We start from the raw sequence: 72089 nt of genomic DNA, 5'->3' as shown, positions 1-72089 counted from the left end.
TTGCTTCTATTATTGATGCCTCTTTACCAAAGACTTAACCTGCTTGTTTCTGTCCTTTATTAACTTGAAAGACGTCAAATCATATTAGAGTTCTGTTATTTTCAGAATAAAGAGACCCTGTTTCTGAGTAATTTAACAGATGTATATCAATCAGCATTTCTTATGGCTGAATGCCAGAAGAGATCAGTTAGAGTAACTCTCAAGGAGAGGAGAAAGTTTATGTTAAAGTTTCCAATCAATAACATCTCACTATTAGCAATACATTTGTGTTCCTAGGTCCTTTTGATCTTAAATATTTTAACAAATATTATTGTATATCCACTTACTAAAAAATGTGTCAGTAAATTTTGTTTTAGATTTTGTTTGCTAAACAGAACACTTAAAATTATCAAATTATCGTGTTTTGGTTTCTTTTTGGTTCTAATTCTTACTTTACTTTGAAATCTTGAATAGTGTTCAAGGAGGAAATGAGGTTTTTATGTTTAACAGAAGAGCACAAGTTAAAAATAGTTAAGTTTTCATTTCCAGAATATGCACTCATTTCCAGATGAAGAGACTAAGCTCCAGAAAGTTTGCATTTGTTGTACATTTTGGTCCAATTATAATGGGGAAATGGAAGCCCAATCAGAAGTCTGGCATATTTGGGTTTGGTTATTGTTTTCCTCTCTCTCATTCTGCTAATATTTTCCCAGTACAAGTGTTGTAACCATTCAGAATATGTGAATGACTACCTTTAGCTTGTTATAGTCCGGAGATGACGTTCTCTTTGTCAGTACTAGAGAAATTAAACACCAGTTAAGCCAACTGACATGCCAACAATTTAAATCTCATTTGCTGTTTTGAGGAATGTGCCATTTATTGTACATTGGGTATTCCTTGAAGAAGACTGTGTGCTTCAGAGGAAGTACATTGCTGAGAAAGTACTTGTTGTTGTTGTTGTTCCTTCTATGGATAATTCTGAAATGTCAACCCTTTTGATATTTATTGGTGATTTGCATTGCCATTTCTGTATTCATTTTCTTCTTTTTTTAAACCTACTCTTTATGGCAAATTGTCCTAAAGTTATAGTAATAGAAGAAGTTAAATCTTCTTTCAGAGTGATCTATGAAAGTCTATTCCTTATCTTAAAATTAGTCCATTTGGAAATATCACTGTATTTCTCCATTTTATCTGGTTTCCTCACCCATGAGGACTGTGTGTGTATGTGGGGGAAGGGGAGCATGCATTTTAGTTAATATATCTTAAATTCACCTGCTTATGGAAACTGAGCATTTCTCCTCTTTCTTAGACACAGGTGTGGTAACACTGTCTTTTTTTGTTTGTTTTCTTAGGATCCCAACCAGGGATCTCTAAAGGTATCTAAGATCTGCAATTACATCAGAGTTTCCAAGTTAACAACTAGAAATATTTTAACTTGACTATAGCTAAGCTACTCTTTCAAATACTGATCATTTGAATTGTCTTAAGTTTCTGACTTAGAATATTGAAGAAAATTTACATTGATTAGATAATGGATATAATAAGAATTTCTGATTCTATTGCCTGTTATTTACTGTGGAGAGAATACTTTCCCTACAGAATGACTAGGAATAAGATAATAAAAAATGTAAGCTAGGAAGGAAAGCCATTTTTTGGTCAGCTTTATAGAAGACGTGCTTCCCTACTTATGAATCTTCCAGTTATTCCATATACCCATCCCTGTATGATTCTTCAAGTTTCTTTGAAGAGTATACTTAGTCCTCTGTTGAGTAAGGTAGTAATGCAGTGCATGTGTGGAGATGTCAAAAGCTGAAGGTTGTTTCCTAGAGCAGCCGTATTTTTATATTATGAACTTTTACTTTGCACTGTGTGTGTGTGTGTGTGTGTGTGTGTGTGTGTGTGTTTGGTGTGTTTGTAAGAAATGTCTTTTTTCCCTTTTGTCCAATCATTCTCTGCTCTTGTATGTTAACCAAAGAAGAAGGCAGCAGGACTGCATTTGTCAGAGGCAGTAGGAGGAAGTACAAAATTATGAAAGGGTTATTGTTCACATTTCCCTCTAATCTTACTGAGATGTAATTCCTTTCTCTTCTTTTTGGATAGATACTGCTCCAAGTCCCTTTGTCATTAAACAGTTAATTACTTCATAATCTCATGTTCCCAAGCCCTAAGGTAGTATATACCTCTGTGGCTTAGCCATAACTTTGCTCTCTCATAGAAAAAAAATGATGTGTAGTCATCAGTTATTTAGAGATAATACATCAACATTCTTAAAACTGATAAACAAATTCATTATATTCATAGTAGAAAAACACTTCAAAATAAGAGAGCTCTTGAATAATGGCATAATTTGGCCTAAACATACTTTATAAACAGAGTTACAAAAAATTGTGCTGTGAATGGATAATTATGAATGTAATGCATTCCACTATTGTCATGTATGTAAAAAATAAAAGAAGAACTAAAAAAAAAAAGAAAAACACTTTTCCCAAAGATTAACTGTTATTAGGTGAAACTAAAGAGTAGTGTCAGTCAACAAACATTTACAGAATATAATATAAGCAGCATTGTTCTTGGAATTGTGGGCTCTCCAGGTATGTATACTATCTTATTTGTGTCATTCTAAATTCCCCATACTTCTCAGGAATCAGGACATATATACTAGTCAAACCAAACACTAAATTAAATTACACTAAATATGGTTGGATGCTAATTGAGAGGCATGAACCAGAAGCAGATAGTTTAGGGAATCTGCTAAATTAGAGAGTGGAGTGTAATTTATAGAGAAAACATGAATAGGATGTTAAACGAATAATTAGTATTTGTATATAAGGAGTGAGTAGGCTGACATTTATAAATAAGGGGAACAGTTCTCATACCTCTTGTTCCCAGCAGCAATATAGAAAAAATGGCAAAACCTTAAATGGGTGGTGGAGATAATACACTTGTATTCTCCTGAAGTCGACTTTTAGCTTCCACTTAGAACACACAACAGCTATTTTAGCTACCATAAGATCACTTCCACAGGAGATGCTTCTGAATTTCAGTAGAAAGATAGAAATAGGAAAGTTATATTGAAAAGCTGTCATTCATGACTACACAAAGGTTCATCCGATCTCAATGAAAAGTTGAATGGTATTCATTGCTGAGTGGTATCTTGACTTGAATTCTAACATGTAAGAAGGTATTTCCAGTTTCACTACTATTTAATCATATCTAGGTTTCTGTAGGTACTCTAGATAAATTTCACAGCATGTTTTTGTTAACCTCTTAAAAATTTTTTTAGAGTAAAGTAATTATTCTACTAATATCACAGATTATTTTAATCTCAGTCCTTACTTTTGTGGAAAAAATTATAGAATTTACAGATATCTTTTAGATATATTTAATTTTAAAAGGCAAATACACTAGCATATTTAAGGTCAATTTTTTTCTTTCATTGCACAGCCAAAGGAAAAATCAAAAAGTTGTACAGAAATGAAGCCAGTTTTATTAACATAGTAAAGACAGAATTTTAAGGCAATCTGATTTTATTCTTTTAGTTTTGAACAGTGGCAAATTTATGTGGCCCTGTGCATGTTTCTGAATCTCCACATATGTTCAACTGAATGAACTGCTTTCAGCATGACAATAGAGGAGAAACTATAACTAACTGGTCTCTCATACAATATTTTTGTAAAGTTCTATAGTTTTTAAAAAATATTACTAGTTAGTCAATGATTAAAGGGCTTAGTAGTCAGTTACTTTTAGAAACGGTGGGAACAATTACAGTATATATGGATATTTTATTTAACCCAGAATTTTACAAATTTATTTGAACTTGGAAATACTCCATCTTCCTTCAAACTTCCATTGTTTCTTTCCTTTAAAAGCATGCTTATTAAAATCTCCCACAGGACAAATCAGGAATTGTCACTAAGAAGTTTCCTACACACAGGCGTGTGCACACATATTATTTTTGGTTCTTTTACTTTAGATTGCTCTGAATAATCAGGAGTTAACCAAGCATGGAAGAAGTTAAAGTTATTTCTGGAGGATAGAAAAGGATAGGTTAGAGATAAAAATGAAACATTCCCTTTGTACCCTGAATACTTGCTGTATATGCTCTTTCCCATTCGTCTAAATTCCTTTTGTAAAGTCAAGAACAACAACAACAACAATAACAAAAAACAAGTGAAAAGATGCTTGTCCAATAGCGAATCCTCCAGGCCAGCTGCCACTGCCAACAGAGCACAGAAAAGGAGGAGCCACAGGAGTCACAACTGCCTCCCAGAAGGAGTGGCCAAAGCGCAAGAGACAAAGCTGCAGCTGGAGCACAGGAGCTGCTGGAGCCAAAGGTACCACTGGAGGAGCCGCCGCCGCCTTGAATTTGCTGGAGTGCAGGAGGCAATCCTGCTGCCAGAGTGAGGGAACCAATGAGGCTGCCACCAGAGTGCGGAACCCAACATCACCTTGTTGGTGGCATCAAGAATTCAGAATCCCTCAAGGCTGCCAACAGAGTAGCGGAGATCTTGGGGTGCAGGACCCAATGCTGTTGCAGCTGGAATGCAGGAGCTGCTGCCACCAGAGCTCAGAGCCGCCTTCTATGGGACACAAGCTGAAGGAAGTGGCAGCAGCGCCTCTGTGAAGACAGATGATGAACCCAGATGTGGCACCAAGCAGGGACTACAGAACCTAAGGATAGTGGCTACATGAACATGACCAAGAGATGCTGGACAACACGACCCCAGCATTTTGAGGAGGCACAAAAGACCTGTGTGCGAATGCCACCTTGAGCTCAGCTGCCAGGTAAGGACTGCACTCATTACCTGATGCTCAGTCAAGCGAGTGGCAGTAGTGGTTCCTTGGTTTAGCTCCTTGCTAAAGGAGGAAAATATTTTATGCGCTACTAGGAAATAGGAAAAGTTTTTGCTGGAGAAGTTGAAAGAAGAAACTTCAGAGAGAACAAATAAGATTGTTCTGTAAATTTGGGGCTGGGTTGGGGTTGAACCTGACAAGGCAGTCTGCTGCCTACAAAATTAGAAAATCCTCATGCTTGCTAACATTGAAAGAGATTGGCATGCCCGCATTTTACCATTGATTTCCTTTCCTATAGTTTATGTTCACTTAAAGTGCTTAATTCTAATCTAATTACTATATACCTTGTGAGAAAGCATAAAGTATAGATAAGAGATAAGAAAACTTTAATGTTTAACATGGGATTTTTTCAAATCCTGATTTCTTTTGTGTAATGGCTTAAACTCTGATGATTGATGTTGGAGGTGTGTTATATATGGAATTGTCTTCTATAGTATTTTTGAAAAATTTGAAACATTCAGAGTTAACATATTGGTCAGAAAATGAGTCTTTCAATCAAGAATTTTATACTGTAGTTAGTTGTATGTCAATATTAATAAGTTTGATATTGCATCTTTTAACCAAATTCAAATTCTTGCAGATTATACTTTGAGCACTTATTTATCTGCAGAGGATGGAAAATATTCTATATGTTACTGTTTTAGAAATGTATGCTAAATAAAAATATACTAAAATGCCTTGAGAACACTATCTGAGATTTTAAAAAATTTTCCAAAATCTTGATAAGTTCATAAAGTGTAGCTTTAAAAACAAATTTTATAAGATATAACAAAACATTCTTTTAAAGTAGTAGTCAGAATTGTTTTGTTTTGGTGGAGGAAAGAGTGAAGGAAAGCCACAACTTTTTAAAAAACAAAATTGGTGCAAGAAAATCTTTTGAGTAATATATATAAAACTGCACTGTTCAGTTTATTATCCATTTTACAGAAGGAAAGATGCAGGAATTTTTTACTGCTTTAGGTATATTTTAAGTCTGGTGAGTTGCCATTTTTAACTTGATTTTTTTTTTATGTGAGATTCAGATACACAGTGATATCTATCTGGTTCTTTGAAAGGCTTTCAGCTGCTGAGGAAGTGTATTTATGTTTTCAGTTCAAAAGAACGGATTCCAGGGAAAGCACTGAAAAAATGAGGATATTTCAGAATTATTTTCGGATTATTTTTTATATTCCTATTGATGCTAAATGTTATTATATCTGTTATAGGTGAAAAGCACATTTTTAGAATCTTTATTTTTTTAGGTATAGATGGACACAACACAACGGGTTTATTTATTTTTTATGTGGTGCTGAGGATCGAATCTGGTCCCCCCGTGCTAGGCTCTCTACCACTGAGCCCCAATGACAGCACTTAAGCACTTTTTATGAAGTAAAAATTTAGACTATATTTAGAAAAAAATAACTAGCTATATCTGATTTTTAAAAGATGTTTTGTCAAAAGCATAAATTAACAGAGGTGACATGTTAATGGAGATGGACAAGATAATAGCATATGCTTGCTGATATCAGAGCACATACAAGATTCCCTGGAGCCCTTAGTTTGGGCAATGATTTAGCAGATAAAAATACACATGACATATATATTTTCTCTACACTAGAAGAAGCTACAAATTTTCATGAAAGGTTCCATGTCAATGCTAATACTTTACAAAAGCATTTTAAAATAACTAAGGAACAAGCTAGACCAATAATAACACAATGTCAAAATGTGTGACCTACTACATTCATTTTAGGTTTAAATGTATACTTTAAACACATGAACACACACATTTAGAGAGCATATTTAACATTTGAATAAAGCTTTAACTATAGTTAGGGTATTTCTAATACATGTTAGTTCTTGGTCTCTATTGGGGAAAACTTATTCAAAGTGTTCTCTGTGTATTGGTGCAGATTGACCAATTGTCACTTGTTGGCAATGATATAGAAGTTGAAAGTGAGCAGTTCAAAAAACTTAAAGTAGTTTAGCAGAGTCATTTTATGAGTATCAAATCTAAGAATACCAAAAGCTGAAAATTATGTGTCTGATTCTTATTTCAGTGTCCCAATAATTCATGTGTATTTTACAAATATCTCCCCAAAACCAAAGACTAGGTAAACTTTTATCAGTGAACCACAGCAGAAAGCAATTCTAAATTTCATGAAAATGGGCATAAAATATAAAAGACAGGAATTGGGGTTGTGGGTCAGTGGAACAGCACTCACTTAGCACATGCAAAGTACTGAGTAAGATCCTCAGAACCACATAAAAATTAATTGATTGATTGAGTGATTAATTAATTAAAGATAGAAGAAGAACTCAAAGATGAAGAAAACAAAGAAAAATAGAAAGAAGAAGAAGAAGAGGAAGAAGAAGAAGAAGAAGAAGAAGAAGAAGAAGAAGAAGAAGAAGAAGAAGAAGAAGAAGAAGAAGAAGAAGTCATCAAGATGACTCAGGGAAAATGGGAACAGAGTGAGTTTAAATTGTGGTTTCCAATTCCAAAATGTTTCCTGAGAACTACAACTTTCTTTGTATTTGAGATCTTCTACTTCCATGACATGTTTAGTAGTGTTTTCTGGTTTACTCTTAGTATGTTCTAGTTATTGTTTTATAGGAAAACTAGTTGACATGCCCCACAAGACTGAAAATCAATGAAAATCTTTCATTAAGCATAAAGTTCCTTTCACATTTGCTACAATCATAGTAAATACACTTCTTTGTATAAAGGGACTGACTTTGTTGGGTGTTTAAAATATCCCCAGAGGCTGGATGACATACCTGAAACTCCCATTGTTGTTTATAGAATAGTGGATTAATCAAATTCAATGCTGTAATCATTAGAGTAAAATAGAATAAAAATAATTTACTCATAGTATCATATTTAAACCATCTTTATTTCCAAAATACTATCCTAAGAAATATAGTTTAATTTAGCTTCAATCAGAGCAAAAGTATAATCACTTACTTAAGTAAAAGCAATTACTTAAAAACTAAAAATGAGAGGTAAGTCAAATTACTTTTGAAGAGAGATCAAAAACATCAGGTTTCTTGTTGATGTTCAGTAGCAGGCTCACTTGAAGGTGTAAAGAAGCCTGAAGGGCACTCACTTCTACTTTCAGAATGCGGGGGTGGGGGGAGGAAATCCAGCTCTTGGGGGAAGGTCATGAGGAAAATACCTCCATTCATAGACATCTGGCATTGGAAAAAATGGAGGGGGTGGTGGGCCCGGTGGAAAATAATCTCCAGGTGCCCCATACCTGTTTCCTGGAGGAGGCGGAGGGAAAAATGGTCCTCTTCTTATGAACTGACTCCTTGGGTCCACAGGAAATAATTCACCTCTGACTGGAGGGAAAGGTGCCAACAATGAGCCAGAGCCAGTTGCTTGGTTTTCAGCAGGGAGAGGTGAATCGAGCACATTGGAATCATCAAGATTCATTTTGGTCTCCTTTCTACTGGACTGAATTTCTGAAGACATAGGCCCATCCTCTTTATCCAAAGAAGGCAGATTAGAACCTCTGAGTTCTGCTGGTCGCCATGGTCTAGCATACTTCGAATAACATCCACCTTGCCAAGGAGGACCCAATGCTGAGGGACCATTGGGGGAAAGCTTTCTGCCCAATGCTGCATTTGAAACACCAAGTGCACAGGGATCTTCCTCTAGGAGTTCCAATTGAAGCTCCCTTTCAGTTAACTTTTGTCTATTGCGAGCGTTTTGTTTCATGAAATAATGGAGGTTTCTTTCAGCAATCCAAGCCGCCAACTCACTCTCATGTGCTTTTTTCTCAGAGTAAATAATCTTCCCCTGACAGGACTGAATGGTTCTCTCCAATTCTTCTTTAAGATATTTGGCTCGCTTTCTGTAGGTCTCCAGCTCTTCTCTTGTATGGCCCATCTCTTCTTTGACCTTGGAAAGTTTCTCCTCTTGCTCCACCCGGTAATTTTCCTCTACTCTGAGTTTCCCATGGAGTTTCATCATATTTTCTTGATAGCATTCCATCATGTCTTTAAATTTCTGCTGAAGGTTCTCATTCTCACCTTCAAGCCATGTATTTTCTGACAGCAAGGTGGCCTGTTCAGTCTTCAGACTTCTAATCTGTTCTCTAAGGTCTTCCTTTGTTTTCTCTACTTCAGATAAGAAAGCACAAGTTTGAAATCTTTGTCCTTCTAAGGTTTCTAAGGAGGACTTTAGCTTAGCACCATCAACCAGTTTCTTCACAGCTCCTTTGGGCTCATCATCCAAGTGAGCACCAATTCCTGATTCACTCATCATTCCCCATTCCAAGTTCCCAATGTCTGTTTGGGCTCCCTTGGTTGGAGAAGACCTATCTTTCATCTTCAGCAAGCCTTCAGTCAGAGACTTCACGTGATTGTCTTTATCAGTTTGAACTTGTTTTGAATGGAATTGAGAGTCTTCCAATGTGGTGCTCTCTTCACATTGGACACGTCCTTGTCCTCTCCATGCTTCAGTGTCTCCTTGTAAGATCGGTTTCTGACTTTGCTGAAGCTGGGAACATTCATCCAAGGCTTCCTTCATTGCCAGCTGAAGTCCTTCCTCACTTATTTGAAGCAGTCTCAAGTTTGTTTTAGTTTCAGCTATTTCTGATCTGATTGATTCTGATTCACCTTCAAGGGATTTTATCCTTCTCGATATATCTGCCATGATTTCATCCTGTTTACAATGTCTAGCCTTTTGTTCTTCTAGCTCTTTGTCTAGAAAAAGTCTTTCATCCCCATGGCTAGGTTTGGACCTATGCAGCTTTTCATAGGTTGCCTCCAAATTGGGGACGTCTCTTGGACCCTTCTCAGAACTGCTGTCCTTTAAAGTTGACTCTAAGCCTTCAAGCTCTTTTTGAACAAGGCTAACTTTTTCAAGTAGTTCACATTTCTCTTCAATTAGTCTAGAAAGTTTTAAAGCCAGCTGTTTTTCTCTTCCCACATACAGCCTGCTTCTAACACACTGAAAACTTCTCCACAAAAACAAGAGAAGAGCAAAACATCCAATAGCTCTACACATCACCAACTCCCAAGGAACACCATAAGGACTTGGGCCTGGCTTCATGTCTTCAGACAATGCTGCCACAACCCTGCCTACTTCTTCCAGGGCCACCCGCTAATGTGGCTGTAGGGCAGTCCTTGGTGCCTCCATCAAGCTAAGTTGGCTTTGGCTCTTGCCACCACAACCACAGCCTGCCCAGGCAGGCCAATATAGGCTGTGAACACTCCGGTGTTTGGTGAGGAACTCAAACCTGCACCAGGCAACGGAACAGACCACTGAGAACCCCTGAAAGGGGGGGTTGTGATGGTGGGGAGCTGGAGTGAAGGACTCCCAGGAGCCTTGTGGTGCTCAAGTGCCCATCAGGGTAGTCTTGGCCCCTTCCTTCCCTTACCAGTGCATCCTGAAGTGCCAAGGGTTCAGGTCCCTTCTACTCCAGCCAGACAGGAGTCCTCTCTATGCCTCCCACCCCTGAGTTTGGTTTAGGCCAGGCCAAGGTGGAGCTTCTTAAGTTTCTATACAGTCATAATACCACTCAGTTTGATGTCATGCAAATTCTAAAGCTTTCTAAACTGTCTCAACAGATTTTATGTCATGTATTTATATTTGTACTGCTTTCCCTTTTGCTTTAATAACCCATTGCTTTCCCTGCTTTTGTTCTCTCCCTTTTTTCTTCCTTTCTTCCTTTCTTCCTCCCTTTCTTCCTTTTTTCCTTTTTTCTTTCTTCTTTACTTCCTCCCTCTTTTCCTTCTTTTTTTTCTCCCTTCCCTCTCTTTTCTTTTCTTGCAGTATTGGGCTTTAAACTCCAAGGCCTTCTGCATGCTAGGCCAGCCCACTATCACTCAGCTATATCCCCAGACCTGCTGACTCTTTCTAGGAAGGTTATTTGAATTATTTCTAAAGGAGAAACCTCTCATGATACACTACTTTCTTTCTTTCTTCCATTCTTTCTTTCTTTCTTTCTTTCTTTTTTTAAAGCTGTGTTAATGACTTATTTTTCTTTTTTTTCAGTTTACCCATAACATTGTTTATATTAAATTTTATTTTTTTATAGAGCAAGCAACCATAAAAATTAAACAACTGGTAAAATAATAACTGTTATTTTTGTTCATTGTACTGTCTTTTTTTTACTTTATTTTTAATTTTTTTTAGTCACACATGACAGCAGAATGTATTTTTACATATAATACATACATGGATTGTAAATACATCAATCATATTGTCTATTCTATTCTGCTGCCCTTCCTATCCTCCTTACTCCTCCCCTCCTCTCCCATCCTTTCTGTCTCTAATCTAATGTGACACACTTTTTTTCTTTTTCTGATTAGAACATCATATATGTATTCTGTATAACAATGTACTTCTCCTTCCATCTTCTGTGTAGCTTTCCTTCTCCCTCTTTTTTCCTCCCAACTTTCTTCCCTATTTAGTGGTAGTCTTCTTCTCATGCTCTTTCTCCCTATCCCATTTTGAGTCACCCCCCTTTTATCAGAGAAGACATTTGGCATTTTTTTTAGGGATTGGCTCACTTCACTTAGCATAGTCTGCTCTAATGCCATCCATTTGCCTGCAAATGCCATGATCTTGTTATTTTTTAGTGCTGAGTAATATTCCATTGTGTATAAATGCCATATTTTTTAATCCATTCGTCTGTTGAAGGGAATCTAGGTTGGTTCCACATTCTAGCTATTGTGAATTGTGCTGCTATAAACATTGATGTGGCTGTGTCCTGTAGTATGCTCTTTTTAGGTCTTTTTGCTCTAGCCCGAGAAGGGGAATAGCTGGGTCAAATGGTGGTTCCATTCCCAGCTTTCTAAGGAATCTCCATACTGCTTTCCAAATTGGCTGCACCAATTTTCAGTCCCACCAGCAAATTATGAGTGTACTTTTTTCCCTGCAACCTCGCCAGCACTTATTGTTGTTTGACTTCATAATGGCTGCCATTCTTATTGGAGTGAGATGGTATCTTAGAATAGTTTTAATTGGAATTTCTCTGATTGCTAGAGATGGTGAGCATTTTTTCATATATTTGTTGATTGATTGTATATCCTCTTCTGAGAAGTTCTGTTCAAGTCCTTGGCCCATTTGTTGATTGGGTTATTTTGTTGTTGTTGTTTAACTTTTTGAGTTCTTTGTGTACTCTAGAGATTGTGCTCTATCTGATGTTTGAGGGGTAAAAATTTGTTTCCAGGATGTAGGCTCCCTATTCACCTCAGATATTGTTTCTCTTGCTGAGAAAAAAATCCTTTTTAGTTTGAATTTGTCCCATTTGTTGATTCTTGGTTTTAACTCTTGTGCTATAGGTGTCTTATTAAGAAATTTGGGGCCTGCCCCCACGTGATGAAGATTAGGGCCAACTTTATCTTTTTTTACATGCAGAGTCTCTGGTCTGATTCCTAGCACCTTGATCCATTTTGAGTTGACTTTTGTGCATGGTGAGAGAAAGGGATTCAATTTCATTTTGTTGCATATGGATTTCCAGTTCTCCCAGCACCATTGTTGAAGATGCTATTCTTTCTCCATTGCATGGTTTTAGCACCTTTGTCTAATATAAGGTAGTTGTAATTTTGTGGATTTGTCTCTGTGTCCTCTATTTTGTACCCTTGGTCTACCAGCCTGTTTTGGTTCCAGTACCATGCAGTTTTTGTTACTATTGCTCTATAGTATAGTTTAAAATCTGGAATCGTGATACCATCAATGTCACTCTTCCTGCTTAGAATTACTTTAGCTATTCTGGGTCTCTTGTTCTTCCAGATGAATTTCATGATTGCTTTTTCCATTTCTGCAAGGATGTCATTGGGATTTTGATGGGAATTGCATTGAATCTGTAAAGTGCTTTTGGTAATATGGCCATCTTAATAATATTAATCCTACCAATCCATGAGCAAGATAAATCCTTCCATCTTCTAAGGTCTTCTTCTGTTTCTTTCTTCAGGGTGGTATTGTTTTCAGTTTATAGCTCTTTCACCTCTTTTGTTAAGTTGATTCTCAGGTTTTTTTTTTTTTTTTGAGGATATTGTGAATGGAGTAGTTGTCCTCATTTCCATTTCAGAGAATTTGTCACTGATATACAGGAATGCCTTTGATTTATTGGTGTTGATTTTATATCCTGCACATTCCTGAATTTATTTACTAGTTCTAGAAGTTTCTTGGTTGAATTTTTTGGATCTGCTAGGTATAGGATCATGTCATCAGCAAATAGTGCTAATTTAAGTTCTTCTTTTCCTATATTTATGCCTTTAATGTCTTTCATCTGTCTAATTGCTCTGGCTAGTGTTTCAAGAACTATGTTGAATAGAAGTGGTGAGAGAGGGCATCTCTGTCTTGTTCCAGATTGTAAAGGGAATGTCTTCAATTTTTCTCCATTGAGAAAGATGCTGGCCTGAGGCTTAGTGTATCTATCTTTTCATTTTGAGGTAATTTCCTGTTATCTCTAATTTTTCTAGTGTTATGAACATAAAGGGATGGTTTATTTTGTCAAATGCTTTTTCAGCATCTACTGTTTTTTTTTTTAAGAAAGAGTGAGAGAGAGTGAGAAAGAGGGAGAGAGAGAGAGAACTTTAATATTTATTTTTCAGTATTTGGCAGACACATCATCTTTGTCTGTATGTGGTGCTAAGGATGGAACCCGGGCCGCACGCATGCCAGGCGAGCGCGCTACCACTTGAGCCACATCCCCAGCCTCAGCATCTATTGTTGATCATATGGTTCTTATCTTTAAGTCTATTGATGTGGTGAATTACATTTATTGATTTTCGTATACTGAACCAGTCTTGTATCCCAGTGATGAATCCCACTTGGTCATGGTGCACGATCTTTTTGATATGTTTTTGTATCCAATTTGCCAGAAGTTTATTGAGGATTTTTGGATCTAAATTCATTAGGGATATTGGTCTGAAATTTTCTTTCTTTGAGGTGTCTTTATCTGGTTTGGGAATCAGGGTGATGTTGGCCTCATAGAATGAATTTGGAAGTACTCCCTCTTTTTCTATCTCCTTAAATAGATTCTAGAGTATTGGTATTAGTTCTTCTTTAAAGTTCTTGTAAAATTCTGCCGAGTATCCATCTGGTCCTGGGCTTTTCTTGGTTGGTATTCTTTTGATGGCTTCTATTTCCTCACTTGATATTGGTCTGTTTAGGTTGTTTATATCATCCTGACTCAATCTGGGCAGTTCATATGCTTTAAGGAATTTATCAATGCCTTCACTATCTTCTATTTTATTAGAGTATAGGGTTTCAAAATAATTCCTAAGTATCTTCTGTATTTCTGAAGTGTCTGTTGTGATATTGCCTTTTTCATCCCATAAGCTAGTAATTTGGGTTCTCTCTCTTCTTCTCTTTGTTAGCATTTCTAGTGGTCTATTAATCTTTTAAACTTTCTGTAATATTTTATCTTCTCCTGATATAGTTTTCTTTTGTAAATGCTGTGTTGAACATAAATAAATGAAAATTATTTAATTATTTTGTCTTTTGTCTGACTATTTGCTTTAAATTACTTAATTTGTACAATATTGATTTTATATTTTTTCTACATGAGGGTTAATTGCTCTTGACAAATATTATACATTTCTAATTAAAAACAGAATAACATATGCTTGACGGCTGGCTGCAATATTATACACATAGCATTGATTTCAGTGCCTGGCAAATGCTTCTCAGAGTGAATGACTGAAGCAACAATGGCTATTATTATCACCATTTCTATTGTTATTATGTTACACCTGCAAATAGCTTTTTTATTTCTTGACCTTTAGCTGACTATGAGTTACAATATATTACATAACCCTAGGAAGAAAATGGAGCTTTATTCATTGAAATCTTTGCCAACTCCAAATGAATTACGTCATCATAGTTACTATTCATTGAAGGATTTTAAGTTTGTAACTCTGCTTTGGGGACAAGTGATTTCTTTCTTCATTTGTTTGTTTTTCTTTTAGACTTCCAAATGATTTACAAAGATAAAGATTTGATCTTACAAGAAGTATATGTCTGTTAGTGTATGTAAAGCTAGATATCACATTGGTAAAATGTAATACAATGGCTTTTTAAACTAAATTTATTAAAATGCCTAAGTTTGAAGTTATCTCTCTTATTTTAGAGCAGCCCTCATGTTTGCTGTGGAACACAAATCAACACAAATAGTTGAGCTGCTTCTTCAATGTGGTGTTAATGTGTCTGCTTCAGATAACTGTGGAGAGAAGAAGAAGAAGAAGAAGAAGAAGAAGAAGAAGAAGAAGAAGAAGAAGAAGAAGAAGAAGAAGAAGAAATAATACAATTCCCAGACTAGTAGAGGTAAAAATACCTAGTCACAACCCATCTTCAGTGTGCTGTATCTTAAGCTCCAGGTAGCTCTCCTTTTTCCATCCATACCCTTGTTCTATTGTGTGTGGATGCAAACCCCTAAAAGACACCAGCCTGCAGGGATCCTGATGTTGTATCATCAAACACTGATCCCAGTTTCCCAGAACGTGTGTTGGTGAATGTGTTACTTATTTTTTCACACAACACCCCACTCTTCAAAGAAAATTGTAGCAGCAGGAAGGGGTGAATCCTAGGTTGATCTGCACATTGTGGTCCACGCGTCTGTTCAGATTGCGGGTTTGGGGCTGGTGTCTGGAATCTTACTGGCAAGCAAAGCGTCTTTGTTTAGCGTTGTGTTTTCCACTCTGGTAGAATCTGTGAAAGGTTCACTGTATGGTGTCCTGTCACACACTCTGAAATGTAGTTTTTCCATCATGGCAGGACCTGGCGGAGAAGCATTTTGACTGTTTTCTCAGGTCCATGTGCAGAGCCCCCAGACACAGTAGCTCCTCTGTTCTGACATCTTAGTTCTCTCCCTGAAAATCTCATCTGGTTTACACTTTCTAAGAGGAATACCATTGATTGTCATTGATTTTGATCGTAACTGCATTAAGTCTGTTTAGTGTTTTTGGTAGTATGGCCAATTTGATAAAATTAATTCTGCCTATCAAAGAGCAAGGTAGACATTTCTACCTTCTAAGGTCTTCTTCTATGACTCTTATTAGGGTTTTGTAGTTTTTGTTTTATAGATCTGTCACCTCTTTTGTTAAATTCATTTCCAAGTGTCTTATTTTTTTCAGGTTATTGTGAACGGGGCAGTTTCCCACATTTTGGTCTCAGAGGCTTATATGCAGAAATTCCTTTCATATATTGGTGTTGATTTTATATCCTGCTACTTTGCTGAACTCATTTACTAGTTTTAGAAGTTTTCTGGTGGACTTTTTGGTTCTTCTAGATATAGAATTGTATGATCAGCAAGTAGTACTAATTTACATTCTTCTTTTCCTATACAAAGCCCTTTGATTTACTTTGTCTCTCTAATTGTTCTGGCTAGTGTTTCAAAAACTATGTTTAATAGAAGTGGAGAAACAGGGCATTCCTGTCTTGCTGCAAATTTTCGATGGAATGCCTTCCTTTTCTCTGTATTTAGAATAATCTTGGCCTGAGGCTTCGCAGAGATAGCCTTTATGATGTTGACATGAGTTCCTGTTATCCCTAGTTTTTCCAGTGTTTTGAACATAAAGCAGTGCTGTATTTTGTCAAATGCTTTTTCTGCATCTATTGAGATGGTCATATGGTTCTTATCTTGAAGCCTATTGATGTGATGAATTATATTGACTGATTTTCATATGTTGAACAAACCTTGCATACCTGGGATGAATCCAACCTGATCATGGTGCATGATATTTTTTATATGTTTTTGTATTCAATTTGCCAGAATTTAATTGAGGATTTTTGCATATATATTCATTAGAGATACTGGTCTGAGGTTTTCTTTCTTTGAGGTTTCTTTTTCTGGTTTGGGAATCAGAGTGATATTGGCCTCATAGAATGAAGTTGGAAGTACTCCTTCTTTTTCTGTTTCCTGAAATAGATTGAAGATTATTGGTATTAGTTCTTCCTGAGAAGTCTTTTAAAACTTGGCTCTATATCCATTTGGTCCTGGGCTTTTCTTGGGTGCTGATCTTTTGATGACTTCTTCTAGGTCCTCACTTGATATTGGTCTCTTTAAGTGATGTATGTTGGGGATGAAAATCAAGTCAAGATGTGCCTGGCAGTTTACCAGGAGGAGTGGTTTGTTAAGAAATGCCAGCGAGCCATTAAGATGATGAGGATTCCTTATTGGCTGACTGCTGTATCTAGATGATGTTAATTGAGTCAAGCTGTGTGTAATTAGTTAGGTATATATACCTCTGTTGTTCTGCAGAGAAGCGGTTCTGCTACCTTAGGAGCCCACTACTTTGAGTTCTCGCTCAGATCTGCTGAGTTCACTTGCAATAAAGTAGTTCCCGCTTCAACCTTCAAGTTGCTTGTCACCTCCCGGTTATTTGCCCAGCTGGACTGCAGCAAATGTACATCTTCCTGGCTCAATCTGGGCAGGGCATATGACTTTAGGAATTTACTGATGCCTTCACTATCATCTATTTTATTAGAGTTATGATTTCAATATAATTTCTAATTATCTTCTGTTTTTCTGTAGTGTCTGTTTTGATATTTATTTTTTTTCAAAATGTATGCTAGTAATTTGGGTTCTCACTCTTCTTCTCTTTGTTAGCATGACTAAGGGTCTGTGATTCTTATGTATTTTTTCAAAGAACCAATTCTGAGTTTTGTCAATTTTTCCAAATGTTTCTTTTGTTTTTATTTCACTGATTTCAGCTCTGATTTTAATTATTGCATGCCTTCCTCTGCTTTTGAAGATGGTTTGTTCTTCTTTTTCTAGGGCTTTGAAGTGTAGAGTGAAGTCATTTACTTCCTGGCTCTTTCTTCTTTCAAGAAATAAACTCCAAGCAATGAATTTTCTTCTTAGTACTGCTTTTATAATGTCCTAGGGATTTTGATATGTTGTGTCTGAGTTCTCATTTACCTCTAAGAATTTTTTAATTTCCTCCTTGATATCTTCTGTAACCCATTGTTCATTTAGGAGCATATTGTTCATTCTCCATATGAAGAAGAAATTTTTCTTCCTTATTTTATCATTGATTTCCAATTTTATTTCATTACAATAGGATAAAATGCATTGTAGTAACTCTACTCCTTTGTATTTGTTAAGAGTTGCCCTGGACATAATATAGCGTCTATTTTTTAGAAGGATCCATGTGCTGCTGAGATATTGTGCTGCTTGATATTGGTTGATATTTTATATATGTCAACTAAGTCTAACTTGTTAATTGTGGTTTTGAGTTCTATGGTTTCATTATTCAAATTTGATTGGATGGTCTTCCCAGTGGTGAGAGAGGTGTGCTAAAATCACCCATGATTATTATGCTTTGGTCTATTTGACTCTTGATCTTGAGAAGAATTTTTTATATGAACATAGCTGCACCATGGTTAGGGGCATATATATTCAAGATTGTTATGTCTTGTTGTTGTATGGTTCCCTTGATCAATATGAAGGGTCCTTCTTTATCCCTTTTGATAAACTTTGGCTAGAAGTCTACTTTATTTGATATGAGTAAGGACACCCCTGCTTGCTTCTGAGGTCTGTGTGAGTGTATGATTTTTCCCAACCTTTTACCTTCAGTCTGTGTATCTCTTTTTCTATCAAATGATTTTATTGTACACAGCATATTGTAGGATCTTTTTTAAAATAATCTAGTCTACTAGCCTGTATCTTTTGAATGGTGAATTCATGCCATTAACATTTAGGGTTACTATTGAGATATGGTTTGTATTTCCAGTCATATTTGTTTATCTTTGTTATTTAATTTGACTTGCTTTTCCACTTTGATTTGTTTTTTCCCATTGTGTACTCCATTCCACTGTTGTTTTCATTGTTCTTTTCCATTTCCTCTTAATGATATTTTTGCCAAGGATATGTTGACCACTGGTTTTCTGCCTGCAGATTTTCTTAACTTTTGTTCATCATGGAAGAATTTTATTTAATCATCAAATCTGACACTTAGTCTTGCTGCATACAAGAGTCTTGGTTAGAATACAGTATATTTTAGCATTGGAAATATATTGTTCCAGGATCTTCTAGCTTTCAGGGACTGTGTTGAAAGATCATCCTTTAAACTAATTGGTATACCCCTATATGTGATCTGCTGCTTTTTTCTTGTGGCTTTTAAAATTTGCTTCTTGAAAAATTCAATGGAGAACAATCTAAAAAATACCTGACAAGTCCTCCTAAATACTGTCATGGTTATCAGAACAAGGGAGTCCATAGAAACTGTCATCCCAAGAGAAGTTCATGGAGACATGATGACTGGATGTCATGTTGGATCCTAGATAGAATCCTAGAACAGGAAGACACAGTACCAAGAATCCAAAAGATATGTGACTTCAGTTAATTTTAATATACCAGTATTTCTTCTTCATGATGAATGGTCTAAGATGTTAACACTTTAGAAACAGCTTACCTAAGTCATAATAAGGGTAGAAACCAGGCTGAGGCTACCTGTAAATCTCTGCACTTTCTTTTCAATTTCTGTATAAAGATAAAATTAAGCCTGTCATGGTAGCACATCCTTGTAATCCCAGTGTCTTGAGGGGCTGAAGCAAGAGGATTTCAAATTCAAAGCCAGCCTCAGAAACTTAGTGAAGCCCTAAGTAACTCTGTGAGACCCTACCTCTAAATAAAATGCAACGAAGGGCTGGGGATGTGGCTCAGTGATTAAGCACACCTGGATTCAATCCCCAGTAACTCCCCCCCCAAAAAAAAGATTAAACTAATGTAAAACCTTAGGATATGGTTATATTTTTTCAAACACCTACTTGTTTAATTATTCATACATTTAATTACTGGTAACTGACACTCTTAGCTAATTCTGTATTTTATTATGAACATTTATAACACAAAAATCAAATAGTTCAAACTAATATAAAATTCAAAGTATGTGGGCTGGGGTTGTAGCTCAGCAGTAGAGCACTCACCTAGCATATGTGAGGCACTAGGTTTGAGCCTCAGCACCACAGAAAAATGGATAAATAAAAATAAAGGCATTTTGTCCAACTACAACTAAAAAATTTTAAAAATTCAAAGTATGTGCCACTTTTACATATTTCAAGTTGAAGTAAAACATATGTGAACTTGTTATATTTTTATTCTGTCACTATGTTTTAGGTTTGCCTTCTTAAAACTTGATCACTAGAGGGGAAAAATGACATTTTAGAGATTTTATTTCAAATCATGGTTTAACTTTCCCAAGTGAGTGACTGTATAAAAAAAGTTCTAATGGCAAATTGACTCACTGTGACTCAATCACTTATCCCAAATAATTTTTGTATCTATTTTATTTGTATGCATACCTTTTAGCAGCAATATAATCAAATATTTGTCACTGGAACAAACAGTCAAAGAACGTCCAACTCCTCCTAGACCTCTGCAGGAAGTGGTAAGCCAAGAGAAGCAGAGGTGTCAACTCAGTCCAGGAGTGATATTAGATGCTGCTGTGTTGTGGGGAAACACTCTATCTTTTAGAAATCACAAGGAGCTATGGATGCCCAAACTCTTGCATGAGTCTAAATCTAGTTGAAATTCTAAGTAATTTTATTGTCACTAGCTCATCATGAAGCTAATGACAACTAAAGGATCTATGGGGCTGGGGATGTAGCTCAGTGGTAGAAAGGTTTCCTAGCACGCAGGAGGCCCTAGGACAAACCCCCAGAACCACAAAAAGAAAAAAAAGAATTTGTGTCTTATTTGTGTAATCAAATAAAAAATGAATAATCACTCTTCTTAAGAAAACATGTTGGGTCTATAACACTTGAGACTTTCAGAATCAAAATACTCTCCTTGTAGTGTAATGCATAGCTAGACCACCATGAAGAGTGGTGTCCCATCATAAAACATGTTCACATGAAGCATACCATCAAAACAACAAAAAGGCTTTATTGACAGTTGACTGCTGATACTCTCTGAAAACTTGGAGTTGAGGTCATGGGCCTGCTAAACTGCCCAGTAGCTCCTCAGATGGTCCCTAAATGAAGGATCCAGATCTAGCACTACACCCTGGATGGCTCATGGCTGGTGGAGGACGCTGTGCCTGGCTAGGCCTGGTCATTCTGCTTTGTTTCCCTGGTCCTAAGGGCAGGCAGAATGGGGCTGCTTCCACAGGGAGCACTCAGGAACCTCACATTCTTATTCAATGGTGGTCCCTGCAGCTATCAGGTCTCCCTAACTTGCTGTCATCCACAATGTTCTCTTTTGTTAGAAGATAAATTCTCAAAATAATTCTCTTTTATTAAAAGGAAAAATATGATTTGGGGGAAAAATACATTTTGAGGGAACTGGGTCATACAAGGCAGCTGAAATGTCACCATGGTGCTGGAGGTCTCTGTGGAAAATCACTCCTACCTTCTCCTCTACCTCTTTACACTATTCTGTTTGAGAAGAATGAGGAAGCTGCTTTCACCAGTTTCTGCCTGTGGGAGGCCCTGGGGTTCATCACTGTCTTTGGTTACAGCTCCTTTCTCTGTGTCATCATCAAGCTGTACATTCTGCTGGGAGTCCTGAGTCGCCTTGGTCACCTATACAGGAGTGTTAAATACCTGGTCAAGACCCTCACTGCTATACAGACCAGCCAAGCAGTGGAAGGAGAGACAGGGACAGATATGTGACAGCAATAGGTCCTGGCAGGGGATGTCCAACACTCAAGTTCAAAAGGGGTACAGAGGAGTGAGCCAAATACAGAAATAGCAGGCCTCCTGAGACCCACAGGGGAGTCTCAACATGCATGCAGTGACTTTAGGACTTGCTTCCTGTCCTGATGCTTATCTATGACAGGATCTCAGGTCATCAAGGAATTCCTGGGAATACAACAGACCATCAGAGTCATCAAGAATTCTTCTGAAAGGAGCAGTGACAGAGGATCTCACCATGACAGAGCTGGACATACATGTGCATGTCATCATTGCCTGGGTACCCCATCCCTTCTGCCTTTCCTCCTTCCCAACACTGGCAATGCTATCCACAACTCCTTCTTCACAACATCCTTCTTCATCCAGTCTTCTTCTTCATCTTGAGTCCCTTTACATCTGCCCAGGCCCCCTCTCTCTACCCTCTTGAGTTTGTACTTGTTGGCATGAACATTTCTTCCAGTGGAATTTGGCTTCCCAGTATCTAGTGAGTCATCCAGCAGATGCTATACACTTGCAAGTGCAGGAAAGGCAAGCTCCAGACCCCCACATCCATGGCCCAATCCCTCACTATTCCCAGAGCCCTCTGACAGAAGTTTGTCTCTGTCTTCAGATGAAACAGTACCAGATGCTGGTGGGGAGCTTCTTTCTTCCAGTCAGCATTAGCCAAGTGGGCACAGCAAATAAATAAAACCTTGCACCTGCCACAAGCTAATGTCTCATGGTTTTTTAAGTGTCACTTTGCCTCAAGCTGAGCATCATTGCAACCTGCAGAATTTCCCAGAGTTTCTAATGTGCATGATGCCAGTGCCTGTCCTGCTATTCTCCACTTTCAGCCTGGATGTGCTTGTCTGTCCAGGTGTGCTGTGGTAAGTTTCTCCTCCTACCTGTGTGATCAGGAGCAGATCTAAAGTCATCCCCTGCTTTTTGCTTTATCAACAGAGCTCTCTGCTTACTTCCTATCCTCCTTACATCTCAGCAGTATCCAGACTCACTCTCCTTCCTGCAGAGCTCCTCCTTCACCTCCATCCTGGGCTATTAAATGAGAGGATTGTTCTACATCCCAGGGATGACACTCCAACCCTGCAGCCCAAGCCCACTGAAGCTTTCATGTCTATAGCTCACCATCTGAACTCCTGCCCAGGATGCACCAAGTCTTGTGTAATTGAACTCAGATGCCCCTTTAAGGCAAATTCAGCCAACCCTCACTCTCAGTACTTCTCTTAGACATTGCTTCCTTCTGTTCTGGGTCCTTAGCTCAGCTGCTCCTGTCTCTGTCTAAATTATGTCAGCCTCCCAAACCCAAATGCCAACCAAGCTTCTGCCATCTTCAGTAACTCTTTCATAGTGCAGGATCTTCCTACTGCCTGGTACCAGTGCCCTTTGCTTTTCCATTTTAGCCAGGCTTCCCAGGCCACCTTACTATACCCTTATTTGTAAGGTCCACAACTGACTGCAGCTTCCACAACATGGAGCTTGCATCGTTGCAAAAGAGTCAAAGCTGGCAGAGGGAGTGCAAGTGGCCCTGATGTTTTTTAATTTACTTTTTAAGGAAGGCTTGAAGGAGCCCACATAGACATGCCTCATGCTTTTGGCAGCCTGTCTTGAGACAGCTGAGTGAGCCACATGGGTGGACTGATCTTGCTCAGAGGCTAAAGGTAAGAGTGGTTAGTACTGATGCTAGAGACCAGCCTTACTCTCCCTGAGACTGGGGTGGTGCTGGGCAGTGCTCCAGCCTACAGACATCACTTAATGACCCATGATGGACACTAGAAATGAGGAGAAATGTCTGTGGAGTGGCCCAGTCTTCAACTGCAGGTCCAGAGACCCATGTCCCCAGTAACAAGAAGCAGGCCAGTTGTCATGAGCCATCCATGGGCTATGTGTGTGAACTATTGCACATAGTAGCCAAATGAGGGGATAGGCCTAGCACTGCAAGCTCCCTGTCAAGGATTGATCACATTATACAGGTGCACCTTGCCCTCTAGCTCTGCCTCAGATCCCACACAGCACCTGAGATGGGTGTGACTCACCAAGATGTCAACCTATCTGCTGACAAATCAACTGCTGACAAGACGTCATGAAGCAAGACTCCATCCTTGAAACCTTATCCCTCTCTGAGGTTCCTGATATAAAATAAAGGAAACAGGGTTCATGCTCTCTTTCCAGCATGGAAACTGAACATTAAGCTCACAGAGAAGTCCTGCTCTCAGTTTAAAAACTACCCTCTGTGTTGTGTGATTTTTCACCACTTTCTTAGCTTAATGTTGCAGCCAGCTCTTTAAAACCCAGTTTGTCTCATCTGTGCACATTGGGCAAGAGCCAGGGTCTCCCCAACATGCCTTACCAGGTGTTCCTGAGACAGAGGTGCCAACTGACAGATCTCAAGTAGGATTGAAGGACATCAGAGGTGTGTTGAGACCTTGATCTCCTTGTCCTGTGTTACTGCTACTAACATGGTGAAGAAACATGCAGCTGTTTTAGTGAAAGCCCACCCCACCTGGGAGCCATTGACTCTAGGCACATGCTGTCTGGCTGCTCTGAAGAAAGTCTGCAGAGAGCTTCTGGATGGCTACACAGAGGCTCCAGACACTGTGCTCCTTTCTACTGGGCACCAATCACCCTCGGTTGGGCTCTAGCTCACCTGTCTGGGATACCAGGACCTTGTCTGCTTGCTTCATCCTTTTTAACCTTTTGAACAAATGTCTTTCTGGCTGTGCCAAGCACCCTGGTGAGAGCCTGGAGGAAGAACATTACTAGCCTCAGTGGGAAAAGATGGATGCTGGGTCTCAGGCCACCCAGAGCTACCAGCCTAGCTGAGCTTAGGGAGTGTTGAATTGTGATAAACTTTCAAGGTAAACCATTAATTCTTGCTCTGGTTTTCATGTAAAATGGAATTATTCCTACTTATATGGAATAATTAAAGCCATGTGGACTGCAAATCAACATGAAAAACTAAGCCCAAAAACCATCCCCTAGAGCAAGGTCAGGTACAATACTTTTTTGTGAACCCCTCAATGCAATGGAGTTCTTACAAGCTTTGATTGTGTTTGAGGTATCCATCTTAAACCCCCATAGCCCAACTCCCAGCACTCAACAACAAATCCATAAATACATATATTGGTACTTGCTCAGAGTAAAGAGTGAAGGCAAGATTTTAAAAAATATAGTGTCAAGAAGCACTCTAAAGAAGCAAGCACCCAGACAATGCAAGTTGAACTTGGACATGTTGCAACCATCTGCTGTCTTATCCTTCCGACCTTTTGTGACGTGCAAAAGATAGCGACTATAAGGATGACAACAAGGCCTGCAAACTGCAAGGTGACCTATATAAGCTCTCACAGAAGCTCAGCTCCTCAGAGAGAGGCACACAGGGAGGCAAAAGCTCAGACACTTTCTACTCTGCTACCATCAGCCACCAGAAGGGGACACTCAGGAAAGTGAACATTCAGAGACTCCCTAACCCTGCCATGTATGCACTCTCACTCTCCCCACAGCGCCACTAGTGTTGCCCTGCTGTCACCGTGAACTGCTGCAGCTTAGGTTCCCAGTTGAGCTACTGGCATCTGACAGTCAAGAGACCACTTCTGTGGCCCAGAAACATCGCACTATGGATGGAACATGGTCTATTACATCTGAGGGACTTGCTGGCTGGGTAAAATGGGAATAGTACCATTCTCTGTGTGTTAAGAGTACTTTCAATATAAATGCATTTCAAATGCATCTAGCTCTAATGTAGTTCCTCCAACACTACTTACAACAGTGTGCCCATGATATTACAAAATTTTCTGAAAACTGAATGTGTATCTAAAAGGAAATAAATCTAGAAATAATGAAATTAAGAGCACACAGAAAGAGAAATCCTATGTTAACAATATAGGCCATGGCTATGGCTAATCTGAAGTCATGGCCATGTGCTGAGGTTGGCTTGAGTCACCTGCCTCCCAGGCCAAGACAGAAGCCTGGGTCACATATGCACCATCATCTGACAAAAGGCAACATACCAAAAATTTCAAATAAATTGATTTTCTAGGTACTACGGTGTAAAGAAGATTTTTATTGAGCCTATCCAGAGAAGATGAACCAAACAAAGTGGGCCCTGTCTGGGATGGATGACTTTATTTATGGCAGCATGATAAAAGCTGAGGGCCCTCTGTGAGGATGTGAATTAAACATGTTTGAGCAAAACAAGTTTGAGAGGCCTGATCAGATCTTTTATGTGGGTTGGGCTTGGTCATTCCTGATGCATCCCCCAGAAGACTGTAGCCTTCTACTTCTTGACCTGTGCACCTCAGCCTTCATGAAGCTATTCCAACCAGCATTATTTACACTGTGAGGTAAATTGCTCAAGGTATATTACTAAGAGAGATGCCAGGGAAATAGAGATGTCAAGGAAATACTTAATATGAAATAAGACTTGAAGAAGAAAATGGCATTCAACAAGCTCCTCTAGTTTCATGTTTAAACCAAGAACAAGAGATTACTTTTCTTCCATATCCACTTCCACGTCTAAATGGTTCCCTTATTACTGGGCCCAGACTCCAGCCACACTTAAGAACATCTCTTGGGCTGTGGATGTGGCTGAAGTGGTAGTGCGCTCGCCTGGCGTCCATGCAGCCCAGGTTCAATCCTTAGCACCACATACAAAAAAACAAAGATGTTGTGTTTGCTGATAACTAAAAAAGAAATATTAAAATTCTCTGTATGTTTCTCTCTCTCTCTCTCTCTCTCTCTCTCTCTCTCTCTCTCTCTCTCTCTCAAAAAGAAAAAAAAGAGATTAGAAAAAAAAGAACATCTCTTACAGATTCCTGACCACCTTCTCTGTGGCCTATAGGAATAATACAGCACCAAACCACTCTAGGTCTGAGGCCTATTGGGGGACTTGGTCAAGTCAGTTCCTGAGAGCCAAGGGAAGTCCCCTGGTGTGCAGGGCTAAACAGATGTGTTCAGAGCACCCCATCTTTCAGGTTCTACCTGGTGTTTTGGTTGTTTTTTTTTGTTTGTTTATTTGGTGTGGGGAGCAGGGGGGATTGGAGGATTAAACCCAGGGACACTGAACCCTAAACCCCAGAGCTACATTCCCAACCATTTTTGTTCATTTTTTAAAATTTTGAGACAGGTCTTGCTAAGTTTGCTTAGTTCAAGTTCAAATTCAAGTTCAAGTTCACTAAGTTCAGAAGGCTGGCTTTGTACTTGTCATCCTTCTGCTTGAACTTCCTGAGCTGTTGAGATTACACCTTGCCAGATACAGCCTGGTATTTTGAGAGAATAGCTCCTTCTATGATTGTAAATGTTCCCATACCATAGGTCCTTCATTTTGCACCCTATGGATCATCTCTCTCACTAGGGAAGTCTCCTAACACAATGTTCCCTCACTTCTGCTCCCTGACTTCATCACCTTTCTTTGGTCATTCTGTTTGCAAAAAAATAAAGTAAAACAAAAACCTTCCAGGCCTAATCCACCAATTGCTTTGCAAAGTATGAATTTTAACTTGGGAATTCAAAAGCTGACTCTTCATTCACTCTGCTGTGTCAACATCTGCTCACCTGGAGCTTTATGCTGAATGAGCCCTCCTTGGAGAATGGTCCATTCCTTCCAACTTCCAGCAGTGCTGGGTTTTCCTTCTCCTCAGCTCTGGCCCTGAAAGATCATCAATGACAGGGGTGGAGACTTCAAAAATGTGACAACCAATCTATAAAGACTCACCTGCACAACCTGGGAGTATGCTCATGGGCCCACATGTTCATGTGCACACACATGAAGCCAGAGTCCACAATGCAACTCCAAGGACAGCATGACATCTGAGAAGAAACTCCAGAACATGTCCATAGGATAACAAGCCAGGGCCTCATCCACAGTCCCGTGGTGAGGAATCCAATTGGCCTTGAGCATCCTCCCTCCAAAGCTCTTCCTTCACTCTACCCTCCTGTGCCCACCCTCCTCTGGATCCACTTTGAAACCTGGGTTTTTAGTACAGATCTTAATTTCTGCATCCCAGCAATCTTTCCTGAGACTCAGTCCGGTTGGTTTAACTTCCCACCTTAACCCAACAAACAGCAGGCAAGCTTAATTTGCTCCAGATGATTCTTGTCACACACACACACATGCACACACACACACACACACACACACACACACACACAAATCTAATGAACACATTAAGATAAACAAGTATTTATTGTGAAAAATCAAGTATTCTTTTAGATATAGCTGATAAAACAGGACACAGAACAGTAGAACTTTGCTCTTTGGAAGTTTCTATTCTGTATCATACTGTGCAATGAGTTCATGGTGATCAACTGGGGTCAGGGAATCAAGACAGAATCATGCATGATTGTGTGTGAGGTGGAAACACCCAACTTCCCAAGCAAGATGACCAGAGACACACAAGAGAAGTCCAGCCACTTAGACAAACAGAGTTGACAATCAGAGAGGCAGCCTGGAACCCACATGTCCACAGTGGAGCATGTGAGGCCTAGGGAAGATCACACAGACCTAGATATCAATGTCAGGATGGTGGGGTTTATTCTGAGCAATGGCTACCTGCATTAGTTTCCTAGGTGGCAATTTGAATGAAAGTACCACAATTTGGGGTGGCTGAAAAGCAGTAAATCGCATCCAAAAGAAGGATTGGCATCTCCACTCCTGAAATCCTCTGTACTCCTTCTCCAATACCTTTAGCAATAGTGATGAGATGATTATGAGTGGGGAGGCTGCATGTCAGATGCAAAAGCATCCACCATTGTTGCAGGCATGCCCAACCCTGCCCACTGGCTCACCTCTTCCTTCCCTGCACACATTATTATGAAAATGATGTCATAAAACACTGAGAACACCCATGCCTTCTCAGAAGTGATTTCTCATACTCTTGCTACTCACCCTGTCCACAACCCTCAGGGAAGGATTCCTCTGGGCCAAGGTCACCAGCTAAAAGTCATGTGTACACTGGCTCAAGGGGAGAGACTCCATCCATATCAGATCCATACAGCAAGTCTGTCTGTACTAGGTCAAAACAAGTAATGCTCTATGCTGGCTCAAGGTGAGTGACCAACTACACAGACTCAAGGTGAGTGAGTCTCACCTATTCTAACTAAAGGCCAGTGATTATCCACACTGCAGAGGGAGGCACAGTGGTCCAGGCCTTACAGAAGATGGCTGGTGGGCCCCTGCCCTCACTCTGAGGCCCCTCCTTTATTTTAATCAGCCTACATTTAAATGTAAATATTGTTGGAACATAATATTATGACAAATTTGTCTGCAACAAGTTTATTAAGAAACATCTCAGGAGAGTGGGGGAAAGGACAGAGGAGCAGGGCAGGATGAAGTGTCCCAGGCAGAACAGTCTCTGACATCTTACACATGCGGAGACAGAGGAGACTCAGGCTGTCCACTGGCATTCTCATGCAAGTAGACCATGGCACACACTGTCTTCCTGAAGATTCTCCAGGCCTCCTGTTCCTGCATGCCACCACATGTGATATACTGAAGTAGCTGTTCCCCACCTTCATGATCCATCATGATATACATATTTTTGAGGGTCTTAAAAAAATGAAATATCTGAATCATATTGGGGTGCTCCAGGGTCTTTGACATACATGGTTCAGAGAGGACTGGGATATTCTGCACTACCATCTTCAGGACCTCTGCCTTGGTGAGGGAATTGTGGGCTCAGTTTACCTGGCCAAAATCACCATGCCCAATGCATGTGCACCCAAAGCACACAGAGTATCCAAACACCACCCACCCAGAGCCCAGGGTGGGAGTAGACAATGGAGTTCCTAGACCTGAAATAGTTGAGTGTGTGACTCAAGATACCAATCTCAAAGTACTTTCCAATTCACAGAACTTAAGTCCTGGATGGAAGTTATCATCCTGGTCCCCAGCACACCATGGAAATGAGGCAGTTTTGAGGAGGCTGCAGAGACAAGATCAAGGCTGGACTGGCCAGCCTATGTCCCCCTGGCCTACTTTCAGAGGTGTACCTGCCTCATTCACATCATCCCTTCCTCCCAGCAGAACTGCCAACCCAATAACATATAAGGCATCCATCCATCAAATCTGAATTTCAGATAAACCAAGAATCTTTCAGGGACAAGTGTGACCCCATTCAATGGGTGACATGGATTTCATATGGCAAGCCTACTCTTAAGGCAGTCTGAGGGAGAATCTTGGAAGTTCAAAGAGTCTAAGAGGACAACCAAAAGTTCACTTGGCATTTTGGATATCTGCAAACCTATCAGAACTTTCATGTGGCTCCAACCATGACTCCAACCAACAGTCTAGATGGGGGAAGCCTCAAGTCTAGGGCCCTCTTCTGAGTATTGATTCTGCCTAGGGAAGAAAGTGTGCTGCTGAGGGTGCCTGGTGACTTATAGTGACTAAAAGAGTAGCTTCCCAATTCCTAGCCTCTACTTCTAATCCCTTTATCTTTGATCCATTTTCTTTTGTCTTTAGACCTAGTAGGAAGTGATAGGGTTAGTGGAAGGTAGTCCCTACTCATGCTGTGAAACAATGCATAAATGATTAACACAGTACAGAATTTACAGATAACTCTAGGCAGAAGTCTGTCCAAAATATCTCTTTTCAGAACTGACCCCAAAAGGGGATTTTCCTACAAATACTAGTGTTTCTCTCCTGTGGTAGATCTAGGGAAATGTCTCATGCCAAACAGGAGTGCCTGCTATCCCAGGGCCACTCATTTTAAATGGCACAGGGCAGTTTCAGGCTTTAGCCCCAGAAAATTGCAGATACCACTGATAGTGGTAGCCCATGGCAGTCCTTAACCTCCTGCCTCCTGGGCATCCTGTTTGTTGGATACATGATGATCTGCTTTTTTGCCACCACAGAAGTCTGCTCCCTGATGTATGGGAAAATCTCCCAATACACAGGCAGGATAGCCATCTACATGCTTGCAGTGAAAAGAGGGTGCCAGATTACAGTCTGTGTGAGGACTGACTACACAGGTGCCAAGAAGCCCTGTAGGAACACTTTACCAGAGGCCTTAAGCTTACCCTAATGAGAAGTTCTTCTCCAGTTACTGACTGGGTCCCCTCAGTGCAGAAGCCTCCTGGGGTCCAGACAAGATGGCCCACAGCCCTCCAGGCTGAGGAAGCTGAGCACCAGGGTAGCAGGCTCACCCAGGCAGGTGATGTGCCCAAAGTGTTAACTTAGAGTAGGGCACACACCACACCAGCTTACAGAGTAGAACAGCCATCTGTTGACATTGTATAAAAGGGCTAGGCAAGAAGCAGAGAAGTAAATGTGTCTCCTCTACTGGGTTTCTGAGTGTCCCTGGCCACTTCCTGTCCTAGCTTCCTCCATCTGACCAAGGTGCAGCAACCCACCTCTCCTACATCATAGCCCTCCTACAGTGGCACTCATGCTCCTCCCAGATTGCAGTGCTCTTCCTGCTCTCTGGCCTGTGGGGCATGGGGTACGCTGTCTGGCAGATGCAGAACAATGGGGAGTGTCCAGAGTCTAAACCTTTCTCTCCCTGGCTAGCCACATAGGCAAATGAGCAGGCTGGTGTAGTTCAGACTCCAGCCAGACACAGCCTTCATCAGAAACCAGGTGCTTGGGTAGGGAAAGTGAGAGGCAGGTCAGGCTGTGAGGGCTTTACACCATGCTCTGGATCTGAAGTATGTTCTCTGAGCATCTGTTCAGGTTCATGATGCAAAAGAAGTACCAGTGGAAGGCAAGTCCACTTGCATAGCTTGGTAGTCCCTGGGGTGAGCAGCAGATGCACACAGAGTAGGGGGAGGAGGAGAGATTTCTGCAGGGTTCACAGAGTAAGCCAGATACAGGCAACAGACCAGAGCATGAGTGATCCATGTCCTGTAGGACATGAGGCTATGGGAAATGGTGAGACAGACACCAGGGGGCCCCCACATGGTACAGTGGTGGGTCATTACCAGAATACTAAGGAGAGGCAACAGGGTCCAGGTGTGATCCTTGACAAAGCCACCCACAGGGACCCTTGAGCCACATGAGGACTGGTAGCTGGGAGGAAGTAGAATACCCCATAAGGATAGCAGGCCACAAGCCAAAGTCCTCATCCAATAAAGAGGTAGGACCAAGGTTGGGGTATCCCATTAGCAGTGAGAGGTAGGCATTGAAACAAGCTATCATCCCCATAACTGTGGAGAGGGGCCCTGGCCCAGGCATTGGTGCCAGCAAGGCTCCAAGGGAATCAGTAGTGAGGAACAGTAGAGGAGGTCTCTATCCTGTTTTGTTGGCTGTGCTTTTGGCAAGAGAGAGGCTAATAGGTTTTAAGGGAGGACACTAGGGAGAGCAGGCAACAGGGTGTTGTGTGGTGGCTTGGGTAGGAGCATGGGTGTGCTTCTGGGTCTTGGTGGAAAAGGGCAGGGAAGCTTCTACCCCTCACAGGCAAAACCCTGACCATAATTCCTACCCTAACCCTAATGCTTACCATATCATTTTGGTTTCCTCATCTTGATCTTGAAGAGGGGCTAGGCTTCAGTATGGCTAACATTGAGAAGTGTGGATGACATTTGAAGGCAGACCTCTATCCTCCATCCAGGGATAGCTGGCCACATCTGCTGAAGTGTTAACTGCACTCTTTTGGACCAGGTTGGAGAGATCCAAGACCAAGATCCTGACCTAAATCTATTAAGGCACTTTTTCCACAGAAATTGTGAATATTATCCTCAGTGTCATACCAGCCTTGTACTTAGTCATTTGTATATCCTACTGATTGGATTAAAATGGGCTACATGCTGGCATGCATCAAACCTGGAGTCCTGAGCACAAACCTAGCCCCAACTCCCAGCTATTCCACCACACTTCACCATCTCCAAGACAAGGAAGGAGGGGTCTCAGTCCTTGACAGGGACAGTGTTCTCTGGGGAAGATATTGCTTCTGGTGATAGGATGCTGTCCCAAGAGCAGCTGAAGGGTGAGACCCAGAATGAGGGGCATTCACCCAGTTATACTTAATCCTCATCTTTGCCTGGACCAATACCTGTCTCACTCCCTCTAAGCTCCAATCATAAGAACCCTGGCCTGGGATGGATTTGACACCTGGCTGCACACTCCCCAGACAATGGAGCCTGGGTTCTTACCCAAGAGCATTTGCTAATTTCAAACTTACTTTGCAACCTCCTAGGTGCCAGAAGTGGCTTTGGTCAGATCCCTCAAGTGTGTTCTGGATCATTCCAGATTACAATATAGCTTTTGCTCTGCCCAGAGTGTCTGCTGTCCAATTTGACTGGTCATCCATGCAGGCCAGACCAGGAGTCGCCCTTTCCAAACCAGGCAAGGGGCTGAGTAGAAGCTGTTGGCATCATTCAGCCTTACCAATCTCACAGGAAAAAAGGAGATGGAGGCCAGCTCTACTGGTTCACTGAAGCTATAGGATCCCAATTGGACAAATGGGCACATGGTGCTCTTTCAGAAAGTTTCTTTATACCTTCAGACCTGGTCCAAAGCTGCACAGAGCACAACAGTGAAACCAGAAATTGGCAAAGGACTCTGAACATGGTAGGTGTTTTGCAAGGTCCAGATATACTCTTGGGACACTTGAAGGTTTATCTATGCAGCTGGAAGTCAGTCTTCGCTCTCTTTATTTCTCTCATTTGTGCTGCTGCTATTCATGGAAAAAAAAAATAAACTCAGCTTTTCCTTCTCTGCTTTTTCTATGTATTTCCATTCATCTCAGCCTTCTTTTTCTCCTCAGGATCTCAACTGTGTTCAACCAGGTAGGCCAGAACATGTGCTCACTGGATCCACCAACCTGTGTGTAAGGAATCATTGGTACCCCAGGCATCCACACCTACCTCTTCCTAATTTTAGAAGGTCTAAATCATCTTCTACTTTGTTCATCCTGATACCACGCAAAATTTCTCTTCACAATTTTGATTTGTAGCCTCTTGAACATGATTTGATGTTTTTTCTGCCACCAAGAGTGGCTAACTTCTCACCTGAAGACACATGCAAAACCCTGGGAGGAGATCAGTTCAAAAATTGGAAGAATCCCACTGGGCATGGTAGTGCACACCTATAATCCCAGTGACTCAGGAGGCTGAGATAGGAGAATCTCAAGTTCAAAGCCAGCCTCAGCAAAAAAGTGAGGCACTAAATAATTCAGTGAGTCTTGTCTCTAAATAAAATATAAAAGATGGCTGGGGATGTGACTCAGTGGTTAAGCACCTCTGGGTTCAATCCCTGGTACCACCAAAAAAGAATTGGAAGAATCCTTTTCTCCCAACACCACTAAAACCAAGAGATACAGCCTGAGGCACAAAAAATTTATTTAGCTAGCATCAAGAGGAAGCCCATACATCTTGTGGTACCTGTGTAAGCTGAGGCTAGTAAATGGGAGGATGGCAGGTTCCAAATGATCCTTGGAAGCCTCACAAGACTCTGTTTCATAAAGGGCTAAATCTGGTCCAGGCCCCTTGGTGGCTGGTGCAGTGTGGTGACCCTTTGTAAACTTGTGCACACAGTGCTGTAAGTGGTATAGACCATGCAAGCCTCAGCCCTGGTGGCTATACACAGTACTACACTTCTTTTGATGTGTAAAGTCACAGAGAAACATGAGTGGATAATAGAAAATGGCTTTGGAGTAGCAGAAATCAGCAGTTTTGCACAGGTAGCTCTGGGAGATGTTATTTACTATAGTTTATGTGCAGCTGAGACACAATCGAAAAAACAAGATGAGTTTGGTGCTTTGGAAAGTATGAAAACTGCCAGTGAACATGATTTTCCTCTATCAGGAGAAGTAACTGAAATTAGTGACATACTTGAAGAAAACCCAGGGCTTGTGAACAAACCTTATTATGGAGATGGCTGGCCGAGGAAGATGACAAGTGACCTTTTGGAACTGATGACTTAATGAATGGAGAGGCATTTGAGAAATATGTGAAATATATTGATGAATAGAAATAGCACCCTAAATAAACTCATGTGAAATAGCTTCAGTATAGTTGCCATAAGTTAGTGGGAGAGAGAATATTTAAAAAGAAACAACTCTCAACACTGCTACTGAGGGAAGATACTTCCTTAACTTCCCAAGAATTGCAGATAAATACAACAATATGCATTTTTTTACAATTCCTTATGATTTTATAGTAGGCTTTAGGCTCTGGTATTCAGAATTCATGACATTGATCTATAGTTAAAACTACTTTTAAAATTATGGAATCCAAGAACAATCTTGCTATAAGCCTTTATAGTATTGTAACTTGTTTACATCCATCCCTGGATTGGTGTCAAGATACTTAATAATCTTCCCTTTGAAAAAAAATTGGGAGTGAAAAAAATTGTTTGTCATACAGTGTCAAAAGAAGAATACTGTCCTAATTTTGTAATAGGCTGCATTGGCTGGTATTATTTTATATAGTGAAGCAACAGATTTGCAGCAAAATAAGAACAAATAAAATATTAAATTTCAAAAATCAAAAGCAAAAAGAGACTGGGGCTGAGAGGCAACAAGCTCCTTGTTTTCACCCACCCACCTTCCTTCCTTCCTTCCTTTCTTTCTTCCTTTCTTCCTTCCTTCCTTCCTTCTTTCCTTCCTTCCTTCCTTCCTTCCTTCCTTCCTTCCTTCCTTCCTTCCTTCCTTCCTTCCTTCCTTCCTTCCTTTAGTTCTTTCTTTTTGTTTCTTTCTTTTTTTGGTGGGGGGTGGAACCAGGGATTGAACTCAAAGGCACTCAACCACTAAGCCACAACCCCAGCCCTTTTTTGTATTTTATTTACAGACAGGGTCTCACTGAGTTGCTTAGGGCCTCTCTGTTGCTGGGGCTGATTTTGAACTCACAATCCTCCTACCTCAGCCTCCCAAGACTTTGGGATTACAGGCATGCACCACTGTGTCCAGCCCATTCTTTCCTTTCTTGAAAGGCAGAATGAGATAAACTTGACTTTTCCTTCTCTTTCTTTTTCTTTCTCTTCCTTCTCCCATGACTTTTAATTTCTCTCAGCCCTTCTTTTTCTCCACAGCGTCCCAGCTGTGTTCCCCAAGAATGAGCCAGAACATCTGCACTTAGGTCAAACTCCAGCCTCTGCTTCTGGAATCGTGGGTACCACAGACTGTCACACCTACCTCGTTCTGATTTGGGAGGTCTAAATTATCTTCCAAATTTTTCCTCCAGATCCCATAAGAACCTTCTCTTTGAATATTTCACTGTCTACTTGAACATGTTTTGATGTTTTTCCAACACCAACCAGAGTAAACATCTCAGCTAAAAAAAATTTTGTGTTACTAGCATCCAGTACATGTTTTTGTTCTGACTGATTTTGTTTCTTTGGCTGCCACTCACTCCTTTGTTCATTCACTTATTTATATCACAGTCCTGGGAATACAATCTCAGACTTCTACACTCCAAGGAAAGCCTCTAGCTCCAGGAGGTAAGCAGTTTGAGCTACAGAGGCTTTGTGTTCCTACAAATATAGCCCCAGGGAATACAGCCTGTTGCACAAAGAATTTGGTTTTCTTCCTTGAACAGGATGCAGACTTCTTTGATACCCATTTTAAAGAAACTTTCCAATGACTAAGGTAAGTGAGATGGAAGAAAATTATCCTGGGCAGCCTAATGAAACCCTGTCTCAAAATAAAATATAAAAGAGCCTGGAGCTGCAGGTACTGTGCACCTGAGTTCATTCCTCAGCTTCACAAATCATAAATTTATTTTGTGCTTTCTTTCCTTTCCTCTACTACTCTCTCTTTTCTAGTTTCTCTCTTTAATGCTGCCTTTATTCCAGGAAGAAAAAGAAAGTAGATATTCCCTTTCTGTTTGTCCATAACTTTCTGTTCCTCTCTCCCTTTCTTTTTCTCCTCAGTTTCTCTGCTGTGTTAGCTGAAAAAAGGCCTGTAATTCCTGCACTCACATGATCCCCAGCCTCAGCTTCTGAAAAAGCTGCTACTACAGGCTGCCACTCCTGTTGCTGACACCCCAACCTACCACAAATATATTTTTTCTGGCATCGTCAGTAGTTAAATTCTCAACAGAAAAAAAATTACAGATTACTAGCATCCCATAAAATTTTTTGCCTTATATTGTTTTCTGGTTGTCATTCATTCATTCACTAATTTATACTGCAGTCCTTTGACTTCATTCCTAGGCATCACACATTCCAGGGAATGACTCTACCACTGAGCTCCATCCCCAGCCATGAGAGTTTAATACCTCAAGATAGAGGAAACTCAAAGTTCTCCAAAAGCATGAAGCTTCCAGGAAGAAAGGCAGCATGAAAGAGACATTCAACTTTTCCTTCATGGTTTCTTCCATGACTTTCTATTCTTCTCAGACTTTTCTTTTCTCCTTAGACTCCTGGTTGTGTTTCTCAAGCTAGACTTCTACAGCTGCATTCATATGTTCCCCCAAACCAAGCTTCTGGAATTGTTGGTAACACAGGCTACCACCCATACCTGATTCTCATTATGGAAAGTTCAAATAATCTTCCAATTTACTTATCCTGATCATGTCCAAACTTTCTCTTCACAGATTTGACTTATGTCTTCTTGAATACACTGTGATACTTCTTCTGACACCAACCACAGTTAACCTGTTAGAATAAAATATTTCAGGTTACAAGTATCCCACAAACATTTTTAATTTGCTTTATTTTTTGGTTGCCATCCATTCATTTATTTATGTAGAATCCTGAGAATCTAAACCCAGGAATAACACATTCCACAGACAGGTCCTACCCCTGACCCCACTTCCCAATCCCTGGGAGGTTAGCACTTCAAGAGACACAAGATCCAGCATTCCCCTACAATGCTAAGCTCATGATAGAAAACTAGATGCATGCTGAATTTGTTTATTCCACTTAAAGGTGAAGTCCAGATACGCATCTTTGTACTTAAATAAATGTCCCAGTGACTAGGGAGTCTGAGGCTGAAGAATATGGGGATGGCATATTGAAAATACCCTGGGCAGAACCTGTCTCAAAATAAAAAATCAAAGAGACAGGGACTGCAAAGGATCATGAACCCCTATTAATCCTCAAATATTAAAAAAAATTGTTCTCTTTTTTTATTCCCTCTTCCACCCAATTTTTCCTTAGTTCTCTCTTTTGTGCTACTGTGCTACTTTTCTTTTCTGGAAGAAGGATAAGAGAGAGAGAGAGAGAGAGAGAGAGAGAGAGAGAGAGAGAGAGAGAGAGAGAGAGAGAGAGAAGAAAGAGAGAGAGAAAGAGAGAGAGAGAAGAGAGACAGAAAGAGAGAGAGACAAGGAGAGAAAGAAGAAATGAGAGAGAGAGAGAGAGAGAGAGAGAGAGAGAGAGAGAGAGAGAACCAAGATTATAAATGCACATTTGTACATGGTTGTGGCAAAACAGTGAAACACCTGCCATGCTTGTGCAAGATCTTGGCTTTGATATCATTTAGTGTACACACACACACACACTCACAAAAAATGCATGTATTTCAATATAATATTTTATCACCACACCTGTGGAATGCATTGTAGTATTTTCATATTTCTCACATGGTAAGAAATTAAAAATGTAGTATTGATTATTAGTTTTTTCTAAACTGAGACATCAGCCATTACTTAAAATTATTTTAAGTCCTTTCTAAAAACTTCAGAAGAACTCTCTTGAGTATATTGTTCCCCCTTGTGATGTACACAATATGGACACAGATCCTGCTTTTTTGGTATGTCTCTATCTAAAACCTCAGAGAGGGCTGGGATTGTGGCTCAGTGGTAGATTGCTTGTCTAGCACATGTGAGGGCCTGGGTTCCATCCTCAGCACCACATTAAAGAAATAAACAAAATAAACGTATTGTGTTCAACTACTTCTAAAAAAATAAATTTTTGAAAACCCCTCAGAGTAAGAAAATTTGCATGTAATATGTGATATAGTGAAAAAATTTGGGATTTGCAATCATGCATAGTTGATTCTGAATTCTATCTGGTCTGCTTAATAACTGTGAATATTCAAACACGTTTCTTTTCTTCAAATCATTATATAAGCTTCATGTATAAAATAGGGTAGAATGATATAGAGTGCATGATATCAGCAATTATCCCTTCTTTCCTATACTTATAAACTAGATTTTTCATCTTCATTAGTTAAAATGCAGAATCTGTTTCCAAGTCCTTAGATCTAATATTTTTTCTTTCCTTTTTATGGAGGGGGTTGGAGTACCAGGGATTGAACTCAGCAGCGCTTGGCTAAGGAAGCCACATCCCCAGCCCTATTATATATTTTATTATAGACAGGGTCTCACTAACTTTCTTAGTTCCTCAGCATTGCTGAAGCTCATTTTTAACATTTATAACAACCCTCCTGCCTCAGTCTTCTGAGCCTCTTTGATTACAGTCATGCACCACTGTGCTTGACATTTTTTTATTTATTGTGACTCATAGGAACTGTAAACATGAAAGTGAATACTATGGTACCTACACTCAAAAAGTCTTGATTTTTTTTGATTTTACTTTTCAAACCCTGCTATGTCCAAAATAGCAAGCCTACATTAGAGGAGGAGTTATCAAAGTAGTGAATCAAGTTGCCCCTCTGAAATTCAGCAGCCATCAGCTAACTGTTTCTACCAGAAAAACCCAGATAAGACCAGCATGAATTAATAAACCAGCCCAATCATGATCTAATAAGCTCTAGAGTGACTCACCCACCAATTATAATTGGAAACCAAAATTCTGTCACATATTTTTAGAAAATTCTGTGGAAAAAAGCAGTTGCCTTATTGTTAATGTTTTGCTTTTTTTCTAAGTAAAGTGTGGATGTTTATTGAGATGTTCTTAACTTATGCAGACATATATACATCAGATTGATGCTAAAACTCTCACAGTACCTTATACCAAGCGAGAAAATGATATCACAGCCTAGGCACTAGGACAAAGGCTAAGTTGCAAAATAAGATGTTTTTCTATAATATATTTAAGTTTTAGAGTCAAGGCTGTGAAAAGATATACTGAAATGAGACCTCCAACTCCTGTGATTCTCTCTTCCCTTTATGTTGTCTGACATCTGAAAGGGAAATAAATCTGTGTCTAGCATTTGATTAGAAAAATCATTATCTTCTGGATCCTGTCTTTTTTGGTCTTCCTTCTCTTTCTGAGGGCAGTGCCTCTCTTGCTGTTTGGTTTTGCAGAAAAGCATTGATTAAAAAGTGTATCACCACACCTCTTGTATAAAATGCAGGGGTCCAGGCTCTTTAACTCCCCAAGGTCAGAGGAGCCATAGCTCTCAAAATGGAATGTGACCACTATGAACTAAGATGTGCTGGAGTCTTCAAATAGAGGGAGTTGTGAGGATGTAGTTCTAAATATATATGTATTCTTCATTAGTAACTTTATATTGGTCACATAATAATAGTACTCTTAATATATTCATTTTTTTGGTTATAATAAATTTCAACTATGTCTTTTATTTATTTATTTTTGTATATACTAAAAAAGTTAAAACTATACCTGTGCCTAACATATTATTTGTTTTGGACATTAGGAGAATGCATCCCAGTTGAGAGCTCCAATTGCCTTTTCAGAAAATAGATCAGAAAAGTTAAATAAAAGAAAATTATTGCCCAGTATATTGTTTCCAATAATGAACAATACGTGTGCATATAATTCATATATTGATATCATCCTATATAAAAGACTAAATTTAAATATCCTACTGCCAGGCTAGACTCCATCACTTTAGGAAAAACTGGCCTTCAAAAAAAGCTGCTATCTGTACTCAATTCTAATCGCCTTAAAATAAAAGTCAAGTAAATGCACCGAAGAACCTGCCTATTTTGACTCATTCTGGCCGCATTTGTTCTTGGAGTAGATGCCATCTACTGTCATTTGGAGAGTAGGTTCAGTGGATTCAGACTAAGAGGGCAGCAGTTTTCAATCAGGTGCTCTTGGATGATAATTGTTCAATCCAACATATGATAAATGCAAAAGGCATAACTTACACTCTCTGATTGAGCTTTAATTTCTGGTGCATGCCATTCTTTCATATTCATTTCTAGGTTTCCTTCTCAATGCTCAGGGAACCCAGTTCTGCTTTGACCAGGATGATGAAAAATCTTTAGAGAGAATGCAAGTCACCTTGAAAGCCAGGCAATAGTGTCTGTGCAAGGTTTAGAGACCATATCTGTATACTGGAAAGAGAGACCATTTGAAAGATGTTTCAACCAGCAATTGCTATGGCTGGAAGTGGTTTTGGTAGATGGGAACTGCCCAGCATAGTCTCCAGTATATGCAAAAATGAATCATCTTATAGAGAAGTTCATTCTCAGTGTCCTAAGGCCAATTCAGTGGGAAATATGTCAGCAGCTGAAATTCTGGACATTCTGTCCCAACCAATCATGGTACCTTCAGGCATGAAGTGTATGTGGACAGCTTTGTTCTGGAAGCATGGCATGTCCTCAGATTGTATGGTACCAATTTGAATGATCATCATGAAAGAATTCCAAATCCAGTTGCAATTTTTTTTTCTCTGCATAAAAGTGTTGCTGGTATATAGGTGACTGTGTTGCTTTTTTCTCCTGAGCTTTCTACATGTCTGAGAAGCAGGACTTCAAATTCAGAACGCTGGACTTTTTCTTTTGTTTTATTTTTAGGGTCTCAGAATATAATCCTGTATCTTCATTTTTCTGTTCACACTCCCAATGCCAACTTTATTACTCCAAAACATAATAAACTGTTTCTCATATTTCAGATTGACACAATTTTGTAACTATTTTTTCTAACACTAGATGGCACTGTTTTATAATATTCATTTTATTTTTTAGTTACAGGTGGACACAGTATCTTTTTAAAATTTTTATGTGCTGCCAAGGATCAAACCCAGTGCCTCACATATTCTAGACAAGCGCTCTACCTCTGAGCCACAACCCAAGTCCTAGGTGGCACTGATTATGGGATTTTTATCCTCTTGTTTGTGAGAATTTAATATGAGAGGGAAAAAAATTCTTGGTAATAAAATGCTCATTCTTGTCCTCTCTTTTTCTTTCATAGACACAGATACCTTACTAAAATGTATTTAAGTGGGGATTCCCCATTAGTAGACTTGGCAGGATGATATGTCCTCATGTCACTCTCATACTGTCTCCTGGGTCTTTGTTTCTGAGGTATCCAGAGCTGTCATGTTATTTTGGAGTATATAGCCCAATTGAATCTCTGTTCTCTCCTGCCAAGGGGAAGCAGTCTGAAATATAGTGTGAAGATTATCTGGGGAGTAGTTGGATGCCCTGTACCTGAAATAAATCTCCTGAGACACCCACCCTTCACTGAAGTCTTCTTTTTTTCTTTGACTACTGTCAATACTGCTACATAAATCCAGTCATTTCTTTGACTTACTCATTTTAACTTCTTGAATTTATACCCAGAATTAATTTAACCATGTTATATATTATTTCTGTTTTAAATAGTTTAAGAAGTCTACATTATTTTCACAAACGACTTTCCTAAACTTACATTTTCATCAACAGTGTGCAAAGGTTTTCTTTTTCTCATATCCATAGATTCTTGACTCATTTTTTTATTAGATTGTTGACAAAACTGTTCTTTCTCTTTTTGAGGGGTGGGCACTGGTGATTTAACTCAGGGGCACTCAACCACTGAGCCATACCCCAAGCCCTATTTTGTATTTTAGTTAGAGACAAGGTCTCACTGAGTTTCTTAGTGCCTCACTTTTTCTGAGGCTGGGCATTGAACTCGAGATATTCCTGCCTCAACTTTCTAAACTGCTAGGATTACAAGCATGTGCAACCATTCCTGGTGACCTAAGCTAACACCTGTGCTCAGTATACAGTGTCCACTGTTTGACTTGTGCATCAAATCTGTCATGAAAGATTGTAGAGTCTAGTCTGTCAAGTAGCCACAGAGAGATTGTGTGGAAACTTTTTATGGGAATTAACAAATATATGTGCTTTGTAACCCCTTCTCTGAACTACTCCTTGGGAACTTAACCCATTGAGATGCTGGCAAACCAATAAAAAAACCAATAATTTGTGATCTAGGGGAGATTTGCATGTGATCAGTAAGCTTTATTCCCAGAACTTGAGCATTTGAAATGGCTTTCTTTTTGAGGTCCTTCTGCCTAAACCTCGTACATTTCTTTTCCAGAGTGTTTTGCTATATGTGAGGCAATTAGTTTCTTCCATTAAATGGAAGATATTAAGAGATTTGACAGTCAGTGGGAAAAAAAAATTCTTCTGGGAAAAATTGGAATTTTTAGAGGGGTAAGCTGGAGACTGGAGCTCTTTGTGTGCTGAACATCCATAAATGCATAAACCAAATTATTTGTGATTTAACTTCCCTCTTCTGATCCCAGGGTTTTAAGATCATGGATGCCCTTGCATGAACATAGATAACTATCACTTTTTCTGTGTTCTTAGCACTTATGAATGTGAAAATCTTTCTTCAGCACAAGCAAAATTAAGATCTAAAGCACAGGAAAATATTTAAAGGTAGGGTGTTATATATATGGCCCCAATTTTCCTCTTCTTGGGGTGACACTGGCTGTTGGTAATTCTGTTTCAATTACATAGTACATTGCCTAAGGCTGGAGTAAGGCCCAAGCCTATCCTTGCCTTTTAACGTAATCAAGTGGCAGATATTTTTCAAGTTGTGCAGTTTATATAAATCTCTCAACTCATTTTTTTATTTTGCCTAAGAGGAACACGAAACATAATATTTTCATTTAATATATCCATGATAGAGAGAGCGTCTATGGCTCTTATTCATTTATATTCCCAATATTGCCCTCACTTAAATTATGCTTTCTATAGTTGGGCTGGAATTTTAACCCAGTGCTTTGCAGATTGTATACACAAACTATGCCAGTGAATTATTACCCCTAGTCAATCATTCTTTAGGTTTGGCTATGTCAACCATTCACATGGGATGTTGTTCTTGAGGTGTTTAGATTTATGTTGGCCTTTCAATTTCTATTAAATATACATAAAGATACACACACACACATGCACACACACACACACTTTCAATAATGCATTTTGTTTTGTATTATGATTTTTTATTTTTTATATTTGTACAATAAGTTCTTCTTTTAATTCAGAATTTTGGGGCTGAAAATCATGTATAACATATAACATTCCAGATGAATTTTAGATTTTTTGCTCTGGTCACTTCTTACATTAAAATAAAATATGCTAACATTTTAATGAGGTGATGTAGATTTAGGGGGAATTTTACATCTTGGTAATTATGAGTTTTATCATATACACAGTGGTGTGTATTATCAAGTCTTTTATTTTTTTTTCTATATTTTTTCTCAATTACATATTTTTAAACATGCATGCATGCAATTAATATCACATGTATGTGACATCTACATAAAATTATGTGATGACTAACATATTTATCAAACTGGATATATTATGATGAAAATGGGTTCTGGAAATCATTTTTCTCACCCTAATCTCTTTGTCTTTCTCACCCTATTCTTCTTATATTTTTCTCAATGTATGCTGCCTTTTCTGCATGCCCTATATTTCATCTGGAAAAATACTGCCATATCCTTATATATTATCATGGTTTAAATATGCAGTAATTTATATAAGCATATGCTTCTGCTGGGGAATGAACATGTATTTTCAATAGCCAGTTTCTTAAAAGAAACAAAACATTTACTCTCTTTAGTTCCTAAGAATTTATTTGCTCCATGTGTTTACTGATACTGTTTAATTTTGTCTCATAGATATGATTTTATTTGCCATTTTCAAATTTCTAAAGCTATTGAGTTATTTTACAATTATTGAACACTTATGTTTTCTATTAAAATGTGGCGATTGAAGTCTCTTTCCTTCCTTTTTATTGGTACCAGAGATTGAATCAAGAGGCACTTAACTTCTGAACAACATCCTACATCTTTTTGTTTTAATATTATCTTTTGACACATGGTCTCATTTAATTGCTTAGGGCCTCACTAAATTGTTGAGACTGGGTTTAAACCCAAGATTCTCTTTACTGAATATCCCAACTGCTGGGAGTATAGAAATGTTAAATCCTATAGTATATAGCACAATGTTTTTGTTAAGAATGGACTTTATGTACTACGAATAACCCTTACCTTATTTTCTTTGAAGTCTCGGTTTTGACATTCTTTTTATTTTTATTTACTTTTGGTACCCAGTTTTAAAATCAGGCATGCTTAACTACTGTACAACATACTCTGCTCTTTATATTTTATTTTTTAAATTTTGAGACAGGGTCTCTAATTTGCTTATGGCCTGGATGAGTTACTAAGGCTAGCTTTAAACTTGAGATTTTCTTGCGTTAGATTTTTTTCCCTTTTTTATCATATATGAGACATACATTTTTTCATATGAGACAGTTAGATTTTCCCAATTTGTTACTTCAGGTTGTACCTTTAATGGTATCAAAAATATAAATTGCATTTAAAAATTTTTCTGTTTTGTTATAAAGGCATCATTTAACTTTGAAAACAAACAACCATACTTCTGTCTTTTAATATTATTACTATTTTATTATTTTAGATAATTCAAGAAAGGTGTGCTATACTACTCAGCGACATTTACACTTCTTTCTAAAGTTTGTTTTGAGTAAGAATCTTACTAAGATCCTAAAGCTGATCTTGATTTTGTAATTTTTCTTCTTTTTCCTTCCAAGTAGCTGGTTTTCATAGTTACCCACCACTATATACACTGTATAAATCTCTTTCTTGTAAAATCTTTGCACATCTTATATTTTTCTTTTATATTAAATTATTTTTTACCACTGAATGATTTATTAAATCATACCAGAAAAGGATATAATGGAATTTTTTTTATTCAGATAATTCATTTTTTATGCAGCTTTCTTTGGAAAGATTGTCATTTTTCCCTTTATAGTAGTTTAGTTTCTGTGTTTTATCATTTTCTAAATGGCCAGAGTGTTTTTAATTATTCTGTCTTTAGTTCCACAGGGCTAATTTTCACCTCATTATGAGATCTATATTGATTGCTATAATGTTAAATCTTATCATCATATATGGCACAATGTTTTTGTTAAGTTTGGACTTTATGTAATGGCTAAGTTATAACCTAGGTATATAGTGGTCTATACCATCTAGAATTATGTAAGTACCCTGCATTATTAGCAAAATAACAGAACCACCTTATGATGCATTTTCCAGAATGTATCCTCATCATTAAATAAGACATAATTATACATACCATACATTTTAAAAGTATATAATATATAGATAAAATAAATATTTTACTTGTAAAATTTACCAGAGTTCTTTTAATTTTAGTTGTATTCTCAATGCAACATTTGGAATTACTAATATTTTCTATCTATATTTACTGTTAATATGTTTAAATATTACTCCTTTGTTAATATTTTCCCTGTACTCTCTATCTATAAAAATTGTCTTTCTCAAAATATTTAGACAGGTATTTAGCTAATGAATTCTTAGTTTTATTTTGAATTAATCATTTAATACTATGATTTCTTTTTACTTAGACATATTTTTCAGGTTTATTGATTGTACAAATTTTTTTCTTTGGTGCTGGGGATTGAACCCAGGGCCTTATACATGTGAGGCAAGCACTCTACAAACTGATTTATATTCCCAGTTCTAATTACTATACTTATTTACATACAAACACATCCATAAAACCAGTTCAATAATCAATTAATTCATCCATTACCCCAAAGTATTTTCTAGTATCCTTTTTTTAGACTCTCCCTTATGCTTTTTCCTACCACCTTTTAAGAAATTAATTTGATCTTATTTAACAATGCAAATACTTGACTAACGTCAAAAATCTACAGATCAATGAATTATTACAAGTGGAATATACTATGTAACTATTAAGAAATAGAATATTAATTTCTATTTAGAAATAGAATATTATTTCTATTAAGAAATAGAACATTAATGATTCTACAGAGAACAGCTTCATGTCATTTTGCTTTCACTATACCCTCCAGTAATTCTAGTGGCAATTTCAACTTTTTTGTACCAACTAGTACTTTTAAAGTATTATTCTTTAAAATAAATGAATAAATAAACAAGAGTGGGACATTTATTTATTTAATTATACAAAAATGAGTAAAATATGTAGCTTATTGTGTTGAAAACAAAATCTTACACCAATTATGCTGAAACTTTGTTGATGGAGCAAATCAGAGGGTAATTCAGGAGTCAGGAAAAAAGAGAGGTAACTCAAAATGTCAGGGATGGGGCTTTAAGAATTAAGTTATGTGAGGTTACTAGGGTATAAGGATTGGTGGGATGGGTTGAAGAAAAAAAAGATTGGGTATGAGTAACTGGAGACAATCTGAGAGAGCTCAGATGGAACAGGTTCAGAAGTGGAGCAATAGCAGATTTAAGTCAGATGAGCAGTGCCTGGAGAGCAAGAATCAGAAGCCTTGAAAGAAAAAGAGTGTGACATCTCTGGTAGAGCTTTAAGAGCAGGAAGCCAGGTGTGGGGCATATTTGTTATATTTGTTTACACACCATTATGTTCTGTTTTTTAGGAATTTTAAAATACAAGGCCATTGGGGTAAGCATTTCCTGTCTTCTCCCACTTGGGATCATCCTTTTTTTCATGTAATACACAGCAGTTTCTTCTTCCTCCTGAGATCCATTAATTTACTCCTTTACCACTTTTTCTTCTACTCATTCCACTTTGCCTTTTCTTCCATTGTATCCATGTTCAGATCCTTGATTCTCAACTATGCCACATTCCCTATGCTTTACTCTGACTGAGCATAGGCTCATGGAAATCTTGGTAACCAGGGCCCTGACTTAGAGAACCTGGACAGTAGAAAGTGGTGGCAGATGCAGTCTATTTTCATGGTGAAAGCAGCAGTGGCAACTACCTTTTGGAACATTCAGAATATTTTGGTGTCCAAGAATAGAACTGATGACTCAATAAAGTATACCTATGTAGGCAGTACCAAATCAATTTTCCACAAGACTCTAAAATTTTGCATGACAAAAGGGTTTGACAATTCCCAGAAAGTAACATGTTTGTAATTTCAGTCTTTTTTTCTTTCTATTTCATATTTTCCTTCCTGATTAGTATGTAATAGTGAATTTGTTTTAGTATTGTCTCAGCAGTAGTGATTTATACTCCTTTTTGTAAATTTATGTGATGGTTGAATATTTCTTTTTTTATTAAGTGAAGTTAGAAATGTTTTGAGTGTGACATATTCTTTTGGTATGTCTTTTTTTCCTCACAAGTATAACACCACTTTCATTCTGTCAATATCAATTTTTTGTTACATATGTACTTTGCAAGTGTTTTCTGCAACTTTATATTTTAGCTTTTATCACTGAGTGTTTCTCATTCTAAAATATTTTAAAAGGGCATTTAAATGCATAAATGCATGGGAAGGTCTTAAAAATTAAGTAACAGAGATCATTTCCCCAAGAAAGATATGTTTAATCTAGCATTGTATTGGAAGTCACAACTTAATGCTTGAATGCAGATCTGATTGTAATAATAGAGTAATATGTGTAAACTTAGTAATATTGACTTTGAATAATAATAAAAATATAATTCTAGGAGATATGGATTCCAGACCTGCTTCCACTCCAACTTTGACCTTGAGAAAATTATTTTTTATCCCTTTGTCTCCATTTACTCATATCAAAAATGAAGTTGGTGTATTAAATACTTCTAAGATTCTTTCCAGTGTTAACATGCAACAATGCTGTTATGGATGTTGAGGGCTTAAGCCCAGTTGAGCCACTTCCTCTATTTTTTTTCCTCTATGCAGCCTTTGAATAGTTACTGAACCTTTTTTAGTGCTAGATGCTTTTCTAGTTGCTAAGCAGACAAAGGAGAGGGAAGTCTATAATGAATTGTTGGTGATGAGGTAATGGGTTAATAAGCAGGAATCTTTAAGGTGAGGATCAAAGCTCAGAGGACATGAGCGGTATATAATAGTAAAGAGCACAAAGCTGTTGTAAGAATCCTTTAAATCAAGTGTTAATGATAGCCTCTTTGTAGAAGTGACATTTTAAAAACCATTTTATGAATTTATAATTAATGTACAACAAAATGTGCAAATTACAAGCACACAGGTTGATGGATTTTAACAACTGTGTGCATAGAAGAACTCACCATGCTAGTGGTAAGATTTTCCTCTACTTTTTCCTCCAGCCCAGCCCTGCCAATATTCTAATTTCTTTTACCTAGTTTAGCAGTTGTTACCTATTCTAAAATTTCATAGTATTAGAATCATTGAATGTAATTTTTTTGTGTCTCAGTTCACTCAATCAGTATAGTTTCTGTGATATTTCTAATATGATAATTAATTATAACAATAATTAATTATTTTTGAGTGCCAGTCACTGTTTTAAGTGTTTTGCTGGTACTGATTCATTTAATCCTTACAGTAGACTGGGTGATAAGTGCTGTTAATATCTTCAAAATACTGGTAAGAATGGCTGACAGGCAGACAGCAAAGTGCCACTGGATTTCTGAGAACTCACTTGACCCTCTGTGTTGTGCTGGCTATTAGGGTGATGTCCAAGGGTGAAAAGCAGTTAGCAGTGCAAAGCCCAGTGGAGGCATGGCCTAGGCAGAGAATAAAAAAGGCATACAGGTGCAGGAAAGAGCTGCATGTATTTGGAAAACTGAAGAATCTATGGTAAGACAACTGTGTTGAGACAGAAGAGATGGGTGGACAAAGAGACTAGAGACCCTGTAGGCCCCAGAATCTAGAAATGAATATAGATTTTATTATATAAAATATGGAAATTCTTTGAAAGAGTGTTGATTTTTGTTATTGAAAATAATTTTAATTTTAAACACATTATATTATATAATGTCAAGAAATTTACCATTTTTACACATGTAAATACATTCATGGTGTTGCAAACATTACTAATATCCATCTCCATAATTTGGAAAAATGGAGCTCTATACTCATTAAGCACTGTTTTTTTTTTCTCCCTCCTACCTGCAATCCTTGGAAACCACCATTTTATTTTCTGACTATGAATTTGACTGCTCTATAGACCTTATATACATGGATTCTACAATATTTTTCATTTTTGCCCCATTTTTAAATTTTTAATTAAATAGTGTTTTGAGATAATTGTAGATTCAAATGCATTTACTAAAAGTAAATCAGGTTTATGCTATGTACAGTTTAACCAGTTTTTGTACATTTTAAACAATGGGCACAGTGTCACAATCAGGATACTTATGATGATACATACAAGGGTCTGCCACATCACTCTTTTATGGCTAGAAATATTTTTATTCTCTTGCTTCAACCCCTATCAAAACCCTGGCAATCATTAGTATTCTTTTTCTTTCTATAATTTTTTTCATTTCAAAAATTTGTATGAGTGAAATCCTCTGTGTGTAGGTTTTTGGAATTAACTTTTGTATTCTGCACAATTCTCTGATTTGTCAGTGATCTTGTCAATATTCTTGCATGGATGTTGGTTTCTCATTATTGTTGCATAATACTCTTTGTGTGGATGTGCTAAAGTTTGCGTTATCATTGCCCTGTTGAAACATATCTTTGTTGTATCTAGTTTAGGCCACTGTGAATAAAACTACTATAAAAAATTATTGTGTGAAAACAAGATATATATCTCTGAAATAAACACTCAGGAATACAAAGACTGAGCTTTATATTTAGAATTTGCTATTGTTGTTTAGAAAATTTTTCAGTGTGGCTTTCAATTTTATACTCGTACTAGAGTATTTTAATGATCAAGTTTCTCTGCCTTCTCTCTAACATTTAGTGTTGTTACTATATTTTACTTCAGCTATCCTGGTAGATTTATGAAGGTATCTCACTGAGTTTTAAATTTTAATTTACCTTAATGGTCAGTGATGTTAGACATCTTTTTCATGTGCTGCTTTTAACAAAGAACCAAATAGAAAAGATCACAATTCATACAGGTAAAATAGTATTCATTTATTTAATAAGTCATTTAAGGGCTGCGGTTGTAGCTCAGAGGTAGAGTGCTTTTCTACCACATGTGAGGAATTGGGTCCAATAATCAGTATTGCATAAAAATAAATAAAATAAAGATATTGTGCCCATTTATAACTTAGAAAAGTAATTTGAGTGAAAAGGCAGGCCATATTCAGTTAAAATGAGAACTGGTGTTCTGGTAGATGTGAGGAAAATACTCAGAATAAAGCACAGAAATATAAATATGGAAACTATAAAAGAAAAAACAAGAGGTTAGAAGATTAATCAGTAGGCATGTCAGAAAAATTCCAAAATGAATTGAGAGAATTGGGGTTAGGTAATGTTAAAAGAGATAATTGCTACAATTTTTTAAAATGATGAATATTCAGAGTTAAGAAACAGAACAAAATTCAAATAGAGTAAAAATAAATCCAAATTCATTCATACTAGAGCTTAACTACAGAACTTCAAAGACAATGATGATCATTTTTGGGGGGTGAGGTGAGTACCAGGGAGTAATCTCAGGGACACTAAACCACTGAGCTACATCCGAAGCTCCATTTTGTATTTTATTTAAGACAGGGTCTCAATGCGTGGCTTAGAACTTGTGATCCTCCTGCTGCAGCCTCCTGAACTGCTGGGATTACAGGCATGTACCAGCATTCCCAGCAAGAAGATCTCTTTTTTTTTTTATTAGTTGCTCATGACAATACAATGATCTTGACATATCATACATTTGAATCAATTAGGGTAGAATTTCTCATTTTTCCAAGTGTACAGGTTGTAGAATCTCATTGGTTATAAGGCCATGTATATACATACAGCAATACTAGCGTCTATTTTATTCTGCTGCCCTTCCTATCCCCCATTCCCCTTCCCTCCCCTCCCATCACCTCTCTCTACCCAATATAATGTGACACATTTCTCTTTTTTTTCTTCCCCCCTCATATCATCATACATGTATTTTGTATAATGATGAGGGTCTCCTTTCATCTTCCCCCAATTTCCTTTCTCTCTCTCATTCCCTGTCACCTATCTTCCCTATTTAGTGGTAATCTTCTTCTCATGCTCTTTCTCCTCATAATATTTTGAGTCACCCACATTACATCAGAGAAGACATTCAGCATTTGATTTTTAGGGATTGTCTAACTTCACTCAGCATAATCTGCTCTAATGCCATCCATTTCCCTGCAAATGCCATGATCTTGTTATTTTCTTTAGTGATGTGTAATATTTCATTGTGTATAAATGCCACATTTTTTATCCATTCATCTATTGAAGAGCATCTAGGTTGATTCCACAGTCTAGCTATTGTTAATTGTGCTGCTATAAACATTGATGTGGCTGTGTCCTTGTAGTATGCCCTTTTTAGGTCTTTTGGGTACAGTCTAAGAAGGGGAATAGCTGGGTCAAATGGTGGTTCCATTCCCAGTTTTCCAAACATCACCATATTGCTTTCCAAATTGGCTGCACTAATTTGTAGTCCACAGGCAATGTATGAGTGTGCCTTTTTCCCCACATCCTCACCAGCACTTGTTATTGTTTGACTTCATAATGGCTGCCATTCTTACTGGAGTGAGATGGTATCTTAGAGTAGTTTTAAGTTGCATTTCTCTGATTGCTAGAGATGGTGAGCATTTTTTTGTGTATTTTTTGATCGATTGTATATCCTCCTCTGAGAAGTGTCTGTTCATGTCCTTGGCCCATTTGTTGATTGGGTTATTTTGTTGTTGTTATTGTTTAACTTTTTGAGTTCTTTGTATACTCTAGAGATTAGAGCTCTATGTGAAGTGTGAGGTGTAAAAATTTGTTCCCAGGATGTAGGCTCCCTATTCACCTCACATATAATTTCTCTTGCTGAGAAAAACAATGTAGTTTGAATACGTCCCATTTATTGATTCTTGATTTTAACTCTTGTACTATAGGTGTCCTATTAAGGAATTTGGGGCCCGTATGTATATACATATACAAATGATGGAGATTATGGCTATCTTTTTCTTCTAATAGATGCAGAGTCTCTGGTTTGATTCCTAGCTCCTTGATCCATCTTGAGGTAACTTTTGTGTATGGTGATAGAAAGGTATTCAATTTCATTTTGTTGCCTATGAATTTCCAGTTCTCCTAGCACCATTTGTTGAAGAGGCTATCTTTCTCCATTGCATGCTTCTAGCAACTTTGTCTAATATAAGATAGTTATAATTTTGTGGGTTGGTCTCTGTGTCCTCTATTCTGTACCATTCATCTACCAGCCTGTTTTGGTGCCAGTAGCATGTTATTTTTGTTACCATTGCTCTGTAGTATAGTTTAAAATCTGGTATCGCTATACCACAAGTTTCATTCTTCCTGCTTAGAATTGCTTTAGCTATTCTGGGTCTCTTATTTTTTCAGATAAATTTTATGATTGCTTTTTTTTTATTTCTTCAAGGAATGCCATTGGGATTTTGATTGGCATTGCATTAAACTTATAGAGTACTTTTGGTAATATGGCCATTTTAATGATATTAATTCTGTCTATCCATGAGCAAAGTATATTTTTCCATCTTCTAAGGTCTTCTTCTATTTCTCTCTTTAGGGTTCTGTAGTTTTTGTTATTTAGATTTTTCACCTCTTTCGTTAGTTTGATTCTCAAGTATTTTATTTTCATTTTTTGAGGATATTGTGAATGGGGTAGTTTTCTTCATTCCATTTCCAAGGATTTGTCACTGATATACAGGAATGCCTTTGATTTATGTGTGTTAATTTTATATCCTGCCACTTTGCTGAATTCATTTACTAGTTCTAGAAGTTTCTTGGTGGAACCTTTTGGATCTTCTAGGTTTAGGATCATGTCATCCGCAAATAGTGATAATTTTTTTTTCCTGTATTTATGCCTTTAATTTTTTCATCTATCTAATTGCTCTGGCCAGTGTTCCAAGAACTATGTTGAATAGAAGTGGTGAGAAAGGGCATCCCTATCTTGTTACAAATTTTAGAGGGAATGCCATCACTTTTTGTCCATTTAGAATGATGCTGGCCTGAGACAGCATAAATAGCTTTTACGATGTTGAGGTAAGATCCTATTATCCCTAGTTTTTCTAGTGTTTTGAACATAAAGGGATGCTATATTTTGTTGAATGCTTTTTCTGCACATATCGAGATGAACATATGGTTCTTATATTTAAGTCTATTGATGTGGTGAATTACATTTATTGATTTCTGTATATTGAACCAGCCTTGTATCCCAGAGATGAATCCTACTTGATCATAGTGCCTGATCATTTTGATATGTTTTTGTATCCGATTTGCCAGAATTTTATTGAGGATTTTTGCGTCTATATTCATTAGAGATATTGGTCTCTAGTTTTCTTTCTTTGAAGTGTCTTTGTCTGGTTTGGGAGTCAGGGTGATGCTGGCCTCATAGAATGAATTTGGAAGTACTCCCTCTTTTTCTATTTCCTGAAATAGCTTGGAGAATATTGGTATTAGTTCTTCTTTAAAAGTTTTGTAAAACTGTGCTGTATATCCATCTGGTCCTGGGCTTTTCTTGGTTGGTAGTCTTTTGATGGCTTCTTTTATTTTCTCACTTGATATTTGTCTGCTTAAGTTGTGTATATCCTGACTCAATATTGGCAGATCATATGACTTAAGAAATTTATCAATGCCTTCAGTATCTTCTATTTTATTGGAGTATAAGGTTTCAAAATAATTTCTAATTATCTTCTGTATTTCTGTAGTGTCTGTTGTGATATTGCCTTTTCATCCCATATGCTAGTAAATTCAGTTCTCTCTCTTCTTCTCTTCATTAGCATGCTAAGGGTCCATTGATCTTATTTATTTTTTCAAAGAACCAACTTTTAGTTTTGTCAATTTTTTCAATTGTTTCTTTTATTTTGATTTCATTGATTTCATCTCTGATTTTAATTATTTCTTGCCTTCTATTGTATTTGCTGAGTTTTGCTCTTCTTTTTCTAGGGCTTTGAGATGAACTCTGAGATCATTTACTTATTTTTTTCTTTTTTTGAAGAATGAACTCCAAGGAATGAATTTTCCTCTTATACTGCTTTCATAGTGTCCCATAGATTCCAATATGTTGTGTCTGTGTTTTCATTTATCTCTAAGAACTTTTTAATTTCCTTCTTGATGTCTTCTGTAACCCATTGTTCATTCAGTAGCATATTGTTTATTCTCCAGGTGATGTAAGAGTTTTTCTTTGCTTTTTTATCATTGATTTTCAGTTTCATTCCATTATGATTGGATAAAATGCATGATATTATCTCTACTCCTTTATATTTGCTCAGACCTTCTCTAAGGCAAAATATGGTCTATTTTTGAGAAGTTTCCATGTGCTTCTGAGAAAAAAAATGTATCCATTGATGATGGTTGATATATACTATATATGTCAGTTAAGTCTAGGGTTTATTAACCATGTTATTGAGTTCTAGTTTCTTTATTCAACTTTCGTTTGGAAGATCTGTCCAGTGGTGAGAGAGGTGTGTTAAATCACCCAAAATTATTGTGTTGTGGTCTATTTGTCTCTTGAACTTGAGGAGAGTTTGTTTTATGAACATAGCAGCACCATTGTTTGGGGCATATATATTCATGATTGTTATGTCTTGTTGGTTAATGGTTCCCTTTAGCAGTATATAGTGTCCTTATTTATTCCTTTTGATTAACTTTGGCTTGAAGTTAATTTTATTTGATATGAGTATGGCTACCCCTGCTTGCTTCCAAGGGCCATGTGAGTGGTATCATTTTTCTCAACCTCTCACCTTCAGCCTGTGTATGTCTTTTCCTATCAGATAAGTCACCTGTAGGCAGCATATTTTTGGGTCTGTTTTTTGTAAATACAGGTTCCTAGCCTATATCACATAATTGATGAGTTTAAAGCATTAACATTTAGGGTTACTATTGATATATGGGGTTACTATTAATATATGATTTGTACTTACAATCATGTTTGTTTATTTTTGTTATAAAAATTGATTTGTTTTTCCTCTTTGATTAGTTTTTTCCTTTACTGAGCTACTTTCCATTGTTGATTTTTGTTGTTGTCTTTCATTTTATCTTCCTGTAGTGTTTTGCCAAAAATGCTTTGCAGTGCTAGTTTTCTGGCTGTGAATTCTTTTAACTTTTGTTTATCATGGAAGGTTTTTAATTTCATTGTCAAACCTGAAACTTAATTTTGCCAGATACAATATTCTTGGTTGGCACCCATTGTCTTTCAGCTTTTGAAATATGTTGTTCCACTATCTTCTAGCTTTCAGTGTCTGTGATGAAAAATTAGCCATTAACCTAATTGGTTTACCCCTAAATGTAATCTGTTTCTTTTCTCTTGTAGCTCTTAATATTCTCTCCTTGTTCTGTATGTTGGATATCTTCATTATAATGTGTCTTGGTATGGGTCTCTTGTTTTTGTACATTCGGTGTCCTGTAGGCTTCTAGGATTTTGATTTGCATTTCATTCTTCATGTCTGAAAAGTTTTCTAAAATTATTTCATTTAACAAGTTGCTCATTCCTTTGGTTTGGACCTCTATAGCTTTCTCTATCCCAATGACTCTTAAGTTTGTTTTTTTTATGATATCCCATATCTCTTGGATAATTTTCTCATGTTTTCCTACCAACCTTTCTGAGTTGACTAGACTCTTTTTGAGATGATGTAAGGCGGCTCTCCCTCCCCAGCTGGGTGTCTCTCTAATCCCGGTCACTTAGGGTTGCTCCAGGTCTCTAGTCTCCTTGCTTCTCCTGCCAGCCAGGCCCCACTTACTGGCACTCTTTCCCACAGTTCTAGCTTCACTCTGGGCATGCAGTTTCCTGGATGCCCTGCTCTCTTGAATGACTGGGCACTCTTTTTTTGTCATTCACTCAGTCATCATGGCTGTGGAGAGCGGGAGTTGGAAACCAGCAACCTGTTCTGTCTGATTCCCTCTGATAGCCACACCCACTGAGAACTGGGGTGAAAGGTTTCAGGTTTTCCTGTTGAGGGGAGGGGGAGTTGGAGGTCAGGTGCCTTTTCAGTTTCCCTCAGCTCTGATATTCATGCTCACAGAAGCTGGGTAGTGATTCTTTGAGTTATTCCAGCTGTGTGGAGGGGGGGCTGGTGTTCCCACACTTGATCTGTCGACAAACTCGATGCCATGCAATTTAATCTGTGGAATGCTGATGACGTCAGTTCTCCAGTATGGTGGCAGCCCATTTCCATGCCAGGGGTCCAGTGAGGAGGGTAGACCTGGGCCCATTCTCCCCTAAGTCCCAACTTCAGTTCTGGGTCAGGTGCCCTGTGAAGTCATGGTTGGCAGATATTTGCAGGATCTGAAGTTCCATTTCTTTGCACTGCCAGGTCTCCAAAGTGCTCAATTTCCTCCAGCTGCAACAGGTTACTGTTCAGATGGTTGGGTACCTCCATGCACAGTGCCGATCGGGTTCTCTCACGTCTGAGCCATGTTCATGCCCCTCAGATGCTCAAACTCTTGCTTCAGGTTCCATGTAGACCAACTCCACCATGTGGCCAGGGCATTGGTTTCATGAATGAGGTTCTTGACATAAAGTTAGCTAGATGAGATCAAAATAAAACACAGACTCAGTTACCTTATTTCTATTGCTAGGTCCAAGATGGCTCCCCTCTCTGGTTCCCTCTTCTAAAGGCCTAGCAGGGCAGCAAGGATTACTCATGGCTAGCAGGAGAGAGAGAGAGTGAATAGCCTAGGAGTAGCTTTTTATTGGGGAACAAGAGATTTAGGGGAGAATTCCATACAATGAAGGTTGAGGGGGGACTGCACTTTAAGGTCAGGGTCAGTGATTGGACCCCCGGGGTCAGTGGTCAGGCACACCCCCACATGGATGGGCTCTCTCATCAGAAAAGCACCGGGAAATTTCCAACACAGCCAGAACATCTCAGACGCTTAATGAGAGCCACCCAATCACGTGTCAGAAATGGCTTCCCACACCAACTTTGCTGAATATTCCTGACAATACAGCATCTGGCCATTCTGAACTCACAACCTGCTGGCACAGCAGTGTAGGTTACTGGGGGTGCTCACTCCCTTCCAACCGCCATCTTCAAAGATCTCTTTTTAATATGTACATTTTAGTTATAGGTGTACACAACACCTTTATTTTAATTATTTATTTTATGTGCTGCTGAGGATCAAAACCAGTGCCTAACATATGCTAGGTAAGCCCTCTACTACTGAGTTACAACTCCAGTCTAACAAAAAAAAAAATCTTAAAATGAGCACAAAAGAAACAATTAGATAATAACAGATAGCAATAATGGAGAAGATAATATAATAATACCTTCAAAAAGCCATGGGATATAATTGTCAGGATAAATTTTTTTCCTGTTAAACCAACATTCAAAATAGAGAGAAGATGAAGATATTTTAATATAAGACTGAAAATTTATATTTTTAAGCAGGTTACTGAAAAATTGAGGTTGAGAAAATATACTGAAATTAGAAGATAATAAGGTATTAGAAATTTTGTTCTTCATTAAATTTTTGTAGTTAGGAAAGGTTTAATAATTTAAATACATGTATATAAAACAGAAAGTTAGCAAATTAAGGTAACAGTTTGGTGCTCTTGTGAATGGCTGCAGAGTATGGTATAGTGTCTATAATTGGTACAGGAAGGTGAAGGTCATGATTTTCCCTTAAGGTGAGGGATATCAGATAATTTTTGTATGCCAGTGGAAATTATCTGATGGAGAGTGAGGTTGGGAAGATTCAAGAGAATGTGAATACATGAGAGGATAAAAACCCTGTTGAAGGGGATGTAGGCTAAGGACTAGGGCATTTCCAGATGAAAATCTAGGCCTGACAGGTATGATGTGTACAATCTCAACTGTATGTGGTCATGCTTTGAATCACTTAATAAAGTTAGGGACAGCGTTCACACTAACTGGCCAGAAACCAAAAAAATGGGTATGGATGCATGTTTTTTGATAGATTTCTTGTCAGAAATCAATAGATTTTTTGTGGACTTGAACTGCCTCTGAATATTTTGCAGAGCTTTTGAGTTCCAGGTGACATGTCCTCCTGGAAGAGAAGAGAAAGTGTTATTAATCATCCAGAGTCTCTAGCAAACCAGGGAACTTCCTGTTTTATGAAAAACATTGAGTACAGGTGCACAGTTACAGTGTGTGTAGATGGATATTTCCAGTAAAGCTGAGAGTTTCTGGTGTAGTTGTGCAGAAGTCACCTAAAGAGAGTCATGAACAAGAATGTCAAGGGTGTTTTTCAAGGGAGTTATATGTTTCAACTTTTTCTGAGTTTTATAAGGGATGGAATGACAAATAGACAAATATGATACAGTTAGAATACTGTGAGCACCTGTGGATTGGATAAATAGTTAGAGTAGACAAAGAACAGAAAGTGGGGGTATAGACCTAGTTTTCTTGTTCTCACCTAGACCACTCAGAGAATCCAGACTTTGGGCCTCTCCTCCCATTCAAAGAGCTCAGATGAGAGAATCTAAGTACAATATAGAGTTGAATTTTTTGTGGGGTAAATTTTGACCCTTACAGAACTAGAACAGTTGAATTCATGTGTATCAGCAAATAAAGTCACCCCTCCCTGAGGTTTTCCTTTGGGTTGTGCCCTCCTTGCTCATGCTGTTCCTTGATCTCTGCTGTAATGGTTAGTATTCAGGCTGTTTCAAAGGCTTGCTTTCCAGGTAAACTGGACTAACATGAAAGTTATTGGAAGTCTATACTTAAAAATGCAACTTGAGATGGATTGATAAATTTTAGTGAGTGACAATGAGAAAAAGGGGCTGAGACAGTATGTAGGAAAAGGTCAGTGGCAGTAGGAGGATTAGGTACCTGGGGAAGTGTGATATTGAGTTTGGTAGTCAGTGGAAAGTGAAGATCAGAGGCTATAAGAAAATGGAGTGGGGGAAGCAGTTGGAGCCTTGGAAGGAACAGAACTGAGTAGAAACACAAGTACAGCCTTATCTCCTGGTCTTTAAGGCAGCTGGGACTTGGACAGAGGCAGGGCAGATTGGTTGGCTAGTGCCTGTTCATGTCTTTGGTGAGAGCTTCATCTGGGTAGAATAGATGCTCTGAATGCCTCATGGAACTGCCTCCATGAGCATTTGGTATCATCCTCTGGCATCTTGGAATGTCACAAAAATGTTATGTTTCCAGGGGCACCTCAGCTTCATTTATGGAGCCTATTAGGTGGGAAGGCCAGCTGACTATCCCTGAATTTCACAGAGATATAAAAGAAACTTCCCAGAACTTACCAGTCTCCTATGATACCTGGCTGAATATGACACCACAATTCCAGAGGCTGGGTAAAGTGTCTTCTTCCACATCTTCATGCTCATGGGCAAGTGGAGATAAACTCTGTCATAAGCATTCACAAAAATGACCAGAAATGTACCATTTGAACACTGAGGTTCATCCTGTAACATATTCTTGGCTTTAAATAAGATAGTTACTTTCTTTCCCCATCTAGTTATACACAGAATCTGAGTGATAAGGCTTCTGTTGTTTTTATTCATGGTATGCTTTAAAGACTGAGAACAGTTCTGCAGGCAGGTAAGCAAAGCGTTTGACTCCACATTGTTTTCATGGGATACATGTCTCCCACCCCAACTTCCAGAGTATTAAACTCTTGTTATCAAAGTTAAACATTACATTGCCAACTCAAATCTGACCAAGTCTTTCTAAGAGCCCAACTTCCTAGGGCTGTTCAGTCTGCATAGAAAGAGTTCTTGGCCAGCCATACACCACCAGTAGCATCATGGCTTCAGCTACCTGCAGTCACCAAGAGAAGATACTAGAGACCTCCATCACTTTAGCTGCACTCAGCAGTGATGCAGGCCTCCCACTTAACCATTCACCTATTGCCAGCCAGTTCCAATGACCTGGTCTAACACAGTCTGTGAGGCAGCAGTTCTCATGCCTCCTGAAAATGTGTAAGAAAGTATAAAGTTCTCAGAATAATCTTGGTCACTGAGGCTTTTATTATGCATAGTGGGATTCTGTATTCAGTTCTGATTTCAGCAAAGAGTGAGCCCTAATGAGGTACAATTTCACATTAACAATTCCACAAAAGACTCCCACAGTTGTGCCAGTATTTGTATATATGTTTTCTCTCACATGTCTGTCTCCCTGTATTCTCTTTCTGAATTTCATACTAAAAGTAAAAGCAAGACTCTATTAATTATTTTTTTCACTTTTATCTCTATATTCTCTCCTTATAAGCCCTTTAAAACACTACATCTTACAGTACTTCTGTTCTCTCATTGTCCATCATTAGAAATTTTGAACCCTTTTATCAAACTTACTATTTATATTGTAGACAATAATTTAACACATCATTTCTGTTTATTGTGACAAAACTCTAGCTGCTTTAATAGGAGATATTAGGATTAAAGTTGTATATTTTTTGCTTTGGGTGCTATTAATATTTGTCTCCCCCTAAAGGTGAGGTACTGGAAGACTTCAGGGACACTACAAGACTACAGGGTAGAAATTACTGTCTCAGTGTCATAGTGATAGGGAGGAATAAACACAAACAACATGAAAATCATGGGATGAAAATGCGTCAAAATACCAGGATGTTTCAACGAAAAAATACACAGATGACAGAGTAGAAGAAATATAAGAAAAGATACTTAGAAGATACATAATTAGGTTTAACTTTGAAATGAGGAAGATACAGTAGAGGAAATACAGGAAGTAAAATATCATTTCAATAAAGAGGCAGATATTATGAAAAGAAATCAAGCAGCAATCTTCAAATGAAGAAAACAATAAACCAAATTAAAATTTCAATGAAAACTATCATTAACAGATTGGATCACTTAGAAGAAAAAAAATCCTCAGGTGATGAAGACAAAATATATACTCTTGAAAATAAAGTCAACCACACTAAGAAGATGGTAAGAAATCATGAAATATGAGATAACTTGAAGAGACCAAATTTATGATTAATCAAAAGGCTTGAAGATATAAACCAAGGTAATGCATAAACTTTTTTTAAAAAATAATAATATCAGAAAAGTTTCCATATCTAAAGAATGAAATGGAAAATCAACTACAAGAGGCTTACAAAACCCCAGAAGAAGAAAATTATAGCAAAGCCACATCAAGACACATTATAATAAGAGTGAATAATAAACAGAATAAGAATAAAATTTTAAAACCTGCAAGAAAAAAAATTACATATAGGAGTAAACCAATTCAGATTTCAGCTGATTTCTCAACACAGACCCTCAATGCCAGGAGGTTCCAGAATATCATATGTCAAGCTCTAAAAGAAAGTGGATTCCAATGAAGATCTTTATATATAGAAAAATTATGCTTCAGATTTAAAGATGCAGGATCTGAGAATCTGCTATATTTGAAGGATAGAGATAAGATGCCATAAGAGTGGAGATGGGGAGGAGGCATCGGGAGAGCTTGGTGGCATGCAGCCATCAGAAAGCAGCCTTTTCATCTGATTCCACCCCTGCTTAGGAGTCTTGACTCAAGAAGAAGTGAATTCAATACAAAATGAGAAATAAAATGAAAGCATAAAATATGATACTTCTTGATTGATAATTAAGAGGCTCTACCATGTGTCTCCACACAATGGATTATGAATGCAGAAATATTTGAAGGTATTTCCTGGGGAAAATGGAAAATTTTTTAAAACCTAGAATTTCTCCTGTAACCAAGGATCAATGTTTGCCATAGGAAGCCAATGTTAGGGTAGGTTTTTAATCTCTCTTTGAAATCTTTAATGTCCTATGTGAATGCTCCTAAGCCAAAGTTGAGTGGTGATAAATTAGGAACCAATATTTAACACTATTATAGTGCTTCATACATGTCAAGTATTTTCTAAATGATTTTCACTTGCTTATTCCAATAGCTTTGAGAAAAGTATTGTGTTTATCCACTTTTATTCATGATGTTAACTGATTGACAATGCTCACTCAGCTAGTAAGTGGTGAAACTCAGATAAACACAGGCTGCTGGGTCTGAGATGCACACTACTAAATCCCTCAGTGTTCTGCACTTTCATAAACAAACCATGAGAATGGGACTCTTCAGACATTTTTCCTGGAAGAGTCTTACTTCCATTTCTCCAAGACTTACATAAACAGTCTTTGGTGAACAATGTCTAGGCAGCACTGTCTTGGATCTTCCAGATACAAAGGTAAACAAGTAGGCATCTTCACCCTTAAGATATATGCAGGAAAAACAGGAAAGTACACAAATGCTACCCATTAAATAATATAATTATTGACATGAATAAAAGCACAGTAATTATTAAAGTTTTACAGATAAAGATATGATATAGATACCCCATGAGGAGATGGGAGATTTAAAAATTCATTCCATGAAGTAATAAGTGATGCTGATATATGTATTGACTGCAGTGTGGTGGGCAGAACCCAGGGCATCATGCACACTAGGCAAGCACTCGATCCAGAGCCATGCATGCCCCAGAACTTACTTGAAGTTAAATGAGGCATCAGAGCTAGTCCTATTTGTATAGAATTGTTTGGGTAAATGATGACTCTAGAGAAAGAAAAGTGCAAATTGATGATTGGAAGCCTGGCAAAGAAAATGCTGTATATGTCACATGAAGTCCTGCATTTCCTTTCAGAAACATTTACTTCAACATCCTCATGAAGATGGACCAACATTTCAGTTATATAACCATAAGAAATGCCTTTTATCCCCAGGCTGGCATTGGGATCTCAGCAAATGCAATTCTGATTTGCCTCCACAGTGCTGTTGTCCATGTGGGCCACAAGCCTAGGATCACCGACCTCCCCATCGTCCACTTGGCTCTAACACACATTCTCATGCTCCTCACCATGGGCCTTTTGGTATCTACAGACATTTGGGAAACACAGGATATTCCAGGAGACTTCAAATGCAAAGTGCTAGTCTTACTGAACAAGGTCATGAGGGGACTGTCCATCTGTACCACCTGTGTCCTGAGTGTGCTTCAGGCCATCACCATCAGCCCCACTGTCTCTTGGTTGGCCAACATCAAACTGAAAAACACAAATCCAATTTTGAAGCTATTTTTCTTCTTATGGGTCTTCACCATGTCCACCTGTAGCAAATTGCTCCTGTACACTGTGTCCACACCCAATAAGACCCAGCCTGGTCTTCTGTTCGTCACTGAACACTATTCCTTTCTACCCATGAAGTACATTCACAGGGAATTCTTTCTCACCTTAATGGCATGTAGAGATGTCTTCTTCGTGGGCCTTATGGTTTTTTCCAGTGGGTACATGCTCATTCTCTTGTACAGACACAAAAAGTAGTCCCAGAATATTCACAATTCCAAGTTCTCTCTCAAAAATCCTCCCCAGAACAAAGGGCCACTCAAAGCATTCTGCTGCTGATCTGCTGCTTTGCTGTCCTATACTGTGCAGACTCCATCATTTCATTGACCATAGGTTTGACATGGACCACTGATGCCATCTTGGTATGTGTCCAAATGCTTGTGGCCAATGGCTATGGCACAGTTAGTCCTTTGGTGCTAATCAATGCTGACACTCAAATAACAAAAATCACCCAACTTACATGCGGGAAGAAAGGCCACCTTTTGATGAAACTTTTCTGAAGAATTTTTTCTAATTTTCTCTGAGAAAAATATTGATTAATGTAGAATTTCACACTTTCTATCATACAAAAATAATATATTGGGATAGGAAAAACTCTGAATAATTTTACCCTAATATGCATTTGTATATTTATGAATTTCTACAATTTATTCCATCTAATTTTTGTGTCTAAATTTCATTCTGGAAATATTTTTTTTCTTCCTGCGCTATATTACTTAAAAATTTAATATGTGATGGTCTATTAGAAGTACATTCTTTCTTTGTTTAAAAATATCTATGTTACACTTATTCTTAAGAATTATTTTGAGCTAGGCAGGGAAGCATATACCTATAAGGCCTGGGAGACTGAGGCAAGAGGATTATAAGTTAGAGGAGGCCAGCCTCAGCAAACTAGAAAGACCCTATCTTTCAATAAAAAATAAAAAGGACTGGAAAAAACTCCCCTGGACTTAATTCCCAATATCAAATGAAAAATAAAATTAGACACACACTGCAGTGGTGCACACAAGTAATCCCAACTACTCAGGAGCTAAGGCAGAAGAATCCTAAGTTAATGTTTAGACTGGGCTACTTAGAATGATGCTTCCTCAAAACAAAACAAAACAAAACAAAAATTAAATGGGCTGGGAATGATGCTTAGTGGTAGAGTAATCCTGGGTTCATTTCAAGTACCAAAAACAAAATCTTAAACCATAATGAGATATCACTTCTCACTTTCTAAGGTGGCTACAGTAAAAAAGTAAAAACAAAATTAGTAAGTATTAGTAAGGATATGGAGAAATGGGAATCACTATCCATTTTTTAATATATTAAATTGTTAATTAATCTGTATTTTATTAATTTATTCTTATGCAGTGCTGAGAATCTAACCAAGTGCTTCACACCTGCTAGGCAAGTGCTCTATCTCTAGGTCTCAATCCCAGCCCTCACTATCCATTTTTGATAGGAATGAAAAATAGTACAGTTGTCATAGAAAGTAGTTTGGGGTTTCATTAAAATGATAAATATAAAATATCATTACATGACCTACCAATTCCATTCCTAGGTATTTACCAAACAAACTGAAAACAAAAACTCAATCACCTGTATGTGAATGTTCTCAGGAGCACCACTCAAATTAGCAAAAATATGTCAACATACTTTATATACAACCAGAGATATGAAAAATTGTGCTGTATATGTGTAATAAGAATTATAATGCGTTCTGCTGTCATATTTTAAAATCAAAAAATTGTATTGCATTCCATGGTCATTTGTTTTAAAAAAATCAATTTAAAAATTTTTAAAAACTAGCAAAAAGATGTCTACCAACAGAATGCATAAATAAAATGTGATATGTGTGGGTTAGAACACATACATATATGGTAGAATATTACTGAGGCATAAAATGAAATTCTGGTATAAAGTACAACATGGATAAACCTAAAAAATTCTAAGTAAGCCAATAAGACAGAAAAATTACATATTTTGTGGTTTTATATATATGAAATATCCAGAATATGGAAACCCAACAGATAAAAAAAAATGAAGCCAGAAAAGGCAGTGTGTGAGAGTGATTGCTTAATGGAGACATGGTTTGCATTTGTGGTAACTTAAGAATATGGAACAAAATAGAGGTAGTGAGTGGACTACAATATTGTAAATGTCAGTAATTTACCTACCTACCAAATTATTCATTTACTTATTTATTTTTTTGGTTCAGGGAATGGAACCCATTGCCTCACATGTGCTAGGCAATCACTCTACTTCTGAACTACATCCTCTTCACTACACAGCATATTTAAAGAGGTCACTACTAGGATATTTTAACAACAACAAAAAAAAAACTGGAAAAATATTTCTCAAAGCACAGGAAGTCTGTTAAACTACAGGAGATACCAGCTCTAGGCACTGTGAAACTGAATACCCACATGTCCTCTGGATCACCAACTCAAAACATGGCTGGCTTCCAGAGACTGAAATCTACTGTCAGGCACTAATCCTAGTTGTTGTTTTTGTTGTTTTGATACCAAGAATTGAACCCAGAGGCATTTAACCAACAGCCACATCCCCAGAACTTTCTTGTATTTTATTTATGAACAGAGTGTCATTGAGTTGTTGAGGGCCTCACTAAGTTACTGAGGCTGGCTTGAAACTTGCAATCCTCCTGCCTCAGCCTCCTGAGCCACTGGTATTACAGGCATGTACATAGCTCCAAGCTATTCCAGATTTTTTTATGTACTTCACTCCTATCTTCCCTATTGTCTTGTGAATTTGTTGGAGGTACACTGTCTCTTTTCTTGTCTCAAAATGTCTGTGTTATACACTTTCTTAAAAAAAAACATTATATCAGCCAGGCATGGTGGTACACATCTGTAACCCGAGATATTTAGGAGATTGAGACAGGAGGATCATAACTTCAAGGCCAGCCTGGGCAATTTAGCAAGGTCCCATCACAAAAGAAAAATTTTAAAAGGGTTGAGAATAGAGCAGAGAAGCACAACACTTGCCTAAGTATGTATTGAAGGACATGAAAAAATAATATTGCCCAAGACAGCCCCCAGAAAGAAAGGAGCACTGTTTGGCCCAGGAGGAGGGAGGGGGAAGAAGGCAAACATTAATACTTCCCAGTAACAGTGGGTCCTGAATAGAGGAGGCACTACTGAGACCTGGGACCTGAACTTTCCCACTTTTGATGAGTCCTAAAAGGAGAAAAGCAAATGGTAAAGCTCTGGATAACAATGGATCCTGAAGCAGAAAGATAAGCAATGAGTACTGAGCTCTGAGCTTTTATCCCTTCCAGTAACAATGAGTTTTGTATATTTTACAAGTTTCTTCCAGCCTGCCCAAACTGACATGTTCTGCTTCAGTCTCCAATCATTAAGCTATCCTCATTAAAACTGGTGGTCTTCTGTAACTGGTGGCCATTTTCTTTGTGTTTTAATATTTAATTGATTTTATTTTTTAAATACATGAATGTGGAATGCATTACAATTCTTATTACACATATACAGCATGATTTTTCATATCTCTGGTTGTATATAATGTATGTTCACACCAATTCATGTCTTCATACATGTACTTTGGATAATGCTGTTCATCACAGTCCACCATCCTTGGTAAACCTCTGCCCCCTCCCATGCCTCCCATCTTTATTCTACATCTCTAGATAGGGCTAGTGGCCATTTTCTTCTAACTTAAAACTGAGCCCCTCCAATGCCTGACTGATTGCTTCTGCGGATTAATAAATATCATCACTGAATCCACTGAGGTCTGCTCCCACCTCAGTTATTTGTGCTTATATTTTTATTCTCTGACAAGGAACCAGGAGTAAGGTGATAATTACCATTCACGGTCCTAAGAAACCCTCCCCCAACAGTCACATTAAACAGCTGATGAGATCTGGGAACTGACTCTTAATCATCCAGCACCCCCATGGATCTCTGAGGTCAGGGGAGCCCCCAGCTACAACTCCTAAAGCTATGGCTGAATCCCCACACTGACTGTTCCCCTCATGACCTCTCACCCTGTAGAAGGAGGCACTTTATGCACTCTAAGTCCAGTTTGGTTCAACAGCTTCCAGTACACAACCCAAGATTCGCCCCACCCCTGGGCTACATTATTGTGGCCTTATTGAGATGTGGATGGTGCAAAGATCTGTATTTGTTGTTTTCTTGGCACTGCAGCCATCCCCCTTGCACCCTGCACACCTCTGGATCAGAGACCACTTTTTGCCATTTTGTTCCTGCATCCAACACAGGCCTTCAAATTCTCCAGAGATGTAAGGCCCCATCTGGTCTTCCACAGTAATATACCCTGCCCAAGACCTTCATCTTCTGGCCAACATGGACCCCAAGAATCCACCACCATTAAGAATGAGGAGAAGATGTTCTCCCACTCTCCATTGGAATAGTCCAGTCCAGTGTGATAAGATTTTGGGAGATACTCTGATCTGGAACCATCACTTTAGTCAAACCTCCAACATGGGAGTTAATCCAGATAATTTCCCAGAACTCCCAATGGGTTGTCTCATCAATTTAAGTTCCTTTACTCCCAAACTGACCTGGATATCAAATTTGGCTACAGTAAATATTAAATAGTTTGCACAAACAACCCTAATATGGGACCTTTGATAAAGAAATTCTCCAAGACTTAGAAAATTACCTCCAACAAAATGTCAAGTGGTCTGAGATAGCTTATCTCAGCTTAAAGCCCTCATTATGTCAGCCCTGTTCTGCTTTACAATGAATCCTCACAGACTCAAAGCTCTCTTTCTCAATCACTGGTCCAGAAATAGCAGATGAACCCCTCCTTACATATCCCAGGGTACCACTTCTCAACTATCAGATCCCCCTCCTCGTGCCCCAAACTCATGGTCACTCTCCCCCTGGCCAACCTGTCCTTGTGCACAGTCAAAAACTCTTCCAGCGCAACACATGTTCCTTCTCACAGAGGAGAGAGAGGCTGAAGGGACAGTCCAAGTTCATGTCTCCTTTTCTATGACAGATATGTTCCAGATAGAGGATAAGTAGAACCATTTTCTGAAAACCTTCTAAGTATAGGAAGAAGTTCACACATCTGACACAGTCTCATCGTCTTATTTGGGCAGATGGTTACTATATCCTAGCTTCCACCCTGACCCCTGATGAGCATGCCAACCTCCTCCATGCGCAAAGCTTCCTTGCCCATCCTGTAGAAGATCATGTCATCTCTGCAGTTGAACCTAATTGGGCATATCAACCGCAAGGTGCCAGGCTCACTAGACTCCAACACATAATTACTTCTTAAGACATGAAAAAAACTCTCATACCCAGTTTAATTATAACAACATCAGAGAAATCACCAGGGATGTGATGAAATCCCCGCCCTCGTTTTGGCTCAACTTTCTGAGGCTATTACCAGGTACACCAAGCTAGACCTTGATACTCCTCCTTGTACCCTCTTTCTCCATGTTCAACTGATCAGCAGGTCTGCACCTGATATCTGTAAAAAGCTTAAACAGAGAAGGGCCCAGAGGCTCCTCAGCAATAGCTTCTAGATGCTGCTTTTAAAGTCTTTAATAATAGAGAAGACAAGGCCAAAAGGGAGAAAGAAAAGCATCTTAAAGCTAAATATCAGCTCCTGGAATCAGCCATCCTTATCTGTGTCCCTGCAGCCAGTGGCTCCACAAGATCCTCTAATACACCTCTTGGGCCCTGCTCCCAATGGGGGCAGGTGGGACATTGGGCAAAAGCCTACCCTAACCTGAGGTCCCAACCAATTCCTTTCACAACTGTGAGCAATGGGGACACTGGAAGGTGGACTGTCCCCAGGGAAAAAAACCCTCCCCTCAGTGTAGTCACCTGCTTCGCAAGTCCCATTGACTGAGTTGCTAGAATGAGGGAGCCTAAGCTCCACTGCTGCTACCACCTCAGATGGCACATCCCAGTAGCCCTGGGTCACACAGATGGTGAACAGCCACACAGTCTCATTTGTGGTTAATACTGGGGTGAGTCTTTTGCTTCAGACTCAATGGCATGGACTCACTTTCAAGGCAAATACCTCTATTAGGAGAGTCATGGGAACTCCTATATATCCACTAAAGACACTTCTCCTTTTTTTTGCATGCTTGGGTCCCTCTCACTATCCTTTTCTTTTATAGTTGTGCCAAGTTGCCCCATTCCCCTACTGGGTCTGGATCTCCTCCACAAATTAAAAGCCTCCATTATCACCCCTCCCATAAGGTCCACTACCTTCTTTTTAATACATTCCATCACAGATCTAGTCTCTGCACACTTTAAGCCTCCTGATCATTCTTTGCTCTCTGGAATTTACCCCATAGCCTGAGATATCTCTCAGTGTAACATTGCTAAACACCATTCCCCTGTCCATAGCCAACTAAAAGACCCAACTCACTATATCACCCATCCCCAATATTCTCAAACTTTCTTAATTCTCAAGAATTTATGGCCCATCATCTCCCGTTTCTATAGGCCCGTATTTTACCAACCCACTACCCACACAACTTCCCCATCTTCAAAGTGAAGAAACCCAATGGGTCATGCTGGCTACTATGGAACCTCAGAATAATCAATGAGGCAGTTGTCCCCAGATATCCTGTGGTACATAATCCCTACACTCTTTTTCTCATATCCCATTCTCTACCACCCATTTCAGCATTAGATAGGAAGGATGCCTTTTCAATATTTCTCCCCATCCTGCCTCACACCCATTTTTTGCCTGGACTGACCCAGACACAAATTCATCTCAGTAGCTCATCTGTACCATATTCCCAAGGACTTCCAAGATGGTCCCCACTACTTTGGCCAGACACTCCAATGGGATGCAGCCACCTTACATTTATCCCCCATCCACCTTATACAGTATGTAGATAACCTCCTGCTCTTCACTAGAATGCTCCAAACATCAAACTACAATCCATTTTAACTGCCTGGCCTCTTGGGAGTACAGGGTCTCTCAATTTAAAACCCAGCTCTGCTCCCTTCAGGAGCAATATTTAGGCATACTGTTAACTCCCACCACCCATACCATGCCCCAGAAAGACTCTAGGCTTTAAAAACCATTGCCTATCTTCCACTAAAAGGGATATGCTTTCCTTCTTAGGGCTTTTCAATTATTTTTGCATCTGGATGCCAAAATTCTCCCTCATGGCCAAACCACTTTATGAAGACTCAAAAGGGTTTCTTTCAGATCCTGTTCTTTTTCTTCTATTTCAACTCTTCAGAGTTACTTCTCTAGTCCCAAATTCTTTATTCACCAAACCCTAGTAAGCCTTTCTTCCTGTCACTCAACTCAGAACAAAAACAGCACTAGGAGTTCTTTACCAATCAGGGAATTCCTCCCACCCCATTGCATTTCTATCCAAACAATTAGACTTAGTCTATCAAGGCTGGCCCCAATGCCTCAAGAATTTAGGGACAGCAGTTCTCCTCATCCATGAGGCCTCATTGATACTTTATATCAACCCATTACTCTTCTCACCACATACTCCATTCCAGATCTTCTTCCCCCAGCCAGAGATCAATTACTGCATGCACAACACCTGGATCCCCTGGCTACCTTCCAGAAAGACCCTTCATTAAACCCCACCACTCTTCTGTCAGAAAAAAACACTTCTCACTCTTGTACTGACATCCTCAATTTTTTAGTAAATTCATTTTAATATATAACTGATCAACTGCTTCCTGTCTCCCCAGACTGGTTCATAAATAGAGCCTTCCCAAAGAGTCCCTGTACCTTGCATGTTACACAATGATTCATGGGGCATATACAGCAGATTCTCTGTTCATACTAACTCAAATAATTGAGGACTCCCCTCTCCCCTCAGACACAACTTCCCAACAGGCTGAACTAGTCCCCCTCATTTGAGCCTTATCACTAGCCAGAGGTAAATCAATCAACATATTTATTGATTCCAAATACACTTATAACATTATTCTTTCCAACATCTTAATCTATAGAGAGCAAGGTATTCTCTCTCAGGAATGAACACTCATTCTCAATGCCACCTACATAAAAAATATTGCTTGAAGCTGCTCTCTTACCCTGCAAGGTGGCTATACTTCACGGTAGAGAACATCAATCCACTAAGCAGTACATTTTCTTAGAAAATAATGAAGCTGACAGACTGGCTAGACAAGTGGCTGTCTCTGGCCACCACTCTCAATCATCCCAAATTCCTACTTCAATTTTATATTCAATTCCCACAAAACTCTGACTTCCCTCTGATGAAACTAGAGCTCTCTATTGTCCTACATACACAGCTTATTCCACCATGACCTTCCCTCCCTCCACTTATTTCTAAAGAATTAAATAAACCTGTCCTTTTTAAAGTTACAGTATCTCCAACAAGTTTCTCAAACCTGCATCACCTGCCTCAAGGTTAATCCTAACTTCAATGTGAGACCATCCCCACACCTTACAACCAAGTGGAGGGAGCTCTTCCTGCCATGAACTGGTGACTTGATTCACCCACATGTGCCCTGTAAGAAAAATCAAATAGCTCCTATTCTTGGTAGACACATTCACTGGATGGGTAGAGGCCTTTTCAATTGCCAATAAAAGGGCTTCTACAATTGCAACACAACTTTGCCCAGATATAATTCCATGTTGTGATTTACATGCCACCTTCCCAGTTTGATAATGGCCCCAAATTCATCTATTCTATTATCCAAGAATTGGCTAAAAATTTATATATAAAATGAAACTTCCACATTCCCTACCACCAACAGTGCTGAGGAAATGTTAAAAGAACAAGTAGAAACATAAAGTCTACCTTATGAAACTATAAAAACTCACTTAATTCA

The 72089-nt window shown here is 38.4% G+C and overlaps 1 protein-coding gene and 2 pseudogenes across 1 annotated transcript; 2 read left to right on the top strand and 1 right to left on the bottom strand.

The window, feature by feature from the left end:
• Positions 1–7927: 7927 nt before the first annotated feature.
• Positions 7928–9871, bottom strand: LOC144375697 (melanoma inhibitory activity protein 2-like). The gene has a single exon (XM_078041144.1). It carries the CDS (start codon positions 9869–9871, stop codon positions 7928–7930), a length of 1944 nt encoding a protein of 647 aa, XP_077897270.1.
• A 24020-nt stretch (positions 9872–33891) lies between these two features.
• LOC144375696 (glycine cleavage system H protein, mitochondrial pseudogene) lies at positions 33892–34260 on the top strand (annotated as a pseudogene).
• A 28596-nt stretch (positions 34261–62856) lies between these two features.
• On the top strand, positions 62857–63803 carry LOC144375695 (putative vomeronasal receptor-like protein 4; annotated as a pseudogene).
• Positions 63804–72089: the final 8286 nt, after the last annotated feature.

The sequence above is a fragment of the Ictidomys tridecemlineatus genome, chromosome 3 (assembly GCF_052094955.1).
Source record: "Ictidomys tridecemlineatus isolate mIctTri1 chromosome 3, mIctTri1.hap1, whole genome shotgun sequence".
Taxonomy (NCBI): domain Eukaryota; kingdom Metazoa; phylum Chordata; class Mammalia; order Rodentia; family Sciuridae; genus Ictidomys; species Ictidomys tridecemlineatus.
The sequence above is the reverse complement of the archived record's forward strand: the minus strand, read 5'-3'. Positions and strand labels throughout refer to the sequence as shown.

Bases quoted from the DNA above. Each gene is read 5' to 3' on its own strand.
- LOC144375697 (XM_078041144.1), bottom strand. From the start codon at position 9,871: ATGAAGCCAGGCCCAAGTCCTTATGGTGTTCCTTGGGAGTTGGTGATG.